This window comes from Lactuca sativa, chromosome 7 (genome assembly GCF_002870075.4).
Source record: "Lactuca sativa cultivar Salinas chromosome 7, Lsat_Salinas_v11, whole genome shotgun sequence".
Classification (NCBI taxonomy): Eukaryota; Viridiplantae; Streptophyta; class Magnoliopsida; order Asterales; family Asteraceae; genus Lactuca; species Lactuca sativa.
The window spans coordinates 116,182,571-116,254,659 of record NC_056629.2 but is presented as its reverse complement, the minus strand read 5'-3'; positions in this window follow the sequence as shown (position 1 = coordinate 116,254,659).

Below are 72,089 nucleotides of genomic sequence, written 5' to 3'. Positions count from 1 at the left end.
TGCAAGTTTAGTAAGAAAAGTGTCATTGATCATTTGGGATGAAGCACCTATGGTACACAAGCATACATTTGAAGCTTTAGATCGAACTTTGAAGGATATATTACGATTTGTCGATCCTGCAAACTCAAATATTCCATTCGGATGGAAAGTGATTGTTTTTGGAGGTGATTTCAGATAAATTCTACTTGTTGTTCCGGGCGGCAGTAGACAAAACATTGTTAATTCTTCTTTAAGTTCTTCGTATTTATGGAAACAATGCAAAGTCCATAAATTAAAAAAATGACGTTAACAGTTGGAAGCGATTCATCTGCTGTTGATCGAATAACGGGTTTTTCAAACTGGCTTTTGGACATAGGAGAAGGTAATCTTGGTGGTCCGAATGATGGTGAAGCAATTGTTGATATTCCAGAAGATATTCTTATTATTGATCCATGTGATCCTATTGGTTCATTAATCAATTTTGTATATCCTTCCATTCTTGAAAACTTCAACATTGCACGTTATTTTCAAGAAAGAGCAATACTTGCTCCCAAGAATGAAGTTGTCCAAGAAATAAATGATCGGTTTCTAAAATTGATTCTAGGAGAGCAAAAAGAATATTTAAGTTCAGATAGCCTCTGCCAATCTGAGTTTGTCCATGATCAGTTTGATGCAAATTTATACTCACCTGATGTTTTAAATGGTCTTAAAATCTCAGGTATGCCAAACCATAATCTCATTTTAAAAGTTGGTGTTCCAGTTATGTTATTGAGAAACATTGATCAAAAAAATGGCTTATGCAGTGGCACCGGACTATAGGTCAAATCTTTGGGCAAACGTGTTATCGAGGCAGTTATCATATCTGGAAGTAATATTGGAAAACGGACTTTTACTCCAAGAATGTATTTAACTTCTACTAAAAACAAGACCTCGTTCAAATTCCAAAGAAGACAATTCCCATTAGCTGTATGTTTTGCAATGACAATTAACAAGAGTCAAGGATAGTCTTTATTGAAGGTTGGATTGTTTCTCAAGGATCCTGTTTTTACACATGGTCAATTGTGACAACCCGAAATTTCTATTCTGTACAAACATGTCAGTTCAATAGAAGTCAGAGCAGTTGCTGTTAATTTTCAGACTTTTTAGAATAAGTTTGAGTATTTCAGGATTTACACTTTAGGAAATATCAGGAGAGAGGATGCCCTAGAGTATTTTGTGCATCTAATAAGTTTCAAAACTCCAATAGTTTGAATTTTACGACTCAAATGATATTTTTGGACCAAAAACTCAACGGACTATGTAAAGGGCACTTAGCCATTTTTAGTTCATTTCTTCGATTGCAACTAGAGAAAAGCCCGATTCTCTCCCAAGGATCTTCAATCTTTTGTCCCAAATTGTAAGTAATTCAACCCTAGAGTGTATTAAAGTGTATTACATGCTTAGATATGATTGAAAACACTCATGAATAAAAAGAAAAAGGAGTTTACGGCCCAAGATCTTCTTGGACCGCAAACCCTATTTTGGGTGCCAAAGTGCTCCCAACTCTTTCCTTATGCTTAGAAAAGAGTATGGAACCTTACCTTGATGTGTTTAGCACATCAAAATCATAAGTTACCCCATTGATAGGTGTTTACGGTTTGGGGATCTCCCAAAACCGTAAACTCCCCAAAGGATGTATAAAAGACCCATATTCCTTCCTATGCCTTAGTAACTAACTTGGATCCATTCTTTGATGAACTAAGGACTTGAAAACCCCCAAAATACCATAAAACTTATGAGTTTACGGTAGTAAACTCAAAGGAAAATGTTTTAGGGACCGTAAACTCCAAATAGGAGTGAAATGGTGCCCTAGTTCCTTCCTTAGTCACATACTTCAAGTAGAAAAGCTTCTAGGGACTTTTAAGGCTTCAAGCATCAAATGGTCAAAAGTATGTGAGATTACGGCCGTAAACTCAAGGGTTTATGACCATAAACTCTTTTGTTAGTGAGCACAAAACCGTAAACTCCCTAATGGAGTTTTCCTTGAACCCCAAGCACACTAGCCTTTCCCTACAACACTTAGATGCAATCCTTGGGACTTATAACACTTGTATAAGGTGTTTATCATGATCTAGGGTGTCTTAACTTTGTTTATTAGTTGTTTAAAGACTAATTAGATACATATATGTGATATTATATGTTAACTAGGATCATAGAGTGTGTTCAAGTCTTCACTTGACACCTAGCAATCCTACGTCTTCAGTTCATCCAAACCACCAACTACAGGTGAGTTCATGCCCCTTGAATTAACCTTTTAAATGTTTTAAATGTTTATAAATGCTTTATAGGGGGGGGGGGGGGGGAATACAAGTTGAATCATGTTTAGTTATTATATCAATCACATGTGATTAATAATTAACATGCCAATGGCTTTACTTTACGTAACTGTTTTACCAATCAGATTTCTTCGAATGTTTATCTTAAACGTTTTTAGGTGTTTAAAACACTTTATTAAATTGTTTATTAAACACTGTATGTTCATTTCAAACCCTGTTACATTGTGTTTCAAGCAAAGGTTTCCTTTATACTTAAATTGTTTTTGTCAAACAAATACGTCCAACCTGTTTTGTAAACTGACATCAAGTCGATCTTTTCTTATGTATTAATCTTTTTCAAAGGTTTTATAAAACTCCTTATATGCTTTTATTTTGTCAATTGCATGACTGTATATGTATAGTTATATAAATAATGTTTAAAAGACTTAGGAAGGCTAACCCGCTTTATTTCCTTTTCCCCGTTGGGATGTGGCCTGGTAGGGTATCGGGTATCCGTCCGAAGGTCGTTTAACTATCAGTTATATATCATGTATACATATAGAGACATAAAATTTTTCCTCAGTCAGTTCAGTACCTTTGGGTAGCAAAGGCATACTTCAGGTTATACACGTACATGGTTAGTAACTATTATAGGTATAGTTAGGAGATACCACTTACCATTCCAATTACAAGGAATCACACAAGAGTCAGTTCATTCATGAGTCTATACTAGTACATTACGTGTTACATGAGTACGTTTACATAGATATGCTTACATGAATACGTTTACATAGATACACTTACATGAATACGTTTACATACGCTTACATGAATACGTTTACATAGATACGCTTACATGGATACGTTTACATAGATACGCTTACATGAATACGTTTACATAGATACGCTTAGATGAGTACGTTTACATACATAATCTATGATGAGTTACTATTACATATTATATGTGTAGATATTGTTATATAGTTCTCCTTCTTATCTTTATCTTGTGATACAATCACATAATCGACGAGATAGATTGGACTTTATATCCTAGTACCAAAGGATACTTTGTGGGACTAACCATTCCTATCACCACTGTTAGCTACAGAGGTAAATGCACATCTACGGATGTCTTCGGTTGATACCATTACATGTATACTTTAAGGGACTAACTATTCCTACACCCAACTGTTAGCAACAGAGGTAAATGTACATCTACGGATGTCTTAAGTTAACACTGTTAGTTATCCTAGTACAAAAGGATAATACTTAGGTCATTATATTATTTCTTCCTTTACTTTGTGACACATTCACATGATCGACGAGGTAGGATATATTTGATATAGATACCTATTTTCCTTATTACCTTTATATTGTGACTCATACACATAAACGATGAGGTATACTATAGTTTTATACTAATAGTTAATCAGGGAAAAACCATCACATTTACAAGGACTACTTTCAAAACAGTAGGGTCTTGGTAGAAGACTACTTTCAAAAGAGTAGGGTCTTGGTAGAAGACTACTTTCAAGACAGTAGAGTCTTGGTAGAAGACTACTTTCAAAACAATAGGGTCTTGGTAGAAGACTTCTTTTATAGGGATCATAGGGATTTCTAGGGTTATTCAAACGCTTTCCATTACTTACAAACATTTACATACTTATACGAGCTTTCTTTCAAAACAATGTCAAGGCTTTCATTACAAGTTCTATAAATCAAAGACACATTAATACTTATGAATTCACCAGCTTTTTGGTTGATACTCGCTTTCAAAATAACTTGTATTCTCAGGTCACAAATAAACAGGTACGACGACCAAGGTTGTGAAGACGGAGCAGTCCAGACTCGTCTTATATTCTGATTATTCATTTTATTGTTGTACATTAAGAAAGAACACACTTGTAATTAAAATTACACTATTAATGCAATGGATGATGTTGTTGCTTGTTTACTACTTCACGTTGTTGTGATACATTACATGACGTCCTCCACCCCTGAACGTTTCCGTCGTTCTTGGTTTTGGGGTGTGACAGATTGGTATCAGAGCACTGTTTATAGTGAATATAGTATATCAACCCATAAAAGATATACTAACTATAAATACATTGGGATTAAAACACTCTGTCTAAGAGTTTATACTTTTAAATAATAATAAAATATTTAAGTAAGTATACGTGCCTGCATTCATACTAAAATCCGTGTCACAACGACAAGAACAAAAGTATTACGATTGTTGAATATCACAAGTAAGCTTGGGGATGTATGGTCAGTCTTGGGAGTGGCATAGCCTGATCAACTATGCTGGTCCGAAGAGTGATTAGCATATGCCCAAGAATGGTTGTGATATGGCAACAAGTCTAAAAACTTACCGACATTACCACAATGAGAACATTATAACGATTCCTTAGTCTAAAATACCATAGGGGTGTTTTTTGTTACTATAATTACTTACTTGAAAACTAAAAAGAATCTTCATTACTAAGTTGATAGTTGCTAAGTGGATACGCTAAGGCTACATTTAACTAGGATGTTATAGACTTAGAATCTGTGAAATTTTTGCTTTACCCCTATTCCTTGTGAATTTGGAGTTAAGGTCACTTATTCGAAGGCCTATCCTATGTTGATTACATATGACTGGTATGCACTTTACAAATAGCGATGTAACTAATGAATATTTTCTAATAATTATCTAGATAGTCCGTCTAATAATTAATTCCTTACCCCAATTCTGGCGTAGATAACATGGCTGGACTCCATCCCCACGGCAACCCGTACCTTCCGAACGAAGTCATTGCTAGATGGTTTGGTGAAGGACCCGAGAATGATCATCCTATCCCTTTGAATGATCACCACACTGAACACCTCGCGAATGATGATAACTCCGAACCCGAGGTTGAGAACCTACCCCAAGCAACTCCCTTTCCAAATCCTAACCCTCGTCCGACTTTTCATGGCCCGACGCCTCCTTGGGTAGAATGCTTGGAAACATGGAGCCAAGGACAGAATCAGCCTATGCCATTTAATGGAGACCGAAGCTTTTATGACCTGAGCAATGGGGGCTCAGCAGACAAAATCTTGCCAATCCTAGTCCACAAAGTGGCCCGAAATGAGATTCAAGGCAGGAAAGCCCTACATCAGATCACCAAAGTTATCACCAATGCGAGAATGCATACCCTTCACAATTCGTCTAGAAGATGCTCTGAGAGATCTGAAAGAGACCATGAAACCCTGCTTCAAGCACTGGCTGAAGCACGAGCCGAAGTCATAGAACTCCGAGTATGCCAGATGGTGTACGAAAGACACCTGCTTGATATGGAACGACAACTGGCTGAGCTAAGAGTTCACCAGAGGGATGATCGTCACCAGTAGGAGATACTTTACTTTCCTTCTTATTTTAAAGAACTGTGTTCCTGTCTATGTCCTATGTGGCATTTTCTATGGAACTGCCTTGTACTATAAGTACTTTTAGCTAGGCCTTATGCGGCCAAAACTTTGCTACTAAAGATATGATGTAAGACCTTCTATAAGGTCAGATTTTCCTAAACTTATTACATCTTAAACATCAATGATATTGACAGCCGGCTAACTTCCGTGTCATGCTTTTGTTCAAATACTTTCATCATACCTTCATTTGAGTCTATCTGAAACTTGCTTTAGTCAAAGTCTTTGGACTATAGTAATTTAACTCCAGAATCATTTTCAAGCCTCTTTCAAGGGTTGGATCATGTTATTCACCAAACAATGATGACTCGGCTTGAACGACAAATGTCTTGAGACTCTTTGCTAGGACTGCATCATAGGGATGTAGGTCGTACCCACGAGAACATACTTCTATTCTTTACATAAACGGTCGAACTATGTCTAGGTTCAACCATGCCCGCTCACAAATTCATTTTCTTCCTGTGAAACAGAATCATGTCGCCAAATAAAAACGATCAACCCATCAACCAAACACCAACTCTTCAGATTGATGCAGCTACCTTTCAAGCTGCAGTCTCGGTTGCCATGTTAGCTATTCTGACCCACCTTAACGCTAACAACGCGAATGTTAGCGGGATTGTTAACAACAATTCCAATCCAGGTAACAATCAAGTACCTCAACGAGCAACAAACTACCACGACACCCCGAGTTCCAAGACCAAGAGTAACAAACGAAAGTTTTGGGCTAAATCTAAGGACAAATCGCTTCGAGGGGCGAACAAGAAACAACCACCGGTAACGACCTTCACAGCTACGACATCTGTACATCCTACTACCATTCCTTCTGGTGTCCCAATTGTCCCTACACCATCCAGGCAATATGTCAGAAACCTACCGAAATGCTATGAGTGTAGCTTTCATCATCTAGGTAGTTGTCGTCCATTACGCTGCTTCAAGTGCAACAAGAATGGACATACTACCAGCTGCTACAGGACCCAGATCCAACACATTACTTCAACCACCAATGTCCAAACCTCTCAGATATGCCATCGATGTGGCGTCATGGGACACTTCAAGAGGGACTGCCCAACAGAGAAGGACAACGGCGAATCCGGAGGAGTTTGACCTCAGAATGGAAAGAGGCAATTAAGGACCCTACTATAGTATAGGTTCACTCCCAATCATCAGTGTTTTGTATGCTTTTAAAACATGTTTAAAACCAGTGCAACACGAGTCTTATCTTTTGGGAGATCCCGTTGGTTAAGGGACCCTCGTGCTGCGTATACTTGTCCTTTGTAGTATACTTTGTTCGCAGCAGTATTCCTATAGTTCCTCTAAAGTACTGTAACCCTGTTAAAAGTTGCACCGTTGTGTTTTATCTGTAACGCTTTTATGTTCAAATCTAATGTCATTTACTTCTAAGTAATTCCGACATTATCATACATCTTGAGTCAAATCGAACCACACAATATCAGTTTCGTGCGTACATCTCTTTCTCCGAAATCGTATTTCTAGCGAAGCCATCATTTCAGAGCTTCAAAGTACTCATGCCAGAAGTACCTCATCTTTAGAAACCTCAACAGGACTTCCATTAGAAATCATTACTCTCTGCCTCGCATAGATGAATCAGTTGACCAACTGCAAGGAACGATGTACCTTTCAGAAATGGACGTAAGATCCAAATATCACCAGTTGCGAGTGTGAGTGAAGGATGTTTTGAGGACAATCTTCCAAACTCGATACGGACACTACGAGCCCATAGTGATACCCCTCAAATAGGACCAATACGCCCGTAGTATTCATGAACTTAATGAATAGGGTACGCCATCCTTACTTGGATCAGTTCGTCATTGTCCTTATAAATAACTTACTTATCTACTCTCGTAGTAAGAAAGAAATAATAAAGAGCATCTACAACAAACCCTGGAAACATTACGATCAGAGAAGCTTTACGCGAAGTAACTTTAGGAAAAGTGAATTGATGCAAACCCATGAAATTACACTTTGCACCCTTGCTAAGAAGTTAGTGGAGCATGTGTGGTTTACCGGCACACTAATTGGTTCTAAGCAAAGGTGGCAAAGGGTGATTCATTGTTTATCATAGTTCGGTGGAGCGTGTGTGGTTTACCGGCACATCGAATAGGTGATTGTAACAATGAAGGCACCGTGTAGATTTGCATGGTTATTCACACCCACTTTGTGATCCTTGGCATCCCAGTCACAAACAAGAGGGGCATATTGAGATTTAAACATGCCATTGAAGAGTTCAATGAATCTCATCGAAAACTAGGAATTCTCAATATATTTAGAACTCAAGGTTATGTTTTCATGGTGGAGAATTAGTGAATCGTCATTCACTTACCTTCAAATTGTTTGCATGTTGGATTACGACATCCCTTTTCTAATGTGTAAATAATGTTGTTGGATCGTAGCCCTAATTTTTCATATTGGGTGATAATTAGGGATTCAATTCTAATCAAACTTTGTCCTTTCTATTTGTAGATGTCAAACGCGAACAACGCTGCTGCTAGCTCATTCACGCTAATGAGCCTTTGCCAAAAAGTGACTTTCGATGGAACGAACTTTAGCGAATGGATAAGATACATCCGCACGATTGCTCGCTACGAGGACAAGGAGTATGTCCTTGACGAGAAGCTCGAGAAGATCAATCCAGAAATCGCTACTCCGGCTGAAATGACTGCTTTTGAGACTCATGAACGTGATGCAACGAAGGTTCATTGCATCATGATAGCCATAATGAACGCCGAATTCCAAAAGTCCTATGAGGACATGTATCCGTACGAGATGCATCAAGACTTATTGGAGAGATACCATCAAAACGCGAGGCAGGAACGTTACGAGATCTTCACTAACATGATCACTACTAAAATGGGACATGGAGATTCTCTAACCATACACTTGCAAAAGATGCAAAGGTATGTCGATCGTCTTCGCAAGTTAAATGTTGACTTTGGGGAAGATTTGGCTATCGACATGGTACTTCATTCCTCACCTCTGTGTTATAACCAATTTAGGATGACCTACCACATAAACATGGAAGAGTTCACCCTAAGAAAACTCCAAGGTCTCCTAAGGGTTGCTGAGAGCAACCGCAAGGACAAGTCTGTTGCACCAACTCCCAATCCACTCGCTGCTCCTATTTTGGCTATTGGGCAGGGAAGGGGCAAGAAGAGGAAGGCTCCGTCAAAGAGCCACCGCAAGGGAAAGTCCCAAGATGGTTCCTCTTCTAGTGGGACCAAGGTTGATCCTGCTAAACCCAACCCTAACCCGAAGGAGGCAGAATGCCACCATTGCCACAAAATAGGGCATTGGAAGAGAAGTTGCCCGGAATATCTGCAAGCCATCAAGGATGGAAAGATCAAGCCATCTTTCGTAGGTATTTACACAATTAAATCTAATGATTCATCTCATGCTATTTCTTGGGTTCTTGATACCGGGTGTGGTTACCACATTTGTTCTGAATTGTAGGGACTAAGAAGAAATAGGGATGTGGAGCATGGAAGAATAAATCTAATCATGGGAAACAGAAGATTGTCGCCTGTCACCAAGATTGGAGTGTATTCTTTAGTGCTTAGTAATGGATTTAGTTTAGATTTGAATAATTGTTGCTACTCGCCAGATATAGCAAGAAACATCATTTCATTTCATGGTTTGTTTAGACAAGGATTTAGATATTCGTTTAATAATGAGAATGGTTCAATTTATGCTTATCTAAATGGTGTTTTATATTTTGAAGCAATGCCTTGTAATGGAATTTATGAGACTGTTATGATTGTAGATAACTTAGGAAATGATGTTTTATGCATGGATTCTTCCAATGGTTTGGATAAAGCATGTTTGTGGCATTGTCGTCTTGGACATGTCAACAAGAAGCGCATAGCCTAACTCCAAAAGGATGGAGTGTTGGAGTCATTCGACCTTAGGGAAGATAACATGTGTGAATCCTGTTTGCTTGGAAAGATGACCAAGTCACCCTTCACTGGTACTTGTGAGAGGGGTGAAGGTTTGTTGGATCTCATACATACCGATGTATGTGGACCCTTTAGATCCACCACAAAGGATGCGAACTGTTTCTATGTGACTTTCACCGATGATTATAGTAGATATGGGTATATTTACTTAATCAAACATAAGTGAGAAACGTTTGAAAAGTTCAAAGAATTCAAACATGAAGTGGAGAATCAATTGGGCAGGAAAATCAAGATGCTTCGATCCGATCGAGGAGGAGAGTACCTAAGTCTTGAATTCCACGACTATCTCAAAGAATGCGGAATAGTTTCACAATTGACGCCACCTAGGACACCGCGGTTGAATGGTGTGGCAGAAAGGCGTAATCAAACCTTGTTAGACATGGTTCGTTCTATGATGAGTCGTGCTTCACTACCTATCTCATTCTGGGGGTATGCCTTAGAGACTGCCGCCCATATCCTTAACCGAGTCCCTACTAAGAAGGTTGCCAAAACACCTCACGAGATGTGGACAGGGAAAGCTCCCTCATTGGCACATATCAAGGTTTGGGGTTGCGAGGCTTTCTTAAGACGAGATACTCACGACAAGCTCGAACCGCGTAGGGAGCGATGTATTTTCATCGGCTACCCGCAGAAATCCTTTGGATATCTCTTCTATAGACCGAATGACAATGTTGTCTTCGTTGCGAGGAGAGGGGTTTTCCGAGAGCGAGAACTCATAAGCCAAGGAGGCAGTGGGAGGTAGATCGAACTTGAAGAGATTCAAGAATCGAGTGATGAAGGAACCTCTACCGCTGGCACTCAACCCGAGGAGGAATCTCCAGTTGAACCAATTGACGAGTCCTTACCTCTTAGACGTTCTGAAAGAGTTAGAGTTCAACCCCAGTTTTATGGTTTTCATATTACTACCGAAGGGGACATGTATATTAGTGATGGTACACTAATAAATCTAGATGAACCTAATAGCTATAAGGAAGCCATGGCAGGCCCGGAGTCTGCAAAATGGAAAGAGGCAATGGACAGCGAGATTCAATCCATGTATGATAACCAAGTTTGGAATTTGGTTGATAATGTGCCCGGACGTAAGACCGTTGGGTGCAAATGGATCCTCAAGAAGAAGACCGACGTGGATGGAAATGTACACACATATAAGGCGCGATTGGTTGCGAAGGGCTTTACTCAAACTCCCGGAGTTGACTATAATGAGACCTTCTCACCAGTTGCGAAGATAAAGTCTATTAGGGTGATGCTAGCCATAGCTGCATTTCATGATTATGAGATATGGCAGATGGATGTCAAGACCGCTTTCCTTAATGGGAAGTTGACCGAAGATGTATACATGGCTCAGCCAGAGGGTTTTGTCAATACAAAGCATCCAAATAGAGTGTGCAAGCTTGAGAAGTCCATTTATGGGCTTAAGCAAGCGTCTCGCAGATGGAATCTTTGCTTCGATGAGAAAGTCAAAGAGTTTGGATTTGTACGAAGCGAAGATGAATCATGTGTATATGTCAAGGCCAGTGGGAGTATAGTCAGCTTCCTCGTTTTGTATGTAGATGGCATACTACTCATAGGAAACGATGTCCCGACACTGCAGGTGGTTAAGTCCTGGCTCGGGAAGTGCTTCGCTATGAAGGACCTCGGAGAGGCTTCCTATATTTTGGGAATAAGGATAGTGAGAGAATGAAGTAAGAGACTAATAGGACTTAGACAGAACACTTACTTAGATAAAGTACTGAAACGTTTTAGTATGGAGAATTCGAAGAAGGGAGAATTACCGATACAAAGTAATGCCAAATTGAGTAAGACTCAAAGTCCGAGTACCGAAGCCGAGATAGAAGAGATGAGATGAGTACCTTATGCTTCTGCAGTTGGCTCAATCATGTATGCTATGACTTGTACTCGCCCTGATGTAGCCTTTGCTTTGAGCATGGTTAGTAGATATCAAGGGAACCCTGGCAGAGCCCATTGGATTACGGTCAAGAATATCCTTAAGTACCTTTGGAGGACCTAGGAATGTTTTTTAGTCCTCAGAGGGAGTGATGACTTAAAGGTGCGAGGGTATAGTGACGCCAGCTTCCAGACCGACATGGACAACTACCGTTCGCAGTCGGGCTGGGTCTTTACCCTTAATGGAGGAGCAGCAACTTGGAAAAGTTCCAAGCAGGAAACCGTGACTGATTCAACGTGCGAATCAGAGTACATTGCAGCGAGCAAAGCGTCGAAGGAGGCAATATGGTTGAAGAACTTCATCGGTGATCTTGGAGTTGTACCTGCCATAAAGGAGCCTATGAAAATTTTCTGTGATAATGAAGGAGCGGTTGCCTTGACCAAGGAACCGAGGGATCATGGTAGATCTCGTCATATCGACAAAAAATATCACTTTATTAGACATCGAGTAGAAGAAGGACATCTCGTGGTTAAGAGGATATCATCAGAAGATAACCCAGTAGATCCGCTTACGAAGGGACTGAGTAGGGTTAAGCATATGCAGCATGCTAGGAGTATTGGGCTGAAGGATGATATTAGTTTAGATTAGATAGTTTTAGAAACTTATAATAGGTAAATGTAACTGACATTTGATGATTAAATAAAGGATTATTATTTATTAGTAAAGTTACTGTCTCATGTTAATTGTTTAACTATTGTTTCACTTTGCATGTTTTGACTTCCTGAATAATTAAGTTAATAATCGAATTATTCGAATATTCCACAATCGTTTATATGTTGGAAGTAGATATGAAAGAAGATTGTCATGAATTGGTATGTAGATTGTCTAAATGGTATTAGACATAGCAAAGGTTTGCTGCAACGTTCATGAGTGCTTATGAACTAGTTTTGAGCATTGGAACAAACCCGCGCTTGCTGGAATCACTTTAAGGTATATATATATATATATTGTAAGTGATCGCAAGATGATAATATCATATGGTCTTAAAACCTAGATATATGGTTTGTTATTTGTTAATTGGTTGTGCATTGATGATGCGAAACCGCATCAGTAAATTGATGTTATAAAACGCATTGTTGTGTATGATTGATTGGCAAATAAGTAAATGCATATAAGTCGAAGTTTATCTGTTACTTTTATCTTAAGAGGGTAAAAGCGATATCTCGGCCGCTCGATGATTTGATTTGACTTATGTGCCGGGCCTGGTCAGAACTGAATTGATGTGTTCAATTAAGTTCTATGTCGAATAAATCTGAGATCGAGAAACTAAACGCTGGACTATGATTGTGTCCGCATGATATCTGAACAGAGGACTATACGATCTCTTATCTAGAGGACAAGACTGATAAGATCAAAGTTTGACAGCGTCTTTGAGAGCTACGATTGCTAATCGGATTATGCTTGTGTATATAGTTACCGGACTTATCCAAGTGGGAGACTGTTGGAATAGTGTCTAAGGCTGTAACTATATTTGGTAAGTATTTGACCCGGTTGAGCATGGTCCTTTTGGGTTGCCTTCACTATAGTAACTTAACAGGATGATTTATGATGAGAGAAGAAATATTATTAATATATTATGAGAATAATATAAGGAATAATAATATTGTTATTTGATTAATATAAGTCATAAATTAATTAGGAATTAATTTGGTGACTTAAAGAGATTAATTAAATAAAGGGGCATAAACTGTCAAATGTGTGATAGTTGGATTTTGGGCTATAGATCCTTATGAATGAGAGGGTGGACTATTTTGGGGTTTGGAAGAGCCTAGAAATCGTCCAAACCCAAGTCTTTAGGGATTATTAGATTGCTTAGGGCCTAAGTAATTCAATTAGGGTTTAAGGTGTAACCCTAGTAGCCAATAGTATATATAGACCCTTTGGGTGGAGGAAATCGGCACTCTTGCATCTTAAGAAACCCTAGAGCCAATTTTCTCATCCTCCTCTCTCTCTATTATCATCCTCTTGCTAGTTGGTGTTTGTAAGCCATTAGAGGAGTGACAATTGTGACTCTAAACTCCAAAGACAAGAAGATTCAAGCAAGCAACTCAAGGTATTTATTTAGATCTGATTTCATATGTTATGATTTGAATGTTTACACTAGATCTACTAATATAAGTCTTGGATACGTTGCATGTTCAATTAGAGAAACCTAGATCCAAGCATTAGGGTTTGGATGTGCACATAGGAAAGTTCTTATGGCTTAAACCCATCACTATACGGGGCTGACTACCCCACACCTGGCTGCTAGCTACAGTTGAACCGAAAGGTTCAAGGGTGACGAAAGTCATAAGGTGATGCAGACTACTTATTGCCATATCTAGTCTATCGTATGGTTATGGAACTCGCAATTTGGATAACAGAGATTTACTTGTTAGTAATAATGGGTTAGTAATTTGTTTACGTTATATTTATTAGTTTTATGTGCTTGTTAAAACTAATACACTTCACAAGGATAACCAGGTTTTCAGAATACATCTCTTACATTACATTTCAGTTCGGTAACCAACTTTTAGGAAAATATGGGATTTTCCTGGGATAACAGTTGTTCATAACTAGATTTTTGTAACAAAACAGATAACCAAACTTTACACATAAGAAAATATGGGATTTTCTTGGATTCGTAACTTTTACAGAAATGAAAGGAAACTTGTTCATTTTCAGAAAACACAACACTTATGAACTCACCAGCTTTATGCTGATTTTCAAACTGCTTGTATTCTTTGGTCCACATTAGACAGGTTCCCAATGATCCTTTTTGGCGAAGACGGAGTGCGTAGAAGATGCGTCTTTACTTTTGTTCATATATATATATATATATATATATATATATATATATATAACAACTGTAATACTTGGTTTTCAAACAAATGTAAATTCTAATATGTAATGTAATGTTTGTTTACTTCGCTTACTATGTACATATGTTGTGATACATACATGAAGTCACCTCCATCCCGGAACGTTTCCGCCCTAGGTTTCGGGGTGTGACAGATTGGTATCAGAGCCCATGTTTATAGTGAACTAAGTATACTAAACCTTACATGGTATAAGACTATAAACACTAAGGGGCCTAAGTACTCTGAACTAAAAGTATACTTTAAAATATAAGTATTTTCAAAAAGTATATAAGTATACCTAACCGTCGAGATCCGTAATTACAAGTAGAATAAAACATAAGTAAATGGGTGTTGTATGCTACAGTTAAACCTGGGCAGTTATGTAGTCGTGTCTAGGATCAATATAGCCTGGCCAACTATATTCAATCGAGACACGGCCAACATGTGCTTGGGAGTGACTGTAGTATGCAGCATGCCTAAAACTTACCGAATACCCAAACAATGAGCCATCGTCGTAGCGAATCATGAAATACTATGGGAGTATTTCTAAAGCCAACTTCATTATGAGAATCCTCATTCCAGCGTTGCTCCTTAATCATTCATTTAGCGATAATTTATCTGCTTTGATAACTCATTTCTGCTTTATCGCTTAATAAAATTCAATATCTATCATATCTCTTGATCTAATTCAGAGGACTTACCATCCTCTCTTTCCTGATCTTTATAGATCAAGATGCCTCCAAGAAAGAGACCCAGCTCAAAGAACAACAATCCTCCTCCGCCACCACCTCCTCCTCAATTTGACCCTGTGATGTTCCAGGTAGCTGTTACAATTTGACCCTGTGATGTTCCAGGTAGCTGTTACTGCCGCAGTGGCAGCCGCCATGTCTCAAATGAACCCCGGTGGTTCAGGAGGTGGTCCCCAGCCCCAAAACCAAGAAGATAGCCAGGGACACCGAAAAGAGGGTTCCTATAAAGATTTCATGAACGCGAAACCCACGTCCTTTGATGGCAGTGGAGGTGTCATTTCCCTCACCCGATGGTTCGAGAAAATCGAATCTATCTTTGAGATCTGTGCCTGTTTGGAATCTGACAAAGTGAAGTTCGCAGCTTGTACCTTTATCAATAAAGCCCTGACTTGGTGGAACGGCCGAGGTAAATCCCTAACTCTACCTGTAGCCAATGCTATGGGTTGGGAAGCCATGAAAGAACTCCTTCTAGTTGAGTACTGCCCTCAGGGCGAAATACAGAAATTAGAGCACGAGCTCTGGAACCTGAAGATGAAGGGTTCCGATATTGCCGCATACACTTCGAGATCTGATGACCTGGCGCTACTCTGTCCGGGATTGGTTACCCCAGAGAGTAAGAAGATAGAGAGATTTATTTGGGGGCTGACTCAACCGACAAAAGGAAATGTCTTAGCTGCGAGACCATATACATATGACAGCGCCAAAAGTTTAGCCCAAACCCTGATCGACCACAGTGATGATGTTGAGGAAACAACCGCCACCCCTAAACCGACCAAGAGGAGTGGTGAGAAGAGGAAGTTTTGGAAAAAGAAGAAAGGTCAACCTTCTCAAGGATCTTCAAAGAAACAGCAGACAGTAGCAGTCCATGTTGTTACTACCCCTATTGCTGCTGCTTCTGTTGTGGGATCCACAACTCAAACACCTACTAGTAGGTATGCTGGTAGCCTTCCCCAATGTGAAAAGTGTAAATACCACCATAACCCTGGCCCCTGCCATGAACTTTCATGCACCAACTGTGGTAAAAAGGGGCACACGATCCGATTCTGCAAAGCACCAGCCCAATCAGCCAATCAATCTTCTGGAGCAGGTGTTGGTCAAGCCTGCTACAATTGTGGAGAAGTCGGGCATTTCAAGAGAAACTGCCCCAAGAAGGCGACAACTAATAATACTGGGACAGTCCTATCTATGGGACGGGAGGAGGCAGTCGTCGATCCCACCGTTGTTTCGGGTACGTTCCTTCTCGACAACTCTTATCCTAGTATTCTTTTCGATTCGGGTGCCGAAAGAAGTTTTGTTAGTCATTCGTTCAAGCATAACCTTAAACATAATCCACAACCATTAACCGAAACATTTACCGTCGAAATGGCTAACGATGAGAAAGAAAACGCTAGCGATATCTTCATAGGTTGTACCCTTACCCTGAACAACCATTCTTTTTCCATTGATCTTATGCCAATTCCCATAAAGAGTTTTGATGTCATCATTGGCATGGATTGGTTGAGTCCCAATCATGCTGATATCCTTTGTTACGAAAAAGCCATCCGTCTCAACCTTCCTTCTAGTCAGACTCTCATGATCTATGGCGATAAGCCTAGCTCCAATCTTCGCATCATTTCCTGCATCAAAGCTCAAAAGCGTATGCGTAAGGAGTGTCAAGCATTCCTAGCCCATGTAATCAATGAGAAACATGAAGTTAAAGACCTCGCGAGCATCCTCGAAGTCTGTAACTTTCCTGATGTCTTTCCCGAAGAGCTTCTGGGAATTCCTCCCGAGCGTCAAGTTGAATTTTCTATCGACCTAATACCTGGAGCTACCCCCGTAGCCAAGTCTCCATATCGCTTAGGTCCAGCAGAAATCCAGGAGTTATCCAACCAACTCAACGAGTTACTCAGCAAAGGGTTCATCAGACCGAGTTCCTCACCTTGGGGAGCCCTGGTTTTGTTCGTGAAGAAGAAATATGGATCCTTCCGGATGTGTATCGACTACCGTGAATTGAACAAGTCAACCGTCAAGAACCGATATCCCCTTCCGCGAATAGATGACCTCTTCGATCAACTTCAGGGAGCTAGCTACTTCTCAAAGATAGACCTTAGGCCAGGGTACCATCAACTACGAGTTCATGAAAGTGATGTTTCCAAAACAGCTTTCAGGACTTGATATGGACACTACGAGTTCGTAGTGATGCCCTTCGGTCTAACCAATGCACCGGATGTGTTCATGGACCTGATGAACCGTGTGTGTCGTCCCTTCTTAGACAAGTTCGTCATCGTGTTCATTGACGACATACTCGTCTACTCCAGAAGCGAAGAAGATCACAAACAACACTTAAGGCCAGTGTTAGAAACCCTTAGATCCGAAAAGTTGTACGCGAAATTTTGCAAGTGTGAATTCTGGATTCGGAAGGTAACTTTCCTCGGCCACGTGGTAAGCGAAGAGGGTATTCACGTGGATCCATCCAAGATCAAGGCGATAGAGAATTGGTCGGCACCAAAGACATCCACAGAAATCCGTCAATTCTTGGGTCTCGCCGGCTATTATCGGAGATTCATCCAGAATTTTTCCAGAATAGCCAAACCCCTAACCACTTTGACACAGAAAGGTGTACCCTTTTGTTGGAGTGAAAAGGAAGAAAACACATTCCAAACGTTAAAGCGAGCCTTGTGCAGTGCACCGGTCCTGTCCCTGCCCGAAGGGACAGAGGACTTCGTTGTTTATTGTGATGCGTCTAACCAGGGCTTAGGCTGTGTGCTTATGCAAAGGGGAAAAGTGATTTCATATGCCTCGAGACAACTGAAGGCACACGAGATCAACTATACGACGCATGACTTGGAGTTAGGTGCCGTAGTCTTTGCACTTAAGATTTGGAGACATTATCTCTGTGGGACCAAGTGTACGATCTTCACTGACCATAAGAGCCTGCAACACATCTTCAATCAGAAGGACTTAAACATGAGGCAACGACGATGGGTAGAACTACTCAACGACTATGAGTGCGAAATCCGTTACCATCCCGGCAAGGCCAATGTGGTAGCAGATGCCCTTAGCCGAAAAGAGAGTTCAAGCCGAAAAGTGAAGACCCTGAAGATGACTATCCATTCCCACTTATCCATGCAAATCCGAGAAACCCAGTTAGAAGCCCTCAAACCCGAGAATGTATCAATCGAAGCCTTGAGGGGAATGGATAAGAAACTTGAGATCAGAGGTGACATAGTCTACTGTTTCATGGACCGAATTTGGATCCCAAAGTCCGGAGGATTCAGGGAGATTGTCATGGAGGAAGCACACAAGACCAGATACTCTGTTCACCCAGGTTCAAATAAGATGTACCTGGATCTCAAGAAACAATACTGGTGGCCCAACATGAAAGCCGAGATCGCTACATTTGTGGGCAAGTGCTTGACTTGCGCCAAGGTGAAAGTTGAGTACCAGAAACCCTCGGGTCCGCTCCAGCAACCCGAAATACCTGAGTGGAAATGGGAGATGATTACCATGGACTTCATCACCAAGTTACCCAAGTGTCTGAGTGGGTACGACACCATTTGGGTAATTGTCGATCGTTTGACAAAATCAGCTCACTTCATTCCGATCAAAGAATCATTCAAGATGGAAAAACTCGCGCGAATCTACATCCAAGTGGTAGTCCGACTGCACAGTGTGCCTGCGTCCATTATCTCTGATCGAGATAGCAGGTTTACATCCAGATTTTGGCAGTCTCTCCAGAAGGCTCTTGGAACCAAACTAGACATGAGTACGGCTTATCATCCTCAGACCGATGGACAGAGTGAGAGAACTATCCAAACCATGAAAGACATGCTTAGAGCATGTGTCATTGATTTCGGAAAGTCGTGGGACACACATTTGCCTTTGATCGAGTTCTCATACAACAACAGTTACCACACTAGTATCAAGGCTGCCTCGTTTGAATCCCTCTACGGTCGCAAGTGCAGATCCCCTCTGTGCTGGGCCGAGGTAGGGGACACACAGCTAGCCAAGAGTCGATTCCCTGACAGTGCTCTCAGTGGTCCTGAAATCATCCGCGAAACCACCGAAAAGATCATCCAAATCTGAGAACGACTGAAAACTTCACGAGATCGACAAAAGAGTTACGCCGATATACGACAGAAACCTCTGGAGTTCCAGGTTGGAGAGCGTGTCATGTTGAAGGTCTCGCCTTGGAAAGGCATGATATACTTCGGAAAGTGCGGGAAACTTAATCCGAGGTATATAGGACCTTTCGAGATCCTCGCTAGGATCGGTCCTGTAGCCTATAAACTCCGATTACCCCGTGAGCTTAGTAACATCCATCCTGTTTTCCACGTCTCTAATCTTAAGAAGTGTTTATCCGATGAAACGCTTGTGATCCCTCTTAACGAAACTGAGATCAACGAAAACCTGAACTTCGTGGAAGAACCAATCGAAGTCATGGATCGAGATATCAAACGTACGAAAAAAAGTCGCATCCCAATAGTGAAGGTTCGCTGGAATGCCAAGCGGGGACCGGAATTCACTTGGGAGTGCGAAGACTCGATGAGGCAGAAGTATCCGCATCTCTTTCCAAATCCATGATTTGTATCTTAATTCTGAATTTCGAGACGAAATTCCCTCTAACGGGGGGATAATGTGACAACCCGAAACTTCTAACCTATGTAATTGATCCGCATATCAGCACTAAAACTTGAATTCATTATCTTTTATTAAATCTTTTGGTTCCATATGGGTGCTCTAGACTTAGTAGATATGAGTCTTAGGAAGGGTTGGGGAGTGCTTAGCATCACAAAATTGAGCCAAACTCACCAAATAAGGTGTGTGCGGCCACACACCTGTGTGTACGGCCACACATCCATGTGTGCAGCCACACACCCAACCGTAAACACCCTCAACCTCACACCAAACCCAGTATATGGATGGATACCCCTTCATTCATTCATTTAGATGTTCCTTTTTCCTCTCTCTACTTTCTCTCTCTAAATCATCAACCAAGAACACTTTGAAGGCTTCATATTCGTGATCTACTCCATCTTCAAGTTGATTATAGTGGTAAACACTTGAATCCCAAGCTTAAAACTCATCATGATCATCATATTCATCGTCCCTTGTAGGTGTACGGCCGCACACCTTCATATGGGGGCAGCACACATTCAAAACTCCCAAGTATGAAGAGCAAACACTTCAAAAATCATCTTATGGACTCAAATGAGGAGTGTACGGCCACACACTCCTGTGTATGACCGCACACACCCTCTGTACGGCCGCACACTCTTGTGTGCAGCCTCACACACACTCCTGGCCGCACTCCCCAACCGCACACTCATTTTCAAGACCATACACCCACTCTAATGCTCATATTTGGCCCTAAACTTGCATAAATCATTAAGTTTGGATCATAAGACACTTATTCTTAGTAATTCCAAGCCCTAAGGATGTTTTCCCATCGTGTTTAGTCATAAACACCTTAGTTCTAACTCGTTTATGTGTCATCACATGAATAACAGGGGCCATTGGCGTTCAGGGCATCCGTTGACACTCGAACCCTACGTTAAACAGTGAGTTCATACCCCTACCTTTTTTCAGTGTTTTTCACTGTTTTCAGGGGGAATACAAGCAAAGTACAAGGAATACTTGTACTCAAAACTTGTTTTACATGTGTTGCGTTCCATATTACATATGCTTTTAACACTGATAATCATAACAAATAACAGTTTGAACTTGCAGAACACATTATCGTATTATTTGTGAAAAACGTTATAAAATGTTGTATTTTATATTTTCACAAATGGATTTCCACATTATAACAGTTAAAAGCATAACCTTTGAACTTTGAACATGAAACCTAGTACATTGTTTTGTCCTCGGAAACACTCCACAGAGATACGCGAGTGGAGGACCGCCACCATAACCAGAATCTCTTAGATAGGGAGCGTGACTTGAGTGTATAGATCTATACGGGGTTGACTAACCCACACCTGGCTGCTAGCTACAGCCGAACCGAAAGGTTCAAGGGTGACGAAAGTCATAAGGTGATGTGGACTACTTATTGTCATATCTCGTCTATCGTATGGTTATGGAACTTGCAATTTGGATAACAGAGATTTACTTGTTAGTAATAATGGGTTAGTAATTTGCTTAATTTATATTTATTAGTTTTATGTGCTTGTTAAAACTAATACACTTCACAAGGATAACCAGGTTTTCAGAATACATATCTTACATTACATTTCAGTTCGGTAACCAACTTTTAGGAAAATATGGGATTTTCCTGGGATAACAGTTGTTCATAACTAGATTTGTGTAACAAAACAGATAACCAAACTTTACACATAAGAAAATTTGGGATTTTCTTGGATTCGTAACTTTTACAGAAACAAAAGGAAGCTTGTTCATTTTCAGAAAACAAAACACTTATGAGCTCACCAGCTTTCTGCTGATTTTCAAACTGCTTGTATTCTTAGGTCCACATTAGACAGGTACCCAGTGATCCTTTTTGGCGAAGATGGAGTGTGTAGAAGATGCGTCTTTACTTTTGTTCATATATGTATATATATATATATATATATATATATATATATATATATATATATATATATATGTATGTATGTATAACTACTGTAATACTTGGTTTTCAAACAAATGTAAATTCTAATATGTAATGTAATGTTTGTTTACTTCGCTTACTGTGTACATAGGTTGTGATACATACATGAAGTCACCTCCACCCCGAAACGTTTTCGCCCTGGGTTTCGGGGTGTGACACCTACACCCAGCTGTTAGCAACATAAGTAAATGTACATCTATGTAACACCGAAAAAATTAAAACAATTTTTCGCATTTTATAAAAACATAATTCATTTAGTATTCATAAAAACATCATTGTTTGAAACTCAAATCCATAACATATAAAAATCCCAAGATCTCATAACATAAAAATCCCGTGTGTGTACTGATCAGGCCGGCGCCTTCCCGCGATCCTCACTAGTACCTGAAAGAAATAACATCAAACATTGTAAGCACAAAGCTTAGTGAGTTCCCCAAAATACCATATATATAACACATATTAGCCACTTGAGGCTATAACTCTTTGGGTCCGTGCACCCAACTCTATGAACCCTCAGGCTCTGTCTCTGTGAACCTTCCGGTTCTAACTCTATAGCATGCACAACATAAATCACATAGAATAATGCAGTGCAACACATAACACATATATAACATACAACACTATATCACATAACTCTAATTACCTACTCAAGGTAAAGTATAGTGAGAAGACTCACCTCGCGTATCTCGGTAACTCGTAAATCCCTGAAATCACTAGTGCTCGATCACCCGAGCTATAGTCCTCCAATAACACAAATACATCCCTAATTAACACTTTCCACACTAGGGTTGACTAACTCTATCAAGTCAACATCGGTCAACTCTATTCAACGGTCAACGGTCAACCCAACTCGCCGAGTCTGGCGTGGACTCGCCGAGTCCCTTCCGGGACCCGATTCCTCTGAATCCCTTTCCGACTCACCGATTCACTCACCCAACTCGGTTCCTCAACCCCTGGTTCGAAAACACGGAACCACTCGCTCCAACTCGTCGAGTCTGCCAATGGACTCGACGAGTGCATTCCATGCACAACCCCAAACGACCTTCTGAGGTTAGATCTGTTCCACTAACTCATAGATCTAGTCTTTCCAAGCTTATTTATCACGTAAAGTCTATGTCTTGGGGCTCATATCACACCTATTGACTCATAAATGGTGTTTTAACCTCAAACATAATGATCCCAAACCAAAACCTCCATAGACTCCTATAAAGCTTGGACAAAGAGGCACTCTGGACCTCCATGGGTCCAGATCCAGAACCTCACTCGCTTAAGGGACCATGGGAGCACTAGATCTAGTCACAGAAGGGCTCAATAAGCCATAAATCAACATGAACATCACCTCAACAGAAAATGGTTCGAAAACAGTACCTCAAACGTGATGTTCTGGACCTCAGATCTTCAGGAAGTTAATCCTCTTGCTTCCTCTTGGCTATAGCTTCCTTTCCCTTGCTAGACAACACCACCAAGGTCAACAATGGCTCCTTCTCTCAATCCAAACGCTCAAGCTCACTAGGGTTTCGCTTTGGGGGCTGGTAAGCACAAATGACGGCCATAAGGCCCTTTAAATAGGCCCCAAACCCGAGAAATTAGGGTTTCATTAAACAGCGCGGACTCGCCGAGTCCACCAGTGCGACTCGTCGAGTCCGGTCATTAATCCGGGTGAGAAATCGCGTCTCTACTCGGTGAGTCTACGCACCAACTCGCCGAGTCCTCTCACAAAACTCGAAATAAATAAATAAAAACATGAATAAATATAATACCCAAAATTTCGGATGTTACAATCTACAGATGTCTTAAGTTAACACTGTTAGTTATCCTAGTACAAAAGGATAATACTTAGGTCATTATATTATTTCTTCCTTTACTTTGTGACACATTCACATGATCGACGAGGTAGGATATATTTGATATAGATAACTATTTTCCTTATTACCTTTATATTGTGACTCATGCACATAAACGATGAGGTATACTATAGTTTTATACTAATAGTTAATCAGGGAAAAACCATCACATTTACAAGGACTACTTTCAAAACAGTAGGGTCTTGGTAGAAGTCTACTTTCAAAACAGTAGGGTCTTGGTAGAAGACTGCTTTCAAAACAGTAGAGTCTTGGTAGAAGACTACTTTCAAAATAGTAGGGTCTTGGTAGAAGACTTCTTTTATAGGGATCATTGGGATTTCTAGTGTTATTCAAACGCTTTCCATTACTTACAAATATTTACATACTTATACAAGCTTTCTTTCAAAACAATGTCAAGACTTTCATTACAAGTTCTACAAATCAAAGACACATTAATACTTATGAATTCACCAGCTTTTTGGCTGATATTCGCTTTCAAAATATCTTGTATTCTCAGGTCACAAATAGACAGGTACGACGACCAGGGTTGTGAAGACTACTTTCAAAACAATAGGGTATTGGTAGAAGACTTCTTTTATAGGGATCATAGGGATTTCTAGGGTTATTCAAACGCTTTCCATTACTTACAAACATTTACATACTTATACGAGCTTTCTTTCAAAACAATGTCAAGGCTTTCATTACAAGTTCTATAAATCAAAGACACATTAATACTTATGAATTCACCAGCTTTTTGGTTGATACTCGCTTTCAAAATAACTTGTATTCTCAGGTCACAAATAAACAGGTACGACGACCAAGGTTGTGAAGACGGAGCAGTCCAGACTCGTCTTATATTCTGATTATTCATTTTATTGTTGTACATTAAGAAAGAACACACTTGTAATTAAAATTATACTATTAATGCAATGGATGATATTGTTCCTTGTTTACTACTTCATGTTGTTGTGATACATTACATGACGTCCTCCACCCCTGAACGTTTCCGCCGTTCTTGGTTTTGGGGTGTGACACCAATTGTATGTTGTTTTATCTAGAGTTCAAAGTAAAGAAGGATTAAAATTGTTAAATTTAGATAACCATGGTAGACTATCAAATATGTTTATGTTTTATTTAAATTTTTGCATTATACAAAATGATAATTTTCTAACATATCTACAAATACAAATTGTTGATTTGATATTCAAACAATTATCATTTCTTAATTTTAACAAATCATTATATCATTATGAAATTACAGACAAAACATTGCTCAATAATTAAGTTATAATTTAATTGAAATTATTTTTAAATTTCTCACCTGTGGTGTCCACGGGTTATAACGTAGTCTTCCTAATAAAATAGTATCTTTTATGCCATGTGTTAATTCTGTAGCCTATAATTCTACAAACACAAATTCCTAAATTACCCTTCAAATTGCCAACATGTTCGTTGTCAATACTATCTTCGGCTTCTATATCAATCTCTATTCAATTTCTTTTTGAAAACCCCTCGTCCCATCAAATCAGCAAAGAAATCCCAAAAAACCAGGAAGCAAATCATGCTCATATTCGAATTGGGTTGACTATGTGTATGTCACACCTAGGGGTGTTGATCGGGTAAAATTTTTGGGTTTTGGGTAGAACGGGTCTGGTAGTTCGGGTATTTCCTTAAAATAATAATATCCGATACTCGACCTATATTGTAATTCGGGTTCTCGGGTTTCTGGTATTCGGGTTTTAGGTCGGGTCGGGTATTTTCGGGTATACCCGAAAATTACTTAAGTGTCACTTATTGATTTTTTTATTAATTCTTTTTTGCATTTCCGTTACTTTAATAAAAAATTGGGTAACAAAATATTCCATATAATTAACAAGTACATATATGGTAACAATACAAGTCACCTATAATATGTTATGTGATTTTTGTATTCCATTTCAAATTTTGATAAAAAAAAACAGTTTATGGAGTACATGATTAGTGTTTGATCAAATTTGGATTAACCAAACATGTTACATGATTTAATGCAAAAGGTGAGTACATAAAAGTTATAAATAAAAAAAATTTAGCATGTTATCTAAATTACAGGGACCAATTATATAGCTATATTTGAATTCACAAAGAATAAACGACAAAAATAGAAACATGTGCATAGTTAAAAAAAAGAAAGAGATCCGTAGTGCCCAAAGAAAATGAAGGGGAATCTAACATCTCATTCATTTTCATTATATTTGTTGTAACATTATGTTCAAAACTTAATTTCACTTTCAACAATTTCTTTTGTATTTACTATATACCGTTCAAATAATGAAGCCATATAACATTTGGTTTAAACTATAAGGAACAATAATTATGTAAAATAATGATAGAACTTTAATAGTTATTATAACTAGTGTATTAATTAGTTTTGTTTAAATCGGGTATACCCAAAAATGTTTAAACCTACCTAATACCCGACCTATTTAAATATCGGGCTACCTGATTATCCGAATTTTCAATCCCGAAACCCAATTTACCCGACCCGATCTACCCGAATTTCAAACGGGACGGGTCGGGTAATCGGGTATTGAGTATTTTCAACAGGCCTAGTTACACCCCGCTAAAGCAGAAACACGAAGCGCAACAGTACAAAGGGTCTCATAGCAAAAGTTAAAAGACAACACCAACCATAGTATTAAAAAGCATTACAATTTACAATGAGTTTTAACAACTTTTTAAAAGAAATTATAATGTATTTAAAAGACAACACATGTGAATGCTCCTACAAGTGATGTGTGTTTAGGTGCCTCTTACGAGATGATTCATGAAAAAGCATGTAAAATGAGCGTCAACTATAACAATAATTGGTGAGCTCACAGGTTTACTAAAATATTGGTTTCATGAATCGTAATCAAAGTTTTGGTAGAATTTTCCATAAATAAATGTACATTGCTAAAATGAGTAAATAAGTTTGCATAAACAAAGTTCGTAGTCATCATGAAAAATAAAGTATGTTGCCAAAATGAGATGCAAAGTCCATATTCTCATGGGAAATGAAGTCCGTTGCTAAAACGAGTAAACTAGTTACATTGATAAAACGAGTATGCAAGTTTCGTTGCTAAAACGAGTATGCAAGTTTCGTTGCTAAAATGAGTATGCAAGTTTCATTACTAAAATGAGTATACAAGTTTCGTTGCTAAAATGAGTTTACAAGTTTTATTGCTAAAATGAGTATACAAGTTTCGTTGATAAAATAAGTATATAAGTTTCGTCGTTAAAATGAATATACAAGTTTCGTTACTAAAATGAGTATACAAGTTTCATTGCTAAAATTAATAGGGGTGGAATTGGTACAGTGCCAAGTTTTTTTCTTTAAACCATGTACCGTAACAACTATAATTCGCATAAGGATTTAACTACCAGTACCATACCAAGTATATTTGGTACCAACTAATTTGGCTACCAACAAATTTGGTTGGTACATATTGGTATTTGGTAAATACCAAATTTTTTAACTAATATATACCAATACGTGAATATGAGTTAAATTTGTGGGCAATTAGTATTTTATCTTTTGGAAGCGACTAAAAGGATTAAAAGAGGCCCACCCCTAGCAAGTTGCTTAAGGAAGCAAATGGAAACAATACAAGGAATGAGAAGTTATTATTCCTTTTGAGTTTTAGCGTTATATGCTTTTGTATCATCAATTTCGTGCTCTTCAAAAAATAAGTATCAAGAAATTTGTTAATCAATGTGTTAATTTATTAATTCCAAGACTTTTTATTTGTTATTCTAATTAAAACAATGCATATATGAGAACTAATATTTATTTATTTTTATTAAATGATATATATATATATATATATATATATATATATATATATATATATATATATATATATATATATATATGAATTGGTTGGTACGGTACAACCATGGTATTCAAAATTTCATACCATTACCATACCAATACTACTTAATTGGCATGGTATTACCAGCCAAACATATTGGTTACCAAACAAATTGGTTACCAATTTTATTGGTTCGGTTGGTAACTTGTTGGTTGGTTTTCCATGGTACATATTTGCCAGCCCTAAAAATGAGTATACAAGTTTCGTTGCTAAAATAAGTATACAAGTTTCGTTGCTAAAATGAGTATACAAGTTTCGTTGATAAAATGAGTATACAAGTTTCGTTGCTAAAATGAGTATACAAGTTTCGTTGCTAAAATGAGTATACAAGGTTCATTGCTAAAATGAGTATACAAGTTTCGTTGCTAAAATAAGAATACAAGTTTCGTATGTGCATAAAGATTCCATCCATGAGTTCACAACCCAAGCCTAATGACTGAATCGTGCCCAATTAACTACTATACGTATCGCAAACATAGTGTATAAAATGGTAAAATCATAGCATACTAGCACATAAAGCATATCAGAGTGATGGCCTACCCCTTCGGTCCTTTCGACCGGTACCGGGGACTATTTCACCCCCTGCTTCTACCATATAATATCCTAGTACATAAACACATAAGTCACATACTGCCTAGCATATCAGGGTGATGGCCTACCCCTTCAATCCTTTCGATCGGTACTGGGGCCTATCATACCCTTCTTACCACTATCAATATCATAGCATAGTAGCACATAAAGCATAACGGATAGTGGTATACCAGATAATTATCACAAAGACAATCATCTCTACAATAACACTTACTAGTAGGTTGACATTGATACCTTCGGCCCACTTCTACTGGAAGGTAACTCACCTCAAATGTCGTGAAGTAGCTGAACTATCCTTGACTTTGAAATCAACCCCACTCAATCTCATACACACAAAAGATCTTCTTTAATTACCCTTTCATACCCATAACCCCTTACGGGTCAGCTTTAGTCAAAGTCAAAGTCACAGTCAACACCCTGGTCAAAGTCAGTCTTCTGGTCAAAGTCAACATCTTGAGTTGACTCAACTCGCCAAGTTGGTCCATCAACTCGTCAAGCTCCATGAATCATAAACCCTGAAATCACGATTAAACTCGTCGAGTTCCTCCCTATAATAGAATCGGGACTTCACAACACAACTCGTCGAGTTCCTCTTTGAACTCGTCGAGTTCTCCAGTCTTCAAAACTCAAAATCATGGCCAACTCACTGAGTCATCTCCTAGACTCGTCGAGTTTGCCCAATAACAGAAAGGGTTGGGGGACTACGATCCAACTCGCTGAGTTGGATGAACAACTCGTCGAGTTCTCCTTGTCTAAATCCATTCAATCACTTCTAATCAAGTTCAATGCTTCCAAGCCATAGATCTGGTCCCCTAGGGTCGTTATATCATGTAAAGTTGTTAACTTTACGTTCATGCATGGTGTCATGAAGCTAGAAACACAAAAATTAAGCTATAGAAGAGATCTAGGGCATAGAGAAGGGCCAAGGCTTGATAAAGCTGGCAACTTTAAGCCTCATAAGCTCATGAGTGCCTAGATCTATAGTCATAACTTCATAATATACTCAAATCCCGAAAATGACTTCAAGATTTAAGTAATAGAAAGTCAAGGTATCAACTTTATATCTCAAAAGAGTTAGAAATGCAGCTCAAACTTTGGATCTGCTAGCTTCCTCTTGAATCCCCAACCTTCTCCTTCCTTCACAAGCTTCAAAATCACAATGAATGCATAGAAATGGCTCAAAACTCTCCAAAAGTGGATTAGGGTTTCTTGGCTAGGGTTTGGGACGATGGAGGTTGTAAATAAGGTTAGCCTATAGAGGTTAATGTGTTTAAATAGGGTGCAAAACCCTTAAAATTAGGGTTTAATTCTGCCAAGCCTACTCGTCGAGTAGACTTCATCACCCGCGTCCAAAATCCATCTCTACTCGACGAGTTTGGGGCCTCCAACTCGCCGAGTTCCTGTTCAAAATGAATAACTTATACTTTAAATACATACTGGGAACTGGGTGTTACAGTTTTCATTCCAGCCGTCAACACGTCGTATTCCAAGAAGCAACACGCCGTGTTGAGCTTAATGAAAGCCTCACTTCTTCTTATCTAGACACGTCGTATTGGTTCCTCTAACACACCGTGTCTAATCCTCAAAAGGGGATTTATTCCCAATAATTGTTCCTCAATATCTGTCACACCCCAAAACCGGAAAGGCGGAAACGTTCTGGGGTGGATGACGTCATGTCAAGTATCACAACACATGCATATAGTAATCAAAGTACAACAAAGCATTGCATTAATAGTAATAATTTTACATGGTTACATTACATAGTATTAAAGTAATACAAACATAATATATAAAGTGCGGCAAGGTACTAAGCCATCTTCATCAGCAGCTTCGGTGGTGTACCTGTCTAATTGCTGACCTGAGATTACAAGTTATTTGAAAAGCGAGTATCAGCATTTTTTACAAATGCTGGTGAGTTCATAAGCATTTAGTGACATTTCATTCAAAGAACTTAATAAAGAAATAGTTTAAGAGGTTTCAGTGTATTAGATTCTTTTCCAGAAAATCCTATATTTTCTTTAAATAAAGCAGCCTTCTACCAAGACTGGTCAGTGATGTGTGGTAAAAAGTAGTTTTCCCTAGGTTGCTTATCGTTATCAAAATACTAAATTTGAATATTGAGGAAAGCAAACGACGTCAGGGAATATAATACGCCTCAGCAGTGAGGACTGCTGACTAAGGCAGGTACCATAGACTCCAGGAAGGTATCAATCAAATGATACGCCTGGTTCAGTCTAACAAAGGGGAGACACAGACCCCAAACGGTACTAGGTGAAAGGTACAGCTAGTAAGGTCTAAAACAGAGACTATAGACCCCAGACAGTATCAAATGAAAGATACAGCTAGCAAGGTCAAAACAAGGACTACAGACCCCAGACAGTATCAAATGAAAGATACAGCTAGTAAGGTCAAAACAGAGACTATAGACCCCAGACAATATCAAATGAAAGATACAACTAGCAAGGTCAAAACAGTACGACTCTGAAAAGTGACGTCAGCATACAGTGCAAATTGCTGACGAAATACCGTTACCTTAAAGCCATGAATTATAAGGTAACCCAGGATACTCGTAACCATACTGACTAGAGTTCCAGACGCCCTACAAGCATCTATATAATATGACATTTGTCACCCCTTGGCTTGGTGGGCCGTGGACTGTAGCTAGCAGTCAGGGTGCGGGGTTGTCAATCCCGTATAGGCCTATACACACAATGTCCGCTCTCCCTACAGGAGACTCTGGTTACCAACTAGACGACGGAGAAGGTCGCGTCCCGAAGATGCATCCCAAATAGAGGGTAGTGTGTTTCTTGAGGGGAGTGGGTTTCTAATGCAAGTGATATACTAGAGGTAGAGACTTCCAAACAGTGGGTAGTGTGTTTCTAAAGTAAGTGTAGAATAGAGGTAGAGACTCTTAATTGACTTGACTAGAGAATTCCCAATATGTCCATACTCATATACATAGTATTTAACTAATGGACCAAACGACCTTCGGACGGCTACCCGATCCCACCAGACCACATCTCAACGAAGAAAAGGAAATAGGGCAGACGAGCCTTCCTAAGTCTTTCAATCATTACTTATATATACCTATATAAGCACGGACATACATCTAACTATGACTAAGTGCGTTTCAAGTAGAAGTGATCCTTGTGAAGTAGTAGCACCTAACAAGTGAAGTAAAAGCGTTCGCAAGCGAAGTAGAAGAGTCGAATAAGTATAAGCGTATCACGAGACAGTGACAACAATAATTGAAACGAGGGCGTATCAAGTATTAGTGATATAGAGTCGATATCAAGTATAAGTGAAGTAGACTCGTATCACTAAGTAAGAGGGTGAATAAGTATAAGCGTCATCAGGTATAAGTGACTTCAGGTATAAGCGAAAGCATTACAGAGTAGGAGTATAAAATAAGTATAGGTGAAGCAGCAGTAACTAACGATTAAAAGATTTCATGAAAACCTTTGAAAACTTTATTACTCAGGAAAATCACATTTGTATTCTTTGGTAAAATAGGTGTGAAAACCTTTAGAAATCTTTGGGAACCTTTTATAAATCAGTTTGAAAATGAATCTTTGATAAGCTATAAAAGTAAGAACTTGAACAATTTAAAAACCCTTTTTGAAAGCCATTTACAGTGTCCTACTCGGTAAAACAGTGTACAGTGGTAAAATCTTGTGCATGCGGGTTATCAATCACATGTGATTGATATGATAACTGGCATGTTTAACTTGTAATCCCCCTATAAAAACATTTAAAAGCATTTAAAAGGTTCATTCAGGGGTATGAACTCACCTGGTGTAAGTAGGTCCGACAGAAGTGTCGTATGGGCGTTCGGGGTCACGCAAGGACTTGAACACACACAAGGACCTATTTTAACATATGATAACATATGTTCACATACAATTAGCATATAATATACTAATTAAACAATTATACACACTCAAAGGAGCGGAAAACACTTTTGGTGGAGTGTTTGGGGTCCCGGGTAGTGTTTAAGGGTGCTAAGGGTCTCTTATTAATTGTGGAACTTTGCTAAACTCAAATATCAAGTGTGTAAAGGGGTTTAAAGCATCAATATGGACCAAACAAGGAGTTTACGGCCCAACCTAAGGGAGTTTACGGCCGTAAACTCCCAAGGTCAATTTCTTGGGTGTTTAATGCTTCTAGCTTGTTCATAGAATTATTCTAAGCACTTTTCCTCAAAGGCATGAGTGGGTTTGAGGTTTCTAAGGGCCTTATAATGGAGTTTATGGCCTAAGAACAACTCCTAAAGGGGTTTACGGCCGTAAACTCTAAATGATTGAGTTTTGTGATGTTTCAAGCCCCTAATGCCTTTCTAGTGATTTCTAATGAAGGGTGATGCCATTTTGGGTGATTAAAACCAACATTTGAGGGGGTTTTGGGGAGCTTACGGCCTAGATAATGCTTGGGCCGTAAACTCCAAGAAATCCCTCATTTTCCTTGTGTTTAAGCCCTTAATTCCTTTCTAGCATTATATAGAAATAGCCTATGGTCATTTGGGGGGCAAAAACTACAATTTTGGGCATGATTTAGGGAGTTTACGGCCTTGACCATGTATGGGCCGTAAACTCCTTTCTTTAATTCATTTTGGAGTGTTTCAAGGGTCTAAACTCAAGAGGATAAGTCCCTAAATTATGTAATAAGCCGTAGGATGAGTTTGGAGTGCATTTGGGACCATGACTTGTGGAGTTTACGGCCTAAGCATGTGCTTGGGCCGTAAACTCTACTTTGAGTCCAAAATCCATGCATTTTAGTGTTTAAACACCCCTAGGCTATATTCCCTAATTATTTCCAAGCTTATGGACAAGTTTGGAGGCATGTTTGGCACCATTTTAGGGGTTTACGGCCCTAGAATGTTCCTGGGCCGTAAACTCCTTATACCATGCCTTCTTGGATGATTTTTGGGCTATAAACATGATTCGATACGTTTAGGATACTCTAGGGTAAGCGGACTTACAATTTGGAAGCGTTTGGTTACGAATTCGGGGCGAAAACGGGTCTAGAGAGAGAGAGTTTAGAGAGAGAGAGTGTAAAAAGTCTCCAATGGACTCCACTCACCCATATATAGGTTTCACAGTCGAGGCTCAGTGGAATTTTACCCGATACTGCCGTTAAACGGGGCTTTTGGTCGCACCCGATTTAGTGGTCGTAATATTAATACTTGACATTTTCCAAATGAATGGAAATGTGTGTCTTGTGTTTTTATTTCCTTTTATTACGACTTAACGGCATGTTAAAGGTAATCAAATGGAATGTTTATTAAATTGATGCCCTCTAATTAACGGAACTTTTATACAGTGGAATATTCCGTTAACGGTAACGGGGAAATGTAACGGGACAACTTGGGTTGTCACATCATCCCCCCGTTAGAGGGAATTTCGTCCCGAAATTCAGGTCTAGGCAAGGAAGTAGGTATGAATTGCCGAGTAGAGGTAAGGGAGTACTTCCTATACGGTTTCCCTTGCATTCCCAAGTGATCTCTAGTCTGTGCTTGTCATTCTCACAGACCTTCACACACGGGATGCGGATTTCGTCTAGTGTAGCTAGCGGGTTCCGACTGGTGTATCTATGAAGTCAGGGTTCTCGATGGATTCTACCAAGATGAGTGGGGCACGAAGAGTGTTGTCGGATAATCGCATATCAAGTCTAAGAAGTGGATCGGTCGAATGTGAATCTTGTGGTATATCCGAAAGTAGTAGTGGTCTGAAAAGGATTGGACCAAATTTCCATGAGGATTCTCGGATGGTCCTAAGCTCTCGGAAACGGGTAGAGCTTTTCAGTACTTAGAACATAGTGTACTTATATGGCAAGATCATCATTGGCGTGATCGCCATTCCGAAGTTCCTAACGTTCTCTCTCATACGGGTAGTGTAGTCCTTCGGGTTGGTTCTTAGGAATCTCAAGTGGTCTTCAGTTTCGTGTTTTCTGCCAACTGGCTGATAGAGGCTTCCTAGATCGTCAAGTGGGTTGCGCGACTATGGTCATCGGTTTGCTATAGAGTGTCTATCCCAAGCTTGTGCAAAATGGAACTGCACTAACGACGCTTGAGATACGGAAACCTTGAGGGTCGGGGAGATAGGGTTTCACCAGATGAGTGTTGGACTATCTCGGGAGGTGGTTCTACTATCTCTGCCCGAGATAGTATTCGTGGAACACCTAATAGTCCAAAGAATCTCTAAGACTGTGGTTTATTCTAGCGTGGAAAGTGCGTGCTCCTGCATAATCCCTCGACTAACACCAAAGCTGGTGTCGAGTCCATAATCTTTTCGGGATCTGGGTCATGAGATTTAATGCAACTACCTTCGCACTTGACCAAGTATTCTTCGCTGCGAAGGTTACCCTGTGGTTCTCGGTATCCTAGTGTTTACCTCGGAAAATATAATTCATCGTCTACAGGGCGACGACGATTTCCTCCTTGCGAGAGGGTGGAGGATGATAAGCACTACCTGCCTATAACTGGGTGGGAAAGGTGCCTGAGTAGTCAGAGCATCAATTGCAACTACTCTTCCGAAGGTTCTAAGTTTTCTCGGTCTAAGGCAAATCTAGTGGGCATAGGGTCTCTTCACTCGGAACTTTACTAGCTCAATCCGCAGTAGTTCTCTTGATTTCTGCTCCTATGTTATCGAATGGGGTGAAAGTGTTCTGCGAAGGGGTTCATGGTAGAACTCATGCTTGGCTTAACCGCCAATACTTGATAGATGCCAGCAATAGACCTGGTCATAGTGGCCAGCCTCATGAGTTCTATTCTCTGGGTTCACGAACCTGTTGTGTGAGGTGAGAAGGGTCACCCAGGGGAATATACGGAGTATGCTCCGGCTGGTTGTCGTCTTCTAGAGTATCTGCAGTGTCCTTCGCTTCAGTGTTCATCTGGCTACGAGGGGTTGGTCCATAGCGCGGGGTACCCTCACTTGGGTACTTCGGAAGGTTTGAGATAAAAGGGATGATTGACGGATTGCATTAGATGTGATTATTTGTGTTAGGTTCGGGTTCGGGAGAACCTTTATTTGCCGACAAGGCTTCGGAGAAAGTTCTTTTTGCATAGCACTAAGGGTGTACACATGGTTGCACATGTCAAACCATGGTCAATAGAGTCGTCGAAGTTGGCACACTTCGACATGATATAAAGTGAAGATCGATAGAGTCACGTGCCGAACAGGCACACAAGTTCTAGGCGTCTCGGGTTTCGTCCTATGTATCGCTACCGCGGATACTTGGACCGATAGAGTCGATGCGGAACTATAGAGAGTTCTAAGTGCTTCCGAATAGAGTATCTTTTCTTGAATAGATTCTCATGAGGCATTTCTATAATCGCCTCACATATACTAGTCAAGTATATTTAAGGTGGGGAGGACTGTTGACTGAGCGACCCCGCCCTAAATCCACAACCAAACGAGGAACAGGAAATGAGGCGGCATTCGCTCACTCTAGGTCTGTCCATCTTAAATATACATGGCCGTAACGTATATGTTTAGCCATTTTAGTTTTACCTAATGAATTTAAATTTTATAACAGTGCTGCGACTTTCTCCTTACTGGAAATAATTTATATTTGAATTAGTCTTTTATTGTTCTTAGCTTAGTTATCCGGGATCGAGAGACGTACCAAAAATCTAACGAGTTTCCTTGCTGCTTCTCCCTAAGCAGTAGTGTCAGGCTCCTTCTATGTCTTTGTCTTTCTCTTCGGTTGGGCAGTCCCTCTTAAAGTGTCCCATTTTACCACATAGGTTGCAAACTATACGGGTCGCCACATTGGTGGTTGGTGTAATGAACTCAACCGGGGTTCTGCAGACACGAGCAGTATGCCCCAGCATGTGGCACCTAGCACAATAAAGTTCCCGGCAGGTACCATGATGGTGGTAGCTGCACTTGCTGCAGTGGGGAAGGTCTCCTAGGTATGGTCTTCTTGAGGTCGGGAGGGAAGGATTGACAGGGGTATAGACTACCTCAACTCGTTGCCCTTCGGAAGGTCCTGGAGCCGAGGTACTTCCCTCCTCTATCTTGAGTTTTCTCTTTAGTGGGTTCAGTGGAGGTTCTTGGGTGGCTAAATGTGGAAGAGTGGGTTGCTGCCGTCCATTGCCAGGATTGGAAATCCCGACAGGGCTCTTTCTAACATTGGCGTTGTTAGCATTCAGGTGAGCCATGACAGCTGCTACGGCTGCTGAGACTGCAGCTTGGAACGTAGCTTCATCGAATAAAAGGGCAGGTTTCTTGCTTGCGGATTGGTTACGCTTCTTTGGTGGCATGGTTTTTCCTACACGGAAAGGAATACAAGGTAATGAGAGACGATGGTTAACCCTGGACATTTCTGTCCTGAACGTATTAGGCATAAATTTTTCCCGTGCCTCGGGTACTGGTTGTCTGAGTGTCGACCTACATCCCTATGATGTAGTCCTGGTAATCAAGGTAAGAGTATGAGTATCGGAAAAAGGCCATAAGATGCGAGTCGTTCCTACTAAGTTACCTTTTATACTGGGATAAGTTCCACTCTCCGGCCTGGAGAGATATGAGAACGGTTCGGAACGAAACTTGCGGAAAGAGAGACTCTCAAGGGCAGATGGCTAAAATTCTCTCATTAGAGATGCGGGGATCCGCCATATTCGTGTAACTGGCAACGGGAAACGACGATTTTCCTAACACATAGCGTGAGTAGTGTAGACACTAACTCACTAATTTGTATTATTTTAAGGGTGAATTATTGTGACGAATACGAGGAAAAGACAATTCCCGGTTTCCATGTACTAGCTCCCTCGGTCTGCCTCATATCTTTGACTGGAATCGGCGTTGGCTTGCTTTGGGTTAGTTTCCTAGGGTTCTCTTCTCATATGGACATATCGAATTTCTACTCCGCCTTCCTTCTGATTCCAACTGTGGGTGTCATCACTTCATGATGGATGACTGGGAATCTCCGAAGTTTAGGCGAATCTCTCACCACTGTCCCCAAGAGAATATGGGCACTTGGTGCATTCAATAGTCTTGACCCAATTCATTTATTTCCGAACAGGAAATCTTCTCAATGAATCTCCTTGGGGTCGGAATCAACTCTTCTGTCAAGCACTGAAGTGGGTAGGGTTTTCTACAGGTTTCGCGCGAGAATGGAAATGTCTAAAGAATCCTAAGGGATTATTAACATTTCACTGTATGATCCATATCGAGTCCTGCTACGATTACACAGGGTATACAAATCATATATAACTTAGATCTGATAGGCCTTCGAATATGTGATACTACTCCAGAACCACATCCCAACGAGGAAAAGGAAATAGAGCGAAACCACACATTCTCAGCCTATGGGGTCCTTATTACATATAACCTTGAAAGTACACCCTCTGTGGTTGTAGGTATATCAATAAGGATCTTTTTAGTTATCCACGCAAGGTTGCTTATGTTTCCTAAAATACCCATATGGTATTTTAACTCTTGTTTGAGTCTTATCTTCTGATTATGATTATGGGATTAGTGTGGATCTTTTAGCGTTCTAAAATACTCCTATAGTATTTTAACTTTATGTTTGGCTCTAGAATTCCTATTTGGTAAGTTTCAGATCTGCTGCACACCACTATCACTCCCGAGCACACGTTCATCGCATCTCGGATAAATGTAGTTGATCAGGTTACATTTATCCCAGCTTACGATTACATAACTGCCCAGGTTTGACTGTAGTGCCCAACATCCGAAGACTTTTATTATTGTTCTTCTTGTGATACTTTTGTTCAAGTGTTTAGATTCTGGATGTTATTATACTTTGGTAAAATATGGTTATATTTTAAAGTATAGTTCTTGGTCAGAGTGTTTTATCCCATTGTATTTATAGGTTGTATATCTTTTATGAATTGATATACTTAGCTCACTATAAACAATGCTCTGATACCAATCTGTCACACCCCAAAACCGGAACGGCGGAAACGTTCTGGGGTGGATGACGTCATGTCAAGTATCACAACACATGCATATAGTAATCAAAGTACAACAAAGCATTGCATTAATAGTAATAATTTTACATGGTTACATTACATAGTATTAAAGTAATACAAACATAATATATAAAGTGCGGCAAGGTACTAAGCCATCTTCATCAGCAGCTCCGGTGGTGTACCTGTCTAATTGCTGACCTGAGATTACAAGTTATTTGAAAAGCGAGTATCAGCATTTTTTACAAATGCTGGTGAGTTCATAAGCATTTAGTGACATTTCATTCAAAGAACTTAATAAAGAAATAGTTTAAGAGGTTTCAGTGTATTAGATTCTTTTCCAGAAAATCCTATATTTTCTTTAAATAAAGCAGCCTTCTACCAAGACTGGTCAGTGATGTGTGGTAAAAAGTAGTTTTCCCTAGGTTGCTTATCGTTATCAAAATACTAAATTTGAATATTGAGGAAAGCAAACGACGTCAGGGAATATAATACGCCTCAGCAGTGAGGACTGCTGACTAAGGCAGGTACCATAGACTCCAGGAAGGTATCAATCAAATGATACGCCTGGTTCAGTCTAACAAAGGGGAGACACAGACCCCAAACGGTACTAGGTGAAAGGTACAGCTAGTAAGGTCTAAAACAGAGACTATAGACCCCAGACAGTATCAAATGAAAGATACAACTAGCAAGGTCAAAACAAGGACTACAGACCCCAGACAGTATCAAATGAAAGATACAGCTAGTAAGGTCAAAACAGAGACTATAGACCCCAGACAGTATCAAATGAAAGATACAACTAGCAAGGTCAAAACAGTACGACTCTGAAAAGTGACGTCAGCATACAGTGCAAATTGCTGACGAAATACCGTTACCTTAAAGCCATGAATTATAAGGTAACCCAGGATACTCGTAACCATACTGACTAGAGTTCCAGACGCCCTACAAGCATCTATATAATATGACATTTGTCACCCCTTGGCTTGGTGGGCCGTGGACTGTAGCTAGCAGTCAGGGTGCGGGGTTGTCAATCCCGTATAGGCCTATACACACAATGTCCGCTCTCCCTACAGGAGACTCTGGTTACCAACTAGACGACGGAGAAGGTCGCGTCCCGAAGATGCATCCCAAATAGAGGGTAGTGTGTTTCTTGAGGGGAGTGGGTTTCTAATGCAAGTGATATACTAGAGGTAGAGACTTCCAAACAGTGGGTAGTGTGTTTCTAAAGTAAGTGTAGAATAGAGGTAGAGACTCTTAATTGACTTGACTAGAGAATTCCCTATATGTCCATACTCATATACATAGTATTTAACTAATGGACCAAACGACCTTCGGACGGCTACCCGATCCCACCAGACCACATCTCAACGAAGAAAAGGAAATAGGGCAGACGAGCCTTCCTAAGTCTTTCAATCATTACTTATATATACCTATATAAGCACGGACATACATCTAACTATGACTAAGTGCGTTTCAAGTAGAAGTGATCCTTGTGAAGTAGTAGCACCTAACAAGTGAAGTAAAAGCGTTCGCAAGCGAAGTAGAAGAGTCGAATAAGTATAAGCGTATCACGAGACAGTGACAACAATAATTGAAACGAGGGCGTATCAAGTATTAGTGATATAGAGTCGATATCAAGTATAAGTGAAGTAGACTCGTATCACTAAGTAAGAGGGTGAATAAGTATAAGCGTCATCAGGTATAAGTGACTTCAGGTATAAGCGAAAGCATTACAGAGTAGGAGTATAAAATAAGTATAGGCGAAGCAGCAGTAACTAACGATTAAAAGATTTCATGAAAACCTTTGAAAACTTTATTACTCAGGAAAATCACATTTGTATTCTTTGGTAAAATAGGTGTGAAAACCTTTAGAAATCTTTGGGAACCTTTTATAAATCAGTTTGAAAATGAATCTTTGATAAGCTATAAAAGTAAGAACTTGAACAATTTAAAAACCCTTTTTGAAAGCCATTTACAGTGTCCTACTCGGTAAAACAGTGTACAGTGGTAAAATCTTGTGCATGCGGGTTATCAATCACATGTGATTGATATGATAACTGGCATGTTTAACTTGTAATCCCCCCCTATAAAAACATTTAAAAGCATTTAAAAGGTTCATTCAGGGGTATGAACTCACCTGGTGTAAGTAGGTCCGACAGAAGTGTCGTATGGGCGTTCGGGGTCACGCAAGGACTTGAACACACACAAGGACCTATTTTAACATATGATAACATATGTTCACATACAATTAGCATATAATATACTAATTAAACAATTATACACACTCAAAGGAGCGGAAAACACTTTTGGTGGAGTGTTTGGGGTCCCGGGTAGTGTTTAAGGGTGCTAAGGGTCTCTTATTAATTGTGGAACTTTGCTAAACTCAAATATCAAGTGTGTAAAGGGGTTTAAAGCATCAATATGGACCAAACAAGGAGTTTACGGCCCAACCTAAGGGAGTTTACGGCCGTAAACTCCCAAGGTCAATTTCTTGGGTGTTTGATGCTTCTAGCTTGTTCATAGAATTATTCTAAGCACTTTTCCTCAAAGGCATGAGTGGGTTTGAGGTTTCTAAGGGCCTTATAATGGAGTTTATGGCCTAAGAACAACTCCTAAAGGGGTTTACGGCCGTAAACTCTAAATGATTGAGTTTTGTGATGTTTCAAGCCCCTAATGCCTTTCTAGTGATTTCTAATGAAGGGTGATGCCATTTTGGGTGATTAAAACCAACATTTGAGGGGGTTTTGGGGAGCTTACGGCCTAGATAATGCTTGGGCCGTAAACTCCAAGAAATCCCTCATTTTCCTTGTGTTTAAGCCCTTAATTCCTTTCTAGCATTATATAGAAATAGCCTATGGTCATTTGGGGGGCAAAAACTACAATTTTGGGCATGATTTAGGGAGTTTACGGCCTTGACCATGTATGGGCCGTAAACTCCTTTCTTTAATTCATTTTGGAGTGTTTCAAGGGTCTAAACTCAAGAGGATAAGTCCCTAAATTATGTAATAAGCCGTAGGATGAGTTTGGAGTGCATTTGGGACCATGACTTGTGGAGTTTACGGCCTAAGCATGTGCTTGGGCCGTAAACTCTACTTTGAGTCCAAAATCCATGCATTTTAGTGTTTAAACACCCCTAGGCTATATTCCCTAATTATTTCCAAGCTTATGGACAAGTTTGGAGGCATGTTTGGCACCATTTTAGGGGTTTACGGCCCTAGAATGTTCCTGGGCCGTAAACTCCTTATACCATGCCTTCTTGGATGATTTTTGGGCTATAAACATGATTCGATACGTTTAGGATACTCTAGGGTAAGCGGACTTACAATTTGGAAGCGTTTGTTTACGAATTCGGGGCGAAAACGGGTCTAGAGAGAGAGAGTTTAGAGAGAGAGAGTGTAAAAAGTCTCCAATGGACTCCACTCACCCATATATAGGTTTCACAGTCGAGGCTCAGTGGAATTTTACCCGATACTGCCGTTAAACGGGGCTTTTGGTCGCACCCGATTTAGTGGTCGTAATATTAATACTTGACATTTTCCAAATGAATGGAAATGTGTGTCTTGTGTTTTTATTTCCTTTTATTACGACTTAACGACATGTTAAAGGTAATCAAATGGAATGTTTATTAAATTGATGCCCTCTAATTAACGTAACTTTTATACAGTGGAATATTCCGTTAACGGTAACGGGGAAATGTAACGGGACAACTTGGGTTGTCACATCATCCCCCCGTTAGAGGGAATTTCGTCCCGAAATTCAGTTCTAGGCAAGGAAGTAGGTATGAATTGGCGAGTAGAGGTAAGGGAGTACTTCCTATACGGTTTCCCTTGCATTCCCAAGTGATCTCTAGTCTGTGCTTGTCATTCTCACAGACCTTCACACACGGGATGCGGATTTCGTCTAGTGTAGCTAGCGGGTTCCGACTGGTGTATCTATGAAGTCAGGGTTCTCGATGGATTCTACCAAGATGAGTGGGGCACGAAGAGTGTTGTCGGATAATCGCATATCAAGTCTAAGAAGTGGATCGGTCGAATGTGAATCTTGTGGTATATCCGAAAGTAGTAGTGGTCTGAAAAGGATTGGACCAAATTTCCATGAGGATTCTCGGATGGTCCTAAGCTCTCGGAAACGGGTAGAGCTTTTCAGTACTTAGAACATAGTGTACTTATATGGCAAGATCATCATTGGCGTGATCGCCATTCCGAAGTTCCTAACGTTCTCTCTCATACGGGTAGTGTAGTCCTTCGGGTTGGTTCTTAGGAATCTCAAGTGGTCTTCAGTTTCGTGTTTTCTGCCAACTGGCTGATAGAGGCTTCCTAGATCGTCAAGTGGGTTGCGCGACTATGGTCATCGGTTTGCTATAGAGTGTCTATCCTGTATGTACTGTAAAGTGTACTCTTTCTCTGTCTAGCCTGTATGTACTGTAATGTTTTGCGTGTGCTAGCTGTAATGTGTGTTCTCTCCCTATCTAGCATGTATAGTAATGTACTGTGTGTACTAGCTGTAATGTGTGCTATCTCTCTATCTAGCAAGTATTTACTCATGAATAAACTGACTCGTGGTATGATTCCGCATTCTAGCTAGTAATAGTATTAGTATCTTTCCTAAACTACCCATGTGGTAGCTTACTAGTAATGTAACTGGTACGTATGAACATGAAAATATACCCCTGCTACCCAAGGGCATTGAATTAACTGATAGAACTTTTATGTCTATATATGTATACATAATATAAAACTAATATTTAGACGACCTTCGGACGGATAACCGATGCCCTAATGCCGCATCCCAACGAGAAAAAGGAGGTAAAGCGAGCTAGTCTTCCTAAGTCCTTTAAACATTACTTATATAACTATACATATATAGGCATGCAATTCACAATATAAAAGCATAAAACAAGTTTTGTAAAACCTTTGAAAAGTTTTATAACTAGGAAAAGACGACTTGATGTCAGTTTGCAAAACGATTTGAAAACAGTTTGTTTGATAAGAACAGTGTAAAGTATAAGGAAAGCATTTGTTTTGAATCACAACTATAACTGAGTTTTAAAAGATACACTTAGTATGTAAGACAGTCTAACAAAGAGTTTTAAACGACTAAAAATGTTTTGGAAAACCATTTGAAGTAATCTGTTTGGTAAAACAACTAAAAGAGTAGTAATTCCATTTGTATGCTGCTTATTAATCACATGTGATTGATATAATAACTAGCATGAATCTACTTGTATCCCCCCATAAAAGCATTTAAAAACATTTAAAATATTGATTAAGGGGTATGAACTCACCTGTAGCAAGTGGTTGGGATGAACGGACTGAATAGGATGCTAGGTGTCAAGTGAAGACTTGTACACACACAAGGATCCTAATTAACATATAGTAGTACATATATGTATCCAATTAGCCTTTGAACAACTAATTAACAAAATTAAGACATCCTAAGACATGTTAAACACTTTATACAAGTGTTATAAGTCCCAAGGAGTGCATCTAAGTGTTGTAGGACAAGGCTATTGAGCTTAGGGTTCAAGAGAACCCTCTTTGTGAGTTTACGGTTTGGAGACCATAACTCATTCGGGTTTACAGTCGTAAACCCTTGAGTTTACGGCCGTAAACTCATACTTCTTTGACCATTTTGTGTTGGGAATCCTTAGAAGCATTTCTACATTGAAGTATAAGCCTATGGAAGTGTTTGTGGCATCAAATCACCCCTATATGTAGTTTACGCCCCATGGACCACTATTCCATGTGTTTATGGTCGTAAAAACATATAATCTACGGTCCTTTGATGTTTTCATGTCCCAAACACTTCAAGGTAAAAGTCTAGGCTTGATTCAAGGCATAAGGAAGGAATATGGGTCATTTATACACACTTTGGGGTGTTTACGGTTTTGGGAGATCCCCAAACTGTAAACACATATAAATGAGAGATTTTGGTGCTTTTCATGTGCTTAAACACATCAAGGAAGGATTTAGACATGTTTCTAAGGCTTATGAAGGACTAGGGTACCCTAATGTACCCTTTGGCACCTTTATTTGGGGTTTACGGACCAAGAACATTCTTGGACCGTAAACACCTTGATCTTGGTGTTCTTGGGACTGTTTCTTGATTTAAGGGAATGTAACAAGCTTTAAAAGACTCTAGGATAGAAGCACTTACAAGTTAGAAGCTCGAAAGGGTCCAAAAGGCCAAGAACACAAGTGTGTGTTCTTGGTGTAAATTGAAGATTGACCCTTTTGGAATGATTTCACGGTTAGAAGTGTGTTAAAACACTAGATTAAGTCATACAACAACTTAAGAAAGCTAGAAACACTTACTAGATTGAAGATCTTGAAAAACTTTTGGATGGTACTTGAGAGAGAAATGGATTTGGATCTTGAGATTTTGGAAAAATGTAAATAATGACTAAATCTCATATATATACTCCCAAATTTAGGGTTTTTGGCTGAAAATATTTTATTCTGGCAGTAAACTCAAATTTCTTGGAGTTTTGGAATAACAGTGTTGTACAATAACCCTAGGGCATCCTCTGTCCTGATATCACCCGAAGTGTAAATCCTAAATTACTCAAACTTGTTCCAAAAAGTTTGAAATTTAGCAGCAAATTTTCTGGCTTCTATTGAATTGAAGGGTTGTACAGAATAGAAATTTCGGGTTGTCACATCATCCCCATGTTAAAAGGAATTTCGTCTCGAAATTAGAATTTAGGTAAGGAAGTAGGCATTAGTATTCGAGCCCAGAAGTGGGAATACTTCCTAAATGATTGATTCTCGCGCTCCCAAGTGAATTCGGGTCCTTGGTTGGCATCCCAACGGACCTTCACTAAAGGGAAACAACTATGAATCGTTCACATGACCTCTCGGTCCATGGTCACTACAGTTCTTCCACGTAGTTGAGGCTCTTGTGGGACTCGATCTATTCGAGTGGGATTTCAAGAGTCTCGTCGGATCGATACTTTTTACAAGTTCGAGACGTGAAGGGTAGAATGTACGTTACTAAGCTCACGGAGTAGGTCTAGTTTGTGAGATATAGGACCGATTCTGGTAAGAATCTCGGAGGTCCTAACTATCTTGGATTTAGCTCTCCATGCTTTCTGAAGCGTATCAAGGCGTTCCCAGAGTGAGACTTCCTAAAGAATTTGGTCTCTCACGTGGAATTCCAAGGTTTCTTTTTCTTGTTTATCTTCCCAGTTAAGGGCCACCCCCTGCTGGGTTAAAGTCGTAAGGGTTTCTATAATTCGTGAGGAGTTCTGAATGGACTCCTGACAGTAGGTCTGCGATGTTGGGTTTTGAGCAATCTAACACTTCCTAAGTGTGCATGCAACCCTAATAAACCTTGGATCTATGTTTGTCTAAATACATGCAAAATAATAATTTTCCAAGGTTCATAACTTATCTAACATGGCATGGGGAACATTTAAACATAAAAGAGTTAGATGAGATTACATACCTTTTGATGTGATTGATTCCTTGGAGTTTGAGAGCCAAGCACCAATAGTGTGAATGCCTCAAATGGAAATCACAAATCACCACAAACTCTTGGAAACCTTTAGAGAGTGTACACACACTTGTAATTTTCGGCCACACACAAACACACACACTAGTGGCTATTTCATGCAACATAAGCATGCTTATATAGTGTACATGGTTAGGGTCAAACCCTAATAACCCATGACCTTTCCTTTTCCAAGGATCCATGGGTTAAAAGCTCCATGGATCATCCATGGACTTCCATATAAGCCTAGCCCATTAACAAATGAGTGTTAGCCCACACCATATAAAACCAATAGCCCATAATCTAATTAGTCTTCCTTTTAATCTCTAAATTAATTCATAATTAATTTAAGACTAAGACTAATTAAATAACATGACTTTATATTAATATATTATAACTTATAATATATTAATAAACATATGTGAAGTGCAACCCAAATGGACCATGCCGGGTCAGGTCAAGTATATACCAAATAAGTTATGGACTTAGACACCTTATCCAACAGACTCCCACTTGGATAAGTCTAATAACTGTATTTGCCTATATAACTTCAGGAACCAACCAGCAATCGTAGCTATCGAAAACTTTGTTGAACTATGAAGCGCCATTTTAAGACAAGTGATCATATAATCCTCTGTTCTCATGATATCAGCCGGACAAACACATGGAACTTTGTCTTGCTTATTGTCTGGCAGTTGTTTCTCAATTTCCGATTTGTTTGAAAAAGAACTTTACTGAACACATCAGTTTAGTTCTGACCGGGCCCGGTGCATGGGTCAACACAAAATCATTGAGGGGCCCAGATATCGCTTCTATTTCTAGAAGGAACAGATAAACTTTGACTCATATGCTTGTTCTACTACTTGTTGAATTGTACACAAAGGCACATTTTATAACATCAAGTTACTGATGCGTTTATGTGCAATCAATGCACAACCAACTCATAGGTGACAACTCATATTTCTAGGTTTGAAGACTTATATGATATTATCGTCTCACGATCACTCGAGATAAATTCCATGAAGTGATACAAGTGAGCGTGGGTTTATACCAATACTCATAACTTATGAGTACTCATGAACGTTGCAGCAACCATTGCCATGTCTAAACACCTTTAGCCATCTACAATCCCAATTCATGACAATCTTGATTCATACCTACTTCCGACGTATGACCGATTGTGGAGGTTTGAATAAATTAATTATTCTGGAAGTCAAAACATGAAAAAACTGAAACAATAGTAAATAATTGACAATGACAGTAACACCTTACTCATAAATAAATCACAAATTTTATTCATCATCAAATGTCGATTACATTTTACAAGTTTCAGGAAAACTATCTAATCTGTAAAACTAATATCGTCCCTCAGCCCGATGCGCCTCGCATGCTGAAAATGCTTAACCCTCGTCAGTCCCTTCATAAGGGGATCTGCAGGATTCTCATCTGACGATACCCTCTTTGCCACGAGGAGTCCTTCTTCAATCTTGTGTCTTATGAAGTGATATTTTCTGTCAATGTGTCGGGATCTGCCATGATCTCTTGGTTCCTTGGCTAAGGCAACCGCACTATTGCTGTCACAGAAAATCTCCATAGGTTCTTTAATAGCTGGTACAACTCCAAGGTCTCCGATGAAGTTCTTCAGCCATATCGCCTCCTTCGCTGCTTCACTCGCTGCTATATACTCTGATTCACAAGTCGAATCAGCTACCATCTCCTTCTTGGAACTCTTCCAAGAAATTGCCCCTCCATTTAAGGTAAAGACCTAGCCCGACTGAGAGCGGAAGTTATCCCTATCAGTCTGAAAACTGGCATCACTATACCCTAATACTCTCAAGTCATCACTCCCACCAAGGGTAAGGATCCAATCCTTAGTCCTCCGCAGGTACTTGAGAATGTTCTTTACCGCGGTCCAATGAGCCTCGCCAGGGTTCCCTTGATACCTGCTGACCATGCTCAAAGCAAAGGCCACATCAGGGCGGGTACAAGTCATAGCATACATGATCGAGCCAATAGCGGAAGCATACGGTAATTGGCTCATCTCAGCTATCTCTGCCTCTATACTCGGACTCTGAGTCTTACTCAGTTTGGCATTGCTTTAGATTGGTAAATCTCCTTTCTTGGAATTCTGCATGTTGAACCTTTTCAACACCTTATCCAAGTAGGTACTCTGACTAAGTCCAATTAGTCTTTTACTCCTTTCTCTTAATATCCTTATCCCTAGGATATAGGCAGCCTCCCCTAGGTCCTTTATATCAAAGCACTTCCCAAGCCAGGACTTAACCTCCTGCAAGGTTGGGATGTCATTTCCTATAAGTAGTATGTCATCCACATACAGTACCAAGAAGCTAACTATACTCCCACTAGCTCTGACATACACGCAAGACTCATCTTCACTTCTCGAGAAGCCAAACTCTTTGACCTTCTCATCAAAACAAAGATTCCAGCTACGAGATGCTTGTTTTAATCCATAAATGGATTTCTCAAGCTTGCATACTCTATTAGGGTACTCTGCACTGACAAAACCCTCTGGCTGATTCATGTACACATCCTCAGCCAACTTTCCATTAAGGAAAGTGGTTTTGACATCCATTTGCCATATTTCATAATCATGAAATGCTGCAATGGCTAGCATAACCCTAATAGACTTAATCTTTGCTACCGGCGAGAAAGTTTCATCATAATCAATACCTTGAATCTGAGTAAAACCCTTCGCAACCAGTCGAGCCTTATAAGTATGCAATTTTCCTTCCATGTTGGTCTTCTTCTTGAAGATCCACTTGCACCCGACTGTTTTACGGCCTGGTACATTGTCAACCAAGTTCCAAACTTGATTGTCATACATGGACTGTATCTTGCTGTCCATAGCCTCCTTCCATTTAGCAGATTCTGGGCCTGCCATGGCTTCCTTAACACTGCTAGGTTCATCCAAATTTACCAGTGTACTATCACTGATAAACGTATCACCTTCCGTAGTAATATGAAAGCCATAATAAAACGAAGGTGTGTTCCTAACCCGTGTGGAACGCCTCGGAGGTACAGACATGTCAGCTTGCTCAACAGGAGTTTCCTCCTCAGGTTGATTGCTAGTGTCTGAGGTTCCTTCACCAATTGCTTTTTGAATTTCTTCAAGATCAATTTGCCTCCCACTGTCTCCTTGGCTTATAAACTCCCTCTCACGGAAGACCCCTCTTCTTGCTACAAAGACCACATTCTCACTGGGTCTGTAGAAGAGGTAACCAAAAGATTTCTGTGGGTAGCCGATGAAAATACACCTTTCACTTCGGGGTTCGAGCTTATCATGAGTCTCACGCCTCACGAAAGCCTCGCAACCCCAAATCTTGATGTGGTCTAAATTGGGAACCTTCCCAGTCCACATCTCATGAGGTGTTTTGGTAACCTTCTTTGTAGGGACTAGATTAAGGATATGGGCGGCAGTCTCTAAGGCATACCCCCAAAAAGAGATTGGTAGCAAAGATCGACTCATCATAGAGCGAACCATGTCTAACAAGGTTCGATTACGCCTCTCAGCTACACCATTTAGCTGTGGTGTCCTGGGAGGAGTCAATTGTGAGACAACCCCACACTCCTTAAGATAGTCAAGGAACTCAGTACTAAGATACTCACCACCTCGATCGGATCGAAGCATCTTAATGTTCCTGCCCAATTGATTTTCTACTTCCTGTTTGAATTCCTTAAACCTTTCAAAGGTTTCTGACTTATGTTTGATTAAGTAGACATACCCATATCTACTAAAATCATCAATAAAAGTCACATCATACCGATTAGCATCCCTTGTGGCGGTTTTGAATGGCCCACATACATCAGTATGTATTAGGTCCAACAAACCCTCACCCCTTTCACAAGTTCCAGTGAAGGGTGATTTTGTCATCTTTCCAAGTAGACAAGATTCACAACTATCATCCGATTTAAGGTCGAATGACTCCAAGACTCCACTCTTTTGGAGTTGGCCTATGAGTTTCTTGTTTACATGTCCAAGACGACAATGCCACAATGATGCTTTATCTAGGCTAGTAGAAGAATCAATATACAACACATTATTTCCTAAGTTGTCTACAATCGACACAGTTTCATACACACCATCACAAGGTAATGCTTTAAAATAAAACACATTTTTAAAGAAAGCATTAATACCACCACATTCATTATCAAACGAAAAGGTAAAACCTTGTTTGTACAAAGCATGAAAAGAAATAATATTCCCTGCCATTTCAGACGAGTACACACATTTATTCAAATCTAATTTTAACCCATTATTAAGCAACAAAGTATAAACTCCAATCTTGGAAACAAGTGAAGCCTTCCTATTCCCCATGATCAAGTTTATCTTCCCGTGCTCCACATCCTCACTTCTTCTTAGGACCTGCAAATCAGAACATATGTGAATACCACATCCTGTATCAAGCACCTAATAGTTAGAATATGTTGAGTAATTAGACAATATAGTGTAAATACCTGCAGAAGGAGTGACAGAACCGCTCTTGGTCTTCGATGAGGAGCCTTCAAGAGACTTTCCCTTGGTACCCTTCGAAGGGTGCTTCCTCTTTTTTCCTTTGCCTTGCCCGATAGCCAAAACAGGGGTAGATGTTGGAGTAGTAGTAGAGGTAACAACCGCCTTGCCCTTAAGACCGGTTTCAGCGGTCTTCAAGAGTCCTTGAAGCTTGCTGAGGGTAACTTCCTCCTTGTTCATATGATATGTAATACGAAATTGGTCATAACAAGAAGGTAAGGAGTGCAAAATGATGTCAATTGCCAGCTCCTCAGGGATGTTCACATTCAGCTTCAGCAAACGGTCCACATACCTTTGCATCTTTTGCATGTGAGCCGTGACGGAATCACCGTCCTTCATGCGGGTAGTTATTATGGAGGAGATTATTTCATACTGCTCCTGACGAGCACTCTGATGGTACCTTTCCATCAGGTCTTGGTGCATCTCAAAAGGGTAGAAGTCCTCATAGGACTTTTGGAGCTCGGCTGTCATCGTGGCCATCATGATGCATGCCACCTTAGTAGCATCTCTCTCATGTGTCCTGAATTCAGCGATCTCCTCAGGAGTAGCAGTAGACTCATCAAGCTCTTTTAACTCCTTATCGAGGACATATTCCTTGTCCTCATAACGAGTAACCATCCTGATGTTCCTAATCCAGTCCATGAAGTTGGAGCCATCAAAGATGACCCTCCCACAAAGATTCATGAGAGAGAAAGAACCAGTTGGGTTAGAGCCCGAAGCATTAGTGTTGGAAGACATCTGAAAGAAGAAAGCAAGTTTAGATTAGATATATAGAATCCTTAATAAGACACCCAAATGTAATATTAAGGCTAGGATCCAATCACAATATATTATACTTAGAAGAGGGATGCCGTAATCTAAGTAATAATATATTTGAAAGGTAGGTGAATGACGATTCACCAATTTCCACCATGAAAAACAAAATGAATTATTAGGTTTTAATTGGATTTGAAATTCCTAGATTCTTTTGAGATTCATTGAACTTTTCAATGGCATGTTTCAATCTCGATTGTGCCCTTCAAGTTTTGTGACTGGGATGCCGAGGATCACAAAACAAGGTGTGAATAACCATGCTAATTCACTTGGTACCCTTAATATTATCACCTAATCAATGTGCCGGTTAACCACACACGCTCCATTGATCTATGACATACATTAAGTCACCCTTCATGATCCTTACTAGTCCAAGTTAGTGTGCCGGTTAACCACACACGCTCCACCAACGACTTGGTAAGGTACGAAGTGTGAATTCCATGGACTAGCACCATGTTCACATTTTTCCTAAAATAACTAAGATTGGGAATTAAAGAGGTTTAGTTACTTTATACTAATCATTATACTTTTAATGAGAATTTAAAGTCATTGTCCTACTCGTTCGGCTAACGACCCTCCACCAGTCAAGCAAGCGGTGGGTGAGAGTGGACACCCATTAAGTTGCCATTTTATAGGCAACAACCTTATACCCACCTTATAGACCGGCTTATTCTTATACATATATATATATAATAATTAACCATTAATATTATAAATAGTATAAGGGTTGAATTTTAACTATTAAAACTCTAAGGGTTGGAATTAAAGTTTATTAAAGTGTGTGAAACTTTACAAATTCCAAAACTTGAGGGCAAGTTTTGTAACTATCCAAAACTTTTCATTTCATAACTTATGAATTAAAGGTTCATAAAAATGAAGACTCTTCATTTTCATGTAACTTATGTGTTTAAATGTGTGTTAAAGAAAAGTGACCTTTGGATATCCATAACTTGAGGACAAATTATGGACTCCATTAAAACACATAAATGATCAAGAATTAATTCTAAACAATTCAGCAAATAATTCCTATCAACTTCTAAATTCATAAGAACATGAACATGATCATCAAAATTTCAAGAATTATATGAACACATAAAAATCATGGAATTTTGATATATGCTATTGTAAATGGATTAGAACAACCATTACACCAACTAAAACAAGTTTTAAAACACCAAAACAGTTTAGGGTAATGTTTCTAGTCCATTTCCAGCAGCAAAAGTCGAAATTCTGCATTCTGATCATTCTACTCGCCGAGTGCACGAACCTACTCGCCGAGTAGGATGAATTTTGCCTTGAACTCGGCGAGTCCCCCCATGGACTCGGCGAGTCCATTAGCCAGACAACAACAATTTCAACTTTTTTCACTATTTTGCATCAAGTATCAAACAAGCAAGCCTAGGCTCTGATACCACTGTTGGGTTTTGAGCAATCTGACACTTCCTAAGTGTGCATGCAACCCTAATAAACCTTGGATCTATGTTTGTCTAAATACATGCAAAATAATAATTTTCCAAGGTTCATAACTTATCTAACATGGCATGGGGAACATTTAAACATAAAAGAGTTAGATGAGATTACATACCTTTTGATGTGATTGATTCCTTGGAGTTTGAGAGCCAAGCACCTATAGTGTGAATGCCTCAAATGGAAATCACAAATCACCACAAACTCTTGGAAACCTTTAGAGAGTGTACACACACTTGTAATTTTCGGCCATACACAAACACACACACTAGTGGCTATTTCATGCAACATAAGCATGCTTATATAGTGTACATGGTTAGGGTGAAACCCTAATAACCCATGACCTTTCCTTTTCCAAGGATCCATGGGTTAAAAGCTCCATGGATCATCCATGGACTTCCATATAAGCCTAGCCCATTAACAAATGAGTGTTAGCCCACACCATATAAAACCAATAGCCCATAATCTAATTAGTCTTCCTTTTAATCTCTAAATTAATTCATAATTAATTTAAGACTAAGACTAATTAAATAACATGACTTCATATTAATATATTATAACTTATAATATATTAATAAACATATGTATATAACTCTCATAAAATTATCCATAAATTGTTCGGGTGAAGTGCAACCCAAATGGACCATGCCGGGTCGGGTCAAGTATATACCAAATAAGTTATGGACTTAGACACCTTATCCAACATGAGAGACCTCAAATTTGGCGAATTTCGTAAGCATCTTAGGTACCGACAAATTCTCAACAATTTTGACCTTTGGAAGGGTCCTCAAAATTCTCACATTTCGAATATTGTGTCCTAGGAATTTGACTCTTTGAATCTACAACCCGTATTTAGAGAACTTCGCGAAGAGTTTCTCTGAGGGTAATGTTTCCATGGTTTCCTTCTTACTACGAGAGTGGATAAGTAAATCATCTACAAAGAGAATGACGAACTGATCCAAGTAAGAATGGCGTACCCTATTCATTAAACTCATGAATACTACGGGCGTATTGGTCCTATCCGAGGGGTATCACTACGGACTCGAAGTGTCTGCATCAAGTTCGGAAGGTAGTCCTTGGGACATCTTTCGCTAACACTCGAAACTGGTGATAATCGGATCTTAGGTCCATGTCTAAAAGGTAATTCGTTCCTTGTGTTTGCTCAACCAATTCACACATGCGAGGCAGAGATAATGATTTCTAATGGAAATCTTGATGGAGTCCCCGATAGTCGAGGTACATATGATGCAATCCGTCTACTTCTGGAAGAATAAGACCAAAGCTCTCCAGGGTGAGAAGCCTGGTCTTCCAATTCTATTGCTGAGTAGTTCGCTAAGTTGTCCGGATTGTTCTTGTATTTCTGTGGGTGTTTAGACTGTAGAGCGATATGGTTGCAGGATTCGTGCTGGGTTCTAAGTTTGTTCACATGGTAATGTGATTACTCGTAGTCTTGGGCAGTCTCCGTCTTGAAGTTCATATTAGAAGTCATACATGGTTCATTAATCGCAGCCTTGTGTATACGAGTCGTATATAATTAAGATTGAAAAGGTAGTCGAGTAACTGATTCTTTTTTAAGCTCACATCCCTACGAGGAAAAGAAATTAAAGTGGAATCATCAATTCTAAACTTGTAGGACCTTGATTATATACCACCCCTATGTATACATTCCTCAGCAATAGATCAACGGTATGGATCTTTGGATTGAACTTCACGTACTGTACGAGTGGTACTTCGGGGAGGTTTGCTGAGGTTTCTTCGGAAAGGATAAGAAACATGAGGTACTCTAAGCAGAAGTACTTCCGAGTTCTGAAATGACGGCTTCATTAAAAAGACGTTTACGGAGAAAGATATGTACGTATGAAGCTGGTATTGTGCGGATCAAATTGAATCTAGTCGTATGGTAATGTCGGAATCATATGGGAACTGAAGACATTAGATTTGAACATAAGGCATTACAGACAAAACACAACCGTGCAACCATCAACAGAGTTACAGTACTTTAGACTTACTACAAGACTATTGCTGCGAACAAGGTATACTACAAAAGACAAGTATACGCAGCACGAGCATCCCTTTACTGACGGGATCTCGCAAAAGATAAGACTCTAGTTGCACTAGTTTTGGATGATTAATAAGTCTGTTACAACGAACGCCTTAGATACTCTAACGAGGGTCCGACGTAGTTTCTCTTGCAACTGTGATCCTGAGAATCTTCCCGTCTGTGCCCGAGTTCTTTGCTATTGGACAGTCCTTCTTGAGATGTCCCATCTCTCCACATAAATGACATATATGGCTAGTGCCAGCATCGTTAGTGGAAGTGAAGTTTTGGGTAGGAGTTATGGGGACACGGTTGCTTTCGTTGATCTTCTCTTTTGGACAATTTCTGTAATAGTGCCCTGCCTCACCACAATTATAGCAAATTAGGCTAGATCCAGTGGTGGGGGTAGTTCTACAGAAACGAGCAATGTGTCCCATCTTGTTGCAATTGTTGCATTGCCTTGATAGACAAATTCTTGTATGGTGATAGTTGCACCGGTCACACTTCGGGAGTGTTCCCTCGTATCGTTTGACCAGTGTTGTGATGGAAGGCGTTGCCATTGGTTACTGTTGCATGGCCATCCTTTGAAATCGCTTGCGTTCCACTTTGGCTTGACGTTTTTTTTCTTGAACTCTTAGTTGTTGTTTTGGGCGGTGGCGACTGTTACTATTTGTTGATTTCTCGGATCGTTACCACGATCGGGATTGTCAACTCCTTTATCAGTCTTGTTTGCGTCGACAGTGCTGCGGTTTGCAAGGACAGTTGTCATGGCAGGCATCACGGCAGTTGTAACTGCGGCTTGGAAAGTAGCGGCGTCCATAGGAAAAGCAGGGGTTTCATTGTTCGGCTGATTGTTTCTGGATGACAACATGATTCTGTTAACACGAAAGATAAGGATTTTGTGAGAGATTTTGGTTGACCCTAGATGTACTTTGATTTCTCAAGTAAAGAGTAAGAGTATGTTCTCGAAAGTTTGACCTACATCCCTATGATGTAGTCCTAATATGGATTGGAAGTATGTTTGCAAAGGTTCGACCTACATCCCTATGATGCAGTCCTAGTAAAGAGTGGAAGTAAGTGCGTAGCATGGTCTTATGACGCTTGACGTCTAAAACATGGTACCATTGGTTGGTAATTAACATGATCCAACCATTGAAGAAGAATTGGGAATTAACCCTGAGCTAGAATACCCTAGCTCAATAACTCAACTAGAGTGGGTTTCAAATAGACTCCCATGATAGCATGATGAAAGTGTTTGAATAAAGAATGACACAGAGTTAGCCGACTGTCAATATCTTTGATATTCATGACGTAAAAGTTCGGGAAAAATGACATTGTAAAAGGTCTTACATCATATCCAGAGTAGAAAGTCCTTGACAGCATAAAGACCTAACTAAAGTACTTACAGTACAAGATAGTTTCATAGAAAATGCCACATCGGGCATAGAAAGAAAAAAACGATTCCTTTTAACAAGGAAAATAAACTAAGGCATCTACTATTGGCGACGGTCATCCCTCTGGTGAACACTTAGTTCATCCAGTTGGCGTTCCACATCAAGTAGGTGTCTTTCATACACCCTCTAGCGTACTCGGAGCTCTATGACTTCGGCTCGTGATTTAGCCAGTGCTTGAAGCAGGGCTTCATGGCATCTCTCAGATCTCTCACGAGCATCTTCCAAACGAATGGTGCGGAGGGTATGCATTCTCGCATTGGCGACAACTTCTATGATCTGATGTAGGGCTGTCCTGCCTTGAATCTCATTTCGAGCCACTCTGCGGACCAAGATTGGCAAGATTCTGTCTGCTGAGCCCCCATTGCTTAGGTCATAAAAGCTTCGGTCACCATTAAATGGCATGGGCTGATCTTGTCCTTGGCTACATGTTTCCAAGCACTCCACCCATGGAGGCGTCGGGCCATGAAAGGCCGGACGAGGGTTAGGATTTGGAAAGGGAGCTGCCTGGGGTAGGTTCTCAACCTTGGATTCGGAGTTAGCACCATCCGAAAGGTCTTCATCTGGTGATCATTCAAAGGGATAGGATGATCATCCCCTGGTTCTTCTCCAAACCATCCAGCAATGACTTCGTTCGGAAGGTACGGATTGTCGTGGGGATGGAGTCCAGCCATGTTATCTACGCGAAAATTGGGGTAAGAAAATAATTATTAGACGAGCTATCTAGATAATTATTTAAAAAATCTTCATTAGTTACTGTCACACCCCAAAACCATGAACGACGGAAACGTTCTGGGGCGGAGGACGTCATGTACAGTATCACAACAATGAATAGTAGTAAACAAGCAGCAACATCATCCATTGCATTAATAATATAATTTTAATACAAGTGTGTTCTGATATGTTTAATAGACATTAAAGTATAAATCAAAATGAAAGATGAGTCTTGAACGAGCTCCATCTTCTCTAAACCTTGCATCGATACCTGTCTACTGTTGACCTGAGGATACAAGTTATTTTGAAAGAGAGTACCAGCTTTAAAACTGGTGAGATCATAAGTATTTTAGTGTCTTAATTTGTATGTAAGTAGTTGTACGTATATGAAATGTAAGTATGTAAAAGTTTTGAACCTCCTAGAAAACCCTATGTTTCCTACTAAAAGTATCCTTCTACCAAGGCATCTAGTATCTGTGTGTGTCTCTTTTAAGAGTGTGTATTTTCCCAAATCCGACTATCATTATTCAAAAATATAGCTTTTACATTACCGTGCATCGTGTGAATGTTCACGAAGTGAATGTAATGGGAAAATGAAATAGTACTATGGTGTAGTATCAAATAACTACAACTGTAATAACTACCTTAAATCAATTGTAATTTAAAGTAACATGTGATCGACCTGTATCTTGCTAATGACTCTAGTAAAACGACAATGTAAGACGCCGTAAGAAATGACATTTGGCACCCGTAGACTTGCAAGTCCCACTGTAGCGAGCAGCAAGGTGTAGGATAGTCAATCCAGTATAGAACTATACACAAAATCATACGCTCCCCAATTAAGGAGATTCGAGATACAAAAATGGTCATGACAGGAAGTTCCATGACCTGTTTAATGGTTCACATAACTGCATGAATGTACATGTAATGAATGTGCTACTGTAAAGCGTACTCTTTCTATGTCTAGCCTGTATGTACTGTAATGTTCTGCATGTGCTAGCTGTAATGTGTGTTCTCTCTCTGTCTAGCATGTATAGTAATGTACTGTGTGTACTAGCTGTAATGTGTGTTCTCTCTCTATCCAGCAAGTATTGAATCATGAATGAACTGACTCATTGTATGATTTCGTGTTCTAGTAATAGTTCTAGTATCTTCCTGAACTACCCCTATGGTAGCTTACTAGTAATGTAACTCGTACGTATGAACATGGACGTATACCCTTGCTACCCAAGGGTATTGAACTGACTGGAAGAACCTTTGTGTCTATATATGTACACATGATATATAACTAATATTTAAACGACCGTTGGACGGATACCTGATACCTTACCAGACCACATCCCAACGGGGAAAAGGAAATAAAGCGGGCTAACCTTCCTAAGTCCTTTAACCATTACTTATGTAACTATACATATATAGGCATGCAATTGACAATATAAAAGCATAAAAGAAGTTTTGTAAAACCATTGAAACGTTTAGTTTCTAAGAAAGGATGACTTGATGTCAAATTGTAAAACGATTTGAAAGCAGTTTGTTTGATAAGAACAATGTAAAGTATAAGGAAAACATTTGTTTTGAATCATAACTGTAGTAGGGTTTGAAAAGATACACTCAGTATGCAAGACAATTTAACAAAGAGTTTTAACTGAGTAAAAACGTTTTCGAAACCATTTGAAGTAAACTGTTTGGTAAAACAGCTAAAAGAGTAGTAAATCCTTTCGTATGCTACTTATTAATCACATGTGATTAATATAATAACTAGCATCATTCAAATTGTATCCCCCCATAAAAGCATTTAAAAAAATTTAAACCATTGATTAAGGGGTATGAACTCACCTGTAGCAAGTGGTTGGGATGAACGGACTGTACAGGAGGCTAGGTGTCAAGTGAAGACTTGTACACACTCTATGATCCTATTTAACATATAATATCACATATATGTAACCAATTAGCCTTTAAACAACTAAATAACAAAGTTAAGACATCCTAAGACATGTTAAACACTTTACATAAGTGTTATAAGTGCTAAGGAGTGCATCTAAGTGTTGTAGGACAAAGCTATTGAGCTTAGGGTTCAAGGGAACCCTCTTTGTGAGTTTACGGTTTGGAGACCATAACTCATTGGGTTTGCGGTTGTAAAATCTTGAGTTTACGTCCGTAAACTCATACTTCTTTGACCATTTTTGTGATTTGAAGTCTTCTAAGTCATTCCAAGTATTCCTACATTGAAGTATAAGCCTATGGAAGTGGTTGTGGCATCAAAACACCCCTAAATGGAGTTTACAGCCCATGGACCATTTCTCCATGAGTTTACTGCCGTAAACTCCTATGGAACATGGTTTTATGATGTTTTCAAGTCCTAAACACTTCAAGGTAAAGGTCTAGGCTTGATTCAAGGCATAAGGAAGGAATATGGGCCATTTATAATCACTTTGGGGTGTTTACGGTTTTGGGGGATCCCTAAACCGTAAACACATATACAAGGGGGTCTTAAGGTGTTTTTCATGTGCCTAAACCATCAGGGAAGGGTTCCATACTAGTTTCTAAGCATAAGGGAAGACTTGGGAGCACTTTGGCACCCAAAATAGAGTTTACGGTCCAAGAAGATCTTGGGCCGTAAACTTCTTCTTCTTGTGATTCTTGAGTGATTTCTATCATATCTAATCATGTAGTAAGCTTTAAAACACTCTATGGTAGAAGTACTTACAATCCGGAGCAAAAGATTGAAGATCCTTGGGAGAGAACTCGGGCTTTTCTCTAGATGAAATGGAAGAAATGAACTAAAAATGGCTAAGTGCCCTTTATATAGTTCGTTGAGTTTTTGGTCCAAAAATATTATTTGAGCTGTAAACTCCAAACTCGTGGAGTTTTGAAACTTTTAATATGCACAAAATACTCTAGGGCATCCTCTCTCCTGCTATCACCCGAAGTGTAAATCCTAAAATACTCAAACTTGTTCCAAAAACTTTGAAACTTAGCAGCAACTTTTCTGACTTCTATTGTATTGAAGGGTTGTACAGAATAGAAATTTCGGGTTGTCACATCATCCACCCGTTAGAAGGAATTTCATACCGAAATTAGAATTTAGGCTAGGAAGTAGGCATGAATAATCAAGCCAAGAAGTGGGGATGCTTCCTAATCGATTGATTCTCGCGATCCCAAGTGAATTCGGGCCCCTGGTTGGCATCTCGGCGAACCTTCACTAAAGGGAAACGACTATGAATCATTTGCATGACCTCTCGGTTCATGGTCACTACGGTTCTTCCACGCCGGGGAGCTCTTGTGGGACTCGATCTCTTCGAGTGGGATTTCAAGAGTCTCGTCGGATCGATACTTTTTACAAGTTCGAGACGTGAAGGGTAGAATGTACGTTACTAAGCTCGCGGAGTAGGTCTAGTCTGTGAGATACAGGACCGATTCTGGTAAGAATCTCGGAGGCCCTAACTATCTTGGATTTAGCTCTCCACGCTTTCCGAAGCGTATTAAGCCATTCCCAGAGTGAGACTTCCTAAAGAACTTGGTCTCTCACTTGGAATTACAAGGTTTATTTTTCTTGCTTATCTTCCCAGTCAAGGGCCACCCCCTGCTGGGTTAAAGTCGTAAGGGTTTCTATAATTCGTGAGGAGTTTTGAATGGACTCCTGACAGTAAGTCGGCGAGACCTAAAATTTGGCGAATTTCTTAAGCGTCTTCGGTACCGAAAAATTCTCAACGGTTTTGACCTTTGGAAGGGTCCTCAAAATTCTCACATTTCGAATAACGTGTCCTAGGAATTCGACTCTTCGAATCTACAACCCGTATTTAGAGAACTTCACGAAGAGTTTCTCTGAGGGTAATGTTTTCATGGTTTCCTTCTTACTACGAGAGTGGATAAGTAAATCATTTACAAAAAGAATGACGAACTGATCCAAGTAAGAATGGCGTACCCTATTCATTAAGCTCAAGAATACTGCGGGCGTATTGGTCCTATCCGAGGGGTATCACTACAGACTCGCAGTGTCCGTATCGAGTTTGGAAGATTGTCCTTGGGACATCCTTCGCTAACACTCAAAACTGGTGATGATCGGATCTCAGGTCCATTTCTGAAAGGTAAATAGCTCCGTGCGGTTGGTCAACCGACTCATCTATGTAAGGCAGAGGGTGATGATTTCTAATGGGAATCTTGTCGAGGTCTCTGAAGATGAGGGACTTACGAAGCAATCCGTCTATCTTCTTGACGAATAAGACCAAAGCTCTCTAGGATGAGAAGCTTGGTCTTTCCATTCTAGTGTTGTGTAGTCTTTAAACTGTCCGGACGGTTCTTGTATCTCCATGGGCGTTAGATCGTAGAGCGATCTGTTCACAGAAGTCGTATTGGGTTCTAAGTTTGTCCGCATGACGATGCGATCACTCGCAGTCTTGGGCATTCTCCGTCCTGAAGTTCATATTAGAAGTCATACATGGTTCATCAATCGTAGTCTCGTGTATACGATTCGTATATAATTAAGATTGAAAAGGTAGTCAAATAACTGATTCTTCATTAAGCTCACGTCCCAACGAGGAAAAGAATAACAAAGTGGAATCATCAATTCTAAAACTGTAGAACCTTGATTATATATCACCCATATATATATATATATATATATATATATATATATATATATATATATATATATATATATATATATATATATATATATATATATATATATATATATATACATTCCTCAGCTATAGATCAACCGTATGGATCTTTGGATTGAACTTGACGTACTGTACAAGTGGTACTTTGGGGAGGTTTGTTGAGTTTTCTTCAAAAAGGGTAAGAAATATGAGGTACTCCAAGCAGGAGTATTTTCGAGTCCTGAAATGACGGCTTCGTTAAAAAGACATTTATGGAGAAAGAGATGTACGTGTGAAGCTGGTATTGTGCGGATCAAATTGAATATAGTCGTATGATAATGTCGGAATCAGATGGGAACTAAAGACATTAGATTTGAACATAAGGCGTTACAGACAAAACCAACAGTGCAATCTTTAACAGAGTTACAATACTTTAGTCTTACTACAAAACTATTGTTGCGAACGAGGTATACTACAAAAGACAAGTATACGCAGCACGAGCATCCCTTTACTGATGGGATCTCGCAAAAGATAAGACTCTAGTTGCACTTGTTTTAGAATTTATAAGTCTGTTACAACGAAACGCCTTAATTACATTAACGTGGGTCCGGAGTAGTCTCTCCTGCGGCAGTGATCCTTAGTATTTTCCCGTCTGCGCCAGAGTTCTTCGCTATCGGGCAATCCTTCTTGAGGTGTCCAATTTCACTGCATTGGTGACATATCTGGACAGCACCAACATTGGTGGTGGAAGTGAAGTGTCGAGCTAGAGTGACGTGGACACGAGTCTTCTCCTTGTTCATAGGGTCTAGTTTTAACACCACCATCGTAAGCCTTATTGACTCTGATGTCAGGGGCTTGAGTGATGGGTCGTGCCTGTGCTCCACAACTACGAGCATGGTGCCCTATTTTTTGGCAATTGCAACATTGCATCTCATGGCAAGCCCCATGATGATGAAAACTACACTTATCACACTTCAGGAGTTTTCCCGTGTATGGTCTGCTCGGTACTGGGATGGCAGAGGTTTCCACTTGTTGGTGTTGCATGGCAAGTTTTTGGGATCGCTTGCATTCTTTCTGGGCTTGGTGCTTTCGTTTCTTGTTCTCTGTTTTTCAGCTTTGCGAGCCTGCGACTGTTATCATTTGACGACTTCTTGGATCGATACTGCGATCGGGATTTTCAACCCCTTCGGCAGTATTGATTTCACTGATAGCGCTACGATGCGCAAGGACAGCTGTCATGGCAGCTGTAACTGCGGTTTGGAAAGTAGCGGCGTCAATAGGAAAGGCAGGGGTTTCGTTGTTCGGCAGACTGTTTCCGGATGACGACATGATTCTCTGTTAACACGAAAGATAAGGATTTTGTGAGCGATTTTGGTTGACCCTAGATGTACTTCGATTGTTCAAGTATAGAGTAAGAGTATGTTCTCGAAAGTTTGACCTACATCCCTATGATGCAGTCCTAGTACGGATTGGAAGTATGTTTGCAAAGGTTCGACCTACATCCCTATGATGAGGTCCTAGAATAGAATAGAAGTAAGTTCGTAGTATGGTCTTATGACGCTTGACGTCTAAAACAGGGTACCATTGGTTGGTAAATTGATCCAACCCTTGAAGAAGAATTAGGAATTAACCCTGAGCTAGAATACCCTAGCTCAATAACTCAACTAGAGTGGGTTTCAAATAGACTCCCATGTTAGCATGATGAAAGTAATTGAATAAAGAATGGCATAGAAGTTAGCCGACTGTCAATATCTTTGATATTCATGACGTAAAAGTTCGGGAAAAATGACCTTGTAAAAGGTCTTACATCATATCTAGAGTAGAAAGTCCTTGATAGTATAAAGTCCTAACCAAAAGTACTTATAGTACAAGATAGTTTCATAGAAAATGCCACATCGGGCATAGACAGAAAAACTATTCCTTTTAACAAGGAAAAATAAAGTAAAGCATCTACTACTGGCGACGGTCATCCCTCTGGTGAACTCTCAGTTCAGCCAGTTGGTGTTCCACATCAAGTAGGTGTCTTTCGTACACCCTTTGGCGTACTTGGAGTTCTATGACTTCGGCTCGTGATTCAGCCAGTGGTTGCAGCAGGGTTTCATGGTCTCTCTCAGATCTCTCACGAGCATCTTCCAGGCGAATGGTGCAAAGGTTATGCATTCTCGCATTGGTGACAACTTCTGTGTGATGTAGGGCTGTCCTGCCTTGAATCTCGTTTAGAGCCACTCTGCGGACCAGGATTGGTAAGATTCTGTCTGTTGAGCCCCCATTGCTCAGGTCATATAAGCTTCGGTCACCATTAAATGGCATGGGCTGATCTTGCCCTTGGCTCCATGTTTCCAAGCATTCTACGCACGGAGGCGTCGGGCCATGAAAAGTCGGACGAGGGTTAGGATTTGGAAAGGGAGCTGCCTGGGGTAGGTTCTCAACCTCGGGTTCGGAGTTAGCATCATCCGAAAGGTCTTCACCATGGTGATCATTCAAATGAATCGGATGATCATTCTCTGGTTCTTCTCCAAACCATCCAGCAATGACTTCATTCGGAAGGTACGGATTGCCATGGGGATGGAGTCCAGCCATGTTATCTATGCGAGAATTGGGGTAAGAAAATAATTATTAGATGAACTATCTAGATAATTATTTAGAAAATCTTCATTAGTTACATAACTATTTGTGAAGAGCATACCAGTTATATGTAATCAAAACAGGATAGGCCTTCGAATAAGTGACCTTAACTCCAAATTCCCAAAGAATAGGGGTAAAAGCAAAATTTTCACAGATTCTAAGTCTATAACATCCTAGTTACATATAGCCTTAGTGTATCCACTTAGCAACTACAAACTTAGTAATGAAGATCCTTTTTAGTTCTCAAGTATAAAGTACCTATAGTAACACCAAATACCCCTATAGTATTTTAGGTTTATGTTCTATTGTTCTCATTGTGGTATTGTTGGTAAGATTTTAGACTTGTTGCAACCACACAACTACACTTAGGAACATGCTAGTCAACCCTCAGATAATATAGTTGATCAGGCTATATCTTCCCAGTTTTGACTATATGTCTCTAAGTCCACCTGTGTTGCCCAACAATCGTAATTCTTTTGTACTGTCCTAGTGACACTGATTTTAGTATGAATGCAGGCACGTATACTTAATTAAATATTTTTTTATTTAAAGTATAACTCTTGGTAAGAGTATTTTAATCCCATTGTATATATAGTCTGTATATCTTTTATGGGTTGATATACTTAATTCACTATAAACAATGCTCTGATACCAATCTGTCACACCCCAAAACCATGAACGGCGGAAATGTTCTGGGGCGGAGGACATCATGTACAGTATCACAACAATGAATAGTAGTAAACAAGCAACAACATCATCCATTGCATTAATAATATAATTTTAATACAAGTGTTTTTTTGATATGTCTAATAGACACTAAAGTATTAATCAAAATGAAAGATGAGTCTTGAACGAGCTCCATCTTCTCTAAACCTTGCATCGGTACCTGTCTACTGTTGACCTGAGGATACAAGTTATTTTGAAAGAGAGTATCAACTTTAAAGCTGGTGAGATTGAAAGAGAGTATCAACTTTAAAGCTGGTGATATCATAAGTATTTGTACGTATATGAAATGTAAGTATGTAAAAGTTTTGAACCTCCTAGAAAACCCTATGTTTCCTACTAAAAGTATCCTTCTACCAAGGCATATAGTATCTGTGTGTGTCTCTTGTAAGAGTGTGTATTTTCCCAAATCTGACTATCATTATCCAAAAATATAGCTTCTATATTACCGTGCATCGTGTGAATGTTCATGAAGTGAATGTAATGGGAAAATGAAATAGTACTATGGTGTAGTATCAAATAACTACAACCGTACTAACTACCTTAAATCTATTGTAATTTAAAGTAACATATGATCGACCTGTATCTTGCTAATGACTCTAGTAAAACGATGATGTAAGACGCCGTAAGAAATGACATTTGGCACCCGTAGACTTGCAAGTCCCACTGTAGCGAGCAGCAAGGTGTAGGATAGTCAATCAAGTATAGATCTATATGCAAACTCATACGCTCCCCAATTAAGGAGATTCTGCATACAAAAACGGTCATGGCAGGAAGTGCCATGACCCGTTTAATGGTTCACATAACTGCATGAATGTACATGTAATGAATGTGTTAACTGTAAAGTGTACTCTTTCTCTGTCTAGCATGTATGTACTGTAATGTTCTCCGTGTGCTAGCTGTAATGTGTGTTCTCTCCCTATCTAGCATGTATAGTAATGTGTCACACCCCAAAACCGGAACGGCAGAAACGTTCGGGGGTGGAGGACGTCATGTTTAGTATCACACGATATGTATATGGTAAGCAAGTAATTAACAACCATTTCATTTAGAAAGAAAGTGTTTACAATGTGTGTGTTCACAAACATAGAAGTCATAAACAAATAACAAAACAAGACTTGAAGCTATAATGCTCCATCCTCTGAATTCCCAGCACGAGCACCTGTCTAATAGTCTCCTGAGAATACAAGTTATTTGAAAGAGTTGATTAGCAATTAATCTGGTGAGTTCATAAGATTTCAGTGACGTGAGTAAGCTGTAAAATGTGGTTGAAAATGTATATGTACAAGTGATGTAAGTTGTAAGTTTAGTTTTGAAAAGTTCGCCTGTTCCTCTAGAAAATCCTATATTTCCTACTTGAATGAAAGTTAAGTAAGTAAAATGACACTACAAGCCTTTCTATGCGTACTAAGTGGGTACAAGTTATATATACTCAGAGTAAACAAACAATCGATTGTGCGCATCTGCCCTAAGCTCACAACCCAACGGGGAACATAAAGTAAGGCGGATAGCACACATTCAATTGGTTGTTAGATCGTTGTCATATATAACCCTGGTGTATTCACTTGTTACTCATGGAGTTATTTGTAATGGTTCCTTTATATTTAATGAAAAGTTCTTTTAAGAAAACCTATATTTCTTATAGTAAAATATTGACCATAGTGACTACTTTTATAATAGCTTTGTTTATACTGCTATATATAATCTGATATCGGGTAGAATAGTTAATTGGGTGAATCTGCCGTAAGTCCACAACCCAACGAGGACAAGAAGTAAGGCGGAAAACACACATTTAACTATCTATTGGGTATTAGTTTTATATATAAACATGGTGTATAAACTAAGGTGTTATAGAGTTTTTCACCTAAAGTCTTTAAGTATATACTGGCCTAATAAAATGGATTAAGCCCTTATCTGGGAAGTTTATAGTTTTGTATACCAAAAGTACTGACTTTGAAAAGTATGCTTTGTACTAGAAAAGTTGTGCGTTGACTTTGTGTCCTATAACCTGATCCATACCTGGTACCCTTATGATGACTTAATGTCTACTAAGCATAATATATATATATATATATATATATATATATATATATATATATATATATATATATATATATATATATATATATATATATATATAGTTTCGGGTAGATAATAGATTGGTGAACTCGTTCCAAGCCCACAATCCAACGAGAACAGGAAATGAAGCGAAGAGCACACATCCTATTAGCTGTCGGAATCTATTAGTATATATGTATCCTGTGATGTATACATTAAGGAATCATAAGACTAGCATCATGGTCCTATCCTTTACTCGTAGCCTTCTACCAAGACATCTTTTGTTCTGTGCTAAACCCGACTGTTCCTTTGTCAAATGTAAAAGTATATTCTCCCTAGTTTATAACTATCTTGACTAGAAAATAGCTCAACTTTCAAGTGGTAGTCACTTTATGAAAGTAATGGGAAAAGTAAGTACACAGATGTCGTTTATAATGACATGCGGATGTACTAATAACCTAAAAACACATTTGTTTTATTACGGTCATAATGTGAAGGCTAGAACCCCTACTAAACGCTCTCCTTGTCAAGAGATTAAGGGAACCAAACGCGACCCCATCAAATTCTTGCAAGCCGTGTAATTCACATTAAAGTTATATGATCATGTATACCCAATATAACTATCACCTTTTGTTTAAAACAATGAGTTAGTGATTCATTGGTATAATTAGATCCTGTTTGTGTGTTCTCATGCTATAGCAACTTAACTTGTTTGTTATGTTCTGTTCTGGTATTGTTTGATTCTCTTCACTGTTTGTTCTGTTATGGTATTGATTCTTTGTGTGCTTCATTGTACTAGAAGTAATGAATAACATTCTCCTAAACTATACCTATAATAGTTTACTAATGTTCTACTTGGACTGTTACTGAAAAGACTCCTTTATCTACTAAGTTATGCTTGTACAACTTATAATTGACATAAGTAACATTTTGAAAGATGTTTATAACAAACATTTACACAATTATCATTGTGTTCAACTCGTATCCCCCACTTAAAACAGTTAAAATGGTTAAAAGATTCATTACGGGGTATGAACTCACCTGATGTGGGTAATTCAAACGGGTATGCACGTACGGATGAGAGGTTCCACCAATGAAGTCCTGAGACACAATAAGTCCTAAATCATATATAATGACACGTATTGGCATGGATATAGTGTTTATAACAACTATATGAAAGGAAACACCTTCCGAGACTAGGAAAGACCTTGACCATGTGTTGGAATCACATGTGATTCAACAAAGGAAGGTAGAATGGCACTCACATGAGTTTACTACCATGGGTTTATGGCCCAAGGGATTTTACGGCCGTAAACTCATGGTTACTCATGTATAAATGCATGCTCGAAGGCTATAGATGTTTTAGGGACCTTAGCTCTACCCTAGGATGAGGAAGACCACTTTCTTTGAAGCTTTTGGGGTGTTCACGGACCTAATGAGTTTACAACCGTAAACTCATGACCATTTATGTTTATGGGAGCTGTTTAGGGTCCTAAAAGTCATAGTGAAGCATCCTAACTTCAAGTCTAAGCCTTAGGAAGTATTTGTGGCACCAATACACCCTTAAATTGAGTTTTTGGCCCATGGACCACTTTGACATGTGTTTGCGGCCGTAATCACCTATGGGTGATGGTATTTTGATTGTTTTGAGTAATAAACACATCAAGGTAAAGAGGTAGGCTAGTCTCTAGGCTTAAGGAAGGAAATTGGGGCATCTTTGCACCCTAAAAGGGAGTTTACGGCCCAAGAACATCCTTGGCCATAAACTCTCTTCTAACCTTTGTTTCTTGATGTTTCTATGGTCTAGACATGTTTAATCTAGTGTACAACAAGTTAGAATAAGAGTGCTTACGATATACGAGCTTGAACTAGTCGATTTGGCCAAGAACACTAGTGTGTGTTTTTGGTGTTCTCGGTGTTTCTTGAGTATCTAAACAAACATGATTTTCATGGATGAAATCAATGTAAGAAGATAGTTAATAAGATGTATTAACTAATCAAGGGATAGAATACTCACTCTTTTGAAGATCTAAGGAAGAAGGTTGGCTGATAGTTGAGAGGATTTGGGAGAAAATCCGGCCAAGAAAGGAAGAAATGAGAGAAAATGACCCAATCCTCTATATATACCCTTGAGTTTACGGCCACATGAGTTTACGGCTGTAAACTCATGGTCTTCTGGCCATGAACTCACTTAGATGGGGATTTGGTTCGATTTGCTACACTGTGTTTCTAGCGGGTACTTTCTAACACTTCGTCCTTAAGTGTTTTAGGCTCAAAACTCCTTAGAATAACCTGTAACCATGCTAGAACTTTGTACTAATGATTTTGACACTTAGTTGAGTTGACTGACTGAGCTTATAAAATAAAAATTTCCGGGTTGTCACATCATCCCTCTGTTAGAGGGAATTTCGTCCCGAAATTAGCTCTCTTAGCATTACTATTAGGGTTGCGCTCTTCTGATTGGAAGAATACCCACTCGTAGACTTGGCAACTTTGCCCTTCCATTCATGATAGGATTCATACTTGGTCTATCTATCATTACCTCGTGTACACAAGTCTTATATAATTAGGGTTAGTTAGACGGTCGGATGTGCGACTCTGCCCCAGGTCCACAACCCAACGAGGACAGGAGATAAGGCGGAAACACACATACTAGATATGCGTAATCATAATCATATACCACCCTCGCGTATACACTAAATAATAATAGGTGGGTTGTATTCATCCATAGCCTCTGTGCTTGAACTTGGTCTGCTAGACGAGTGGTATTTCGTGACGGTCTACGAACATCTAGCGATAAGGCTTCGGAGGACAAAATACTCTTCGCACGAGTACTTCGGGGGTTTTATAATGCGAAAGATAAAATTTTTGATTCAGGTCGGACTTTCGATACGAAAGATGAAAGTTTTGAGAACTTACCGATCGAGGCTATAGAAACATATGAACTCAGTATGGTGAGGACCACGCCAATTCATGACGCAAGAAAACAACGGACTCTATACTGAACAAAGTTTTGGTCAAATGAAAGAAACATCTGATATACAATGATGTATCTTTGGTATGATTTGTATTGTACTCCTAGTATGTTCAACAATGTACTCCTTGTAACTGTTCTCATGTATCCTGTTTTCTATTTTGAAATTAACACTCCTATGTATCGTACCGTTATGTGCGCATACATACAAATAAAAGTGCTTTACTAACTGAAGGGATACTTTTATACCATGATCCCCCATGGTACTACTACCATCGCCCGTCATACACAAGTTGTGAATACTTAAGATGAGCTAGGCAGTCGACTGAGCATCTTTGCCTTAAATCCTCAACCAATTAAGGAAAGGGGACCTAAGCGGAGTCACTCACTCTAAGTCTGCAACATCTTAGTTGCGCACAACCCTGATGTATATGGTGAGCCATAATAGCTTCTCTAAAGGATCTTTTAGTCTCTTGAATATTTCGACCTATCTTAACATGTGAGTTGTTATAGTTACTTTTAAGTGTCATCCCCAAATTTTAATCTTATATGAATATAAATTAATTTTATAAGTACTTACTATTTTGAAAACGTACCACTACTCGTCGACGACTCCGGGGTAGATTCTCCTGCGGTGATCATCAGAATACGTCTATCTGCTCCTGAGTTCTTTATTATTGGGCAGTCCCTCTGACGGTGTCCATTCTCACCACAGCCATAGCAGGCTTGGTTTTCTTCAGCTTCGAGGACTTGGGAGATCGGTTGAGCCGGTGCTGTGCAGTAACGGACTGTGTGTCCCTTTCTGCAGCAGTTCAGACACTGCATTTCCCGGCATACTCCGGTGTGGTGAAAGTTGCACTTTCCACACTTCGGAAGGTTTCCAGCATAACGACTGGTAGGTGCTGAAGCAGTAAGTCTCGTTGCGGCGTACATAGTACTCGCTTGTTGCTCTTGCGGGGTGTCTTGTGTTGTTTGTTTCTTCTTCCTCTTGTTCCCCGACTTTTGATTATAGTCCTCTTCCCTCGATGACTCGGGAATAGGGACTTTTACGCTGTGGCGGACTCCATGATTGATGAGTCGCTGAGCCAAGCGTTTAGCACTATCGAACGTGGCTGGGTTAGAAGACAGTACATTTCCTTGGGTCGGAGCAGTCAGACCCCAAATGTATCTTTATATCTGCTTGCTCTCCGAGGTAATCATCTCGGGGCATAGAGCTGCTAGTTCGTTGAACCAGTCCGTTTAGGTCACTATGTCTGAGCTGACCATAGTGAGATCTCACAGCTCTTGTTCCAGTTTTTGAATCTTGCCTAACGGGCAATATTCTTCCCGCATTAACTCTTTTAGGTTTTTCCAACCTATTGATTTTGCCACTGATAGGGTCAGTGAATTAACATGGCTATTCCACCATGTTAGGGCCTTGCCGGAGAAGATGCAGGCAGCAAACTTCACTTTGCTTCCTTCTGGGCATAAATAGATTTCGAAGACCGACTCTGTTTTCTCGAACCATTGCATGAGAGCAATGGCTCCTTCAGTCCTATTAAAGGACAATGGCTGGCATCTGGTGAAGTCCTTGTAGGAGAACTCTCCTTGGCGCACCGGGACTTCACCTTGAGTAGAATCAGTAGGCGTTTCACCTCCACCTGTACTGGTGGGGGTGATATTGAGCCATGGCTATTACCACAGCCGCGACCACTGCAGCGTTCAGAGTTGCTGCATCGATTTGTGGAGAAGGTAATGGAGTTATCGAGGTAGCGTGTCTGGGTGATCTGCGAGGAGGCATCTTTGCTAAAAGAAAACAAAGATGAGACGAAATAAGTTTATAGCAATGGACACAAGCCGAAAGCTGAAAAGACAAGGTTATCCTAGTTCTGGATGTATCGGGTCCTGACTTCCACAGGGTTCTAGAAACAATTCATAAATGAGTCTATACCTAATAAACTCTATGAATTTGAAATAACTATCCTCGAATGAATATATGTTTCCTGAATAACTGTTACCGACTGCATGTAAGAAAATAATCCTAACACATGTAATGTGAGCAGTGTTTCCACTCGCTCGACCAATTAACATGATTAATATTTATTAGTGTGATGCGTAAGACGTTTTGATTACTCCGGCTGATCCTTCCTTGAAAACTTCTCATCAACTTGTCCTTGTTCCTCCTGGACTCTTCTGTTGTATACTATGAGGAAGTGGTTACATCTATCTGGGCTTGTCGTGCGAGAATGAAAGCGACTAAAGAACCTATGAGCTTTAAGGTAACTTTATGGGGTGATTCTTATGGAATCCTCCTATAATTGTACAAGGTACACAAGTTTCTATATAATTGAAGATCAAATAGACCTTCGAATAATTGATCCCACCTCAACACTACTTCCTTAAGAGGAATGGATAGTGAAGCGTTGGTCACAGATTCTACGTCTATAAGATCTTGATTATATATAAAACTTTAGGAATATACCCTGTAAGATTATAGACCTATCCGCAAGGGTCTTTTAAGTTATCACATAAGTTATTTATATGGACTAAAATACTC